Here is a 72,089-nt window from a genome sequence, read left to right on the forward strand (position 1 = left end):
TTTTTGCAGCTAATGCATTAGCCTAAGTATCTACAACTCTACTTACATTCCCTTTTTTTGCATTACTTTTTTCTACAGAGAAACCAAGACGGCGCCAGCTAATGTGCAAACATAAAATTTTAAGACGCCGCCGAAAGGAAAGCCAACGGATAAGAAGGATGGGCAAGTCGAAGAGTCTGGCAGACTCTTTTGGGACTTTGATATTTGCCGAAAGTATTGGCAGCCAATTTCATTATTGAGCCCAGCCAATATCCAATATCTGGCAAATATAATCCGTTTATGACTCTAATTGCAGCTTAGCACTGACAAGTCAAACACACCGAAAAAGTGCCAGATAAGTAGACACTTCAAGTGCAGTGTAACCAAGTGAACTGTGACCACGAACGAAAAAACCGAAGTCTTTTTACCATCAGCGAGGTATAGAGTTCCTACGTTCCTATTCAGTCGTAGGAACTTAATACCGTGCTCTTGGAGGACTGTCGACCATCATATAGTTGAAAGACACATTGAAAATTAAGTGAATGATTTAATATAAATATATCCAGTGTGAAGTTTACCTAGACATAAAATGTGAAAACATGACAAACCAGAATTAGATCGTCTGTTAAATCTTGTAACATTCTGCAACACATTAGTTAAAGAAAAAATTTAGAAAAAAAGTCAAACACGTTATTCATAATTTTTACTTAACAAAGAAAACACTTAATTATACCTAATATAACACACTACTTTTGAAAGTGAATCTTGTGAGCATCTTGCAGTATCGAATGATCTCGAATATTATCCCCTTCAACCCACAGACAAAATGTGTCAAATATTTATTTAACCCCTAACAGTAAAACTTATAAAAGGGGTTGAGATCGGATCGCGTCGGACACTTTCCTCAAAGATATAAGACCGTTTCGGATATCCCGCTACCCGAGGAGTTCATCAACCTTTGGATGCATCTTAGAGATACGCACTCGGCAAGGACCTTCAACCCTTTTTCGCCCTATCGCTGCCTTTCTATCTTGATCCTGGCATTTGCATGGTCGCGTTTAATTGCGAAAATTGTGCAAGGACGAGCAGCCGTTACGCAATTGATAACGGTTCATTTGTTTTTGCGGATTTTATATCTAGTTGATGAACGGTAAAGGTAAAGGCTGGCATGGTTACAGGATACAGGATACCGCAACGGAAAACTAAGGGATAATGAGTGCAAAATTAAATGAAGCATTACATTATGAATATGCAGCGGCACATGTTATGTAATAGCTTACAATACGTAGTACCAATTAATTTAAACATAAGTAAATATATAATTGCTTAAAACTTTGTAAATATTTTTGACTGAATATTATTGATAAGATAATAAACAAGACAATTGTGAATGTTATATAAGTAATAATTGAAATTATGTAATTAATTAATGGAATACCATTTTAATATACAGTCAAAATAAATCATATCAACGAAAATGAAAGATCATAATAATTTTATTGATTGGTGGGACGAATCTGATGCAAAAACGGTTAAGAGTAAAAGGGTCGAATCTCCAAAGTCGATTAATATTTTATCTATTTAAACACCACTGTGCTGTGCTATCCAAGTTCCACACCAAATTCTAATATCCTTCAAATAAAATCAAGCATACATTATTTACCACTAGAGGAAGCCTTCCCTTTCGTTCCCATAAATCCAAAAGATGTCGCTTTGAAGAATGCATAGAAAGGATATTACAGATTTTTTTTGAAACATATTATTAAAATTTTATTGTTTGAGCATTTCACTATAGCTTATAGCAAATAGAAAATATTCCTAAGAATACATTTTTTTAAATTTAAAAAAAGGAAAAAAAAGCTTAAATAGAAACACCAAACTAGGATTTTCGGGAGCATGCAAGCATCACTAAAAAATGCTTAATTTTAAAGTCCAAAAGTGTGTAACCCCTAGCGGTTGAATGGCCGAATACGAATTAATTTCCATTTTCCGATACCGGACACTTTAATGGCAATTTCCTGCAACAGAGAAAACACGCGGCACATAAAATCAATTAAACGGGAGTGATGCAGCAGATTCGCATATTGCAAATTTGTTCAATGCTTATTGGATTTGGCAGTCGGGAGTAAACAAGGCAAATGAGAATCAATGCGAATTTTCTCCTGCTGTTTCGTCTTCGAACGGGAAGAATCAACGACCACCCGCTGGGCTTTTGTGAGCCATTCATGGGGCAAATCCAACCGACAGACAGAATATCTCTGGGGGCACGCACATCAATTATGTTAATTTAAGACAGCAATTACTAAGCAGTTTTTTAATTTAAACCTTACGGAACCAAAAGGATTTATATCCGCAACATGCAAAGAAACTGCAAATTTTATGTAGGCAAAATCAGCTAAGAACAAATATAGCATAATATAATATAATATAATATCTATAGGTAATAGAAAACCAAAAAATTCTCTTTAGTACCGACAACAACCAAAATCACGGACATTTTTAGCTGAGATTTCATCCCCCAAGGTGCTATGCGATGTTTTCTATCAAGGCTTCAAGGACCTGAGTACAGTTCCCCTTTAGTGGGAACAGTAACACAAAATAGAAAAACATTGAAAAATCTGTTCGGTTAATAAACGTAGCCTCACAAGTTTCCCCTCTTTTCACACAGCAAACATCGCCCTGTTAATTTACACTCAAAACGAAAACATCGCACAACGAGTGAGCGGCTTGCAAAACAATACAAAAAGGGGCGGAGTCTAAAAAACGAGCAACTGACTCAACACGAGCACATCGCAAACATCGCCAGCGAGTGGAATGTGGTATTCATATCCCCTTTCAGTTGCTGAGTGAGTTTTACCTTTATTGCGACTAAGTGTTAGCCAAAAATATTAATATAAGATTTAAGGAAGAGGAACCATTAAAGAGTCCCCTTTTGTAAATTCGCTTACGTCACTGCTGCTTTGTGCGTATTCAAATTTAAAGTTTTCTGACCTGACCGCTAGCACCTTTCTAGCTTAATACCCTCAAAACCCAACCCTTAGTTAACCCTTTATTTATCTGCGATTCTAGAACTGGTTTCTCATTATACCGCTATAGGTAGAAAAATACAGCAGATGATCAATGACCACTGCTATGCTTAGGAAAACATATATATCCGCAGGCTACAAATTAACCAGAATTGTTTTTAATTTTTAACTAGCTCAAGCAGATTTATTGGGTAAATAAGCTTTGGAGCTTTACATTGAACGTCTTTTACAGTGGACTAAAATTAGTATAAAACTAAATGAAAATTATTTACCAAAAGGCTTTTTAATGTGTGTTTGAGGATTCTGCATTAGATTTAGAAAAAGATTTTTGCTTATTTGTTTTCAATTAAACCTTATTATCTTATTTCTGATACATTTATTTAAAAACCACTGAAGAGTGCAACGTCTAAAAACTTGTAAAATAGTTACGCATATTTTTTGTAAGTTTGGCAAGCTTTAAAATTTAGTTTTTATATATAATTCAAATATCTCACCCTATTCGAAACTAATTTAAAAGGCGTCCACTGTACAAGGACATTAAACCAACCCACCTATTGTGCATCTGCCTGGCACTTAGTCGCTTCCTGTGGCACTTTGCATCCCCCTGCTGCACCCCCAACGATAATGTCAACCCTTACCTCTAACCCTTTAAACGTTTGACACTTCCCCTCTGACCACACTCTCTGGCACTCACACACACACGCACACAGCGACGACTTTAACCATCATGAGTGCTCTTCAGGCCATGACGCACTTTTCCAAAGGACTCGCGAGTCAGAGTCCTGTTTCTGTTGTGCGTGACGCATTTTGTGTTATTGTTTTTCGCGTTTTGGTGTTTGGAAGTGGCTGCCGACCAACCCCCCGCAAAAACAAAACTCTCTCGTTTAACCCATAATAATGAAAACCCTTTGCCTCAACCCTTTCGCCTAACCAATTTGAATTTGAACAAGTTTTGAGCGGCGAAGGGAGAATTATGGCACGCAGCTTTCGGCCTCTGTCTTCTCGTAGTCCTCCAAAAATTGATGCCAACTTTCCACATTTTTAGCGACAGTTTGCCCGCGTCGTTCGCCTTGAACAGTGAGAGAAAAGCCGAGACAACTGAGAGGAAATCGGCTAGAGAAAACCTGCAAAACAAATGGGAAAGAGTGCTGGGCAAAAAAAGGGTTTATCGGGATGAAAGTGTAAATTTTCCCAAATTCTCGATTCGTTGTGCGTTTGTGTGCCTCCTCAAGAGTTTCAATTTTTATGGAAATCTGTGTAATGTCATTTCGAAGCAAAAAGGACAATTGATAATGAGTCATTCGAACGGAATTCGAATGGCATTTCAGTGGCAAAGGGCCAAAAGGCAAATTAAGTGCTCGCATTGATGCTTAATTAAGAACGGAGCATTTTTATAGAATTCGCATGGAATTTAAGAGGTGAGTGGAAAGCGGAAAATTTATTTAAAATGTATTTCCAGGGGAAAGAAAACACTTCTACGCATAAAATCAATATTCCCATGCACAACATGTATACAATTATATTTAATTTGGACAAAAATGTCCATTACCTAGAAAATAAATTAGCCATAAAATATCCGTTAATTCTCTAAGCATAAAATCCAAATCCACATAATAATATTTCTAATTGAATAATAAATGCCGCATACTAAATAAGGCCTGTGGCCAAAACTGGCCCTCTGAACGCTGTCTGAAATAACTCAAAAACTAATTTAAACGAAAAACTAATTTTAATGGCATTTTAATGAGCCGCAAAATAAGCGTTCAATTTCGACCAGAATCAATTAACTTAATTAAATACATTTTATGCATTTATTTATACGTTTCCATTATAAAGCGATTTTAATTGCCGCCAAAAACTATTTGGATTTGATAGGCCGGATAATTATTACGTTTTTGGGTGTGTCCATGTGGAATGGAACTCTCGTTAAGATGTGTCACATAAAAAGCTAAAATGAAACAATTCGATTCAAATCAAATGAGCATGTTTAGATTAAATGGGCTAAGTTTGGTAGACAGATTATTTTAGTAGTTTGTCGCCCTTGCGAGTTGATAAAAAATGGGGTCGCTGAACTCTGTGGTCAATTTAATTATAATCAGTTGTCATGACTTTGGGGTTTTATTTCGTATTTTTGAAAAGAGAAAAAAAAAAGAACAACAACTTTAAAACACTTATCAATTTACTTAAAAAATATATAATATGAGAAACACATGTTCTGAAAAAAATATATTATGAAAAAATCCATCTACATATGTATGTCATGAGTAAAATATGTATTATGTATTTATTAAATTCATAAATGTAGATCATGTATTGTTCCAGGATCTTCATGACCATGTATAGTATAGTTAATGGCTGTCTATGATGGCTTATTCTTATTTATTTTCTATTTCCCGTAGCTCACTTACAGATTTCTTGTAAATCTACCCCAACCATTCCATTTTATTTTCTATTACCTCTGACTCAATAACGTTTTCAAAATGGCAGCAAGATGAAGGCGGTATCTGTGACGAAGGAACTGCAAAAAGCCGCAAAACTGCATCTGGCGATATTAGGGGGCTGGGTTTTTTCTAGAGAACTCTATATATATATACATATACATGGAAGGCTGTGCGAGGGGTTGCAATTACGAAATACTGCGAAACACTTCCACTCAGTACTGAGTTTAATTATAGCGCGCGACTAGCGAAAAAAAACTCAGCGAGCCGTTAATAAGCATTTAATTACTCATTCTGAGTGGCAAAGTGTGCGCGTGTGGGTGCCCCTTTGAGTGTTTGCGTGTGTGCGAGTATCTGTGTGGGGTACTTGTGTGCTGGTGTGCGCCATCTGTCATCTGTGTGAGTGAGAGCTCTCTCTATCGCTCCCGCTGTCTCTCTCACCGTGGGTGATTCTGCTGGCGTTCTGCCAGCGTTTCGACTTTACCTTCGCGCAGACGCTCGTCTTGAAAAGGGGGCGGAGTTTTTTTTTCCCGCACACTTTCTTGCTGCCGCGACAGCCACCCCCCACCCGCCAACCAACCACCCCCTGCAGCCCAACCCAGCAGCCACCCTCCGCCGCCCACTTACTTAGTTCGTCTCTCTGCGTTGCCAAGGCAAATAATATTAAAACGACTGGGGGAAAAAAAAAATGCAGCAAAAATTTAAGAGTGTGGGGAAAAAAAGTAGGAAAAACCTCCCGAGTACATTTTCATGTACAATTTTTTTTCTCAATCGCTCTCTCACTCTCTCCGGCTCCCGCCCTCTCTATCTCGCTTGGCAAATTGTGGCCATATTGGATTTTTAGCACTTTTTTTTCCGCTGTCGCCGCCTTGGCCGGCTCTTCTTCTTCTTGGCCAAATGCCGGCGGTTTCTGTGGGCCGTATATTCACCCTCATTTTTCAGGGTGGCTCAAATGTTGATTTCTCTATTTTCCTTGTTTCCCATTTTTTTCTTTTTTTTTGCGCGCACATAAATTGTATATAAAATAGGGGGTGGCATGGGCTGTTTTGGGCGAAGGGTGGGTGGTTGGTATTGGTGAGTTTTGTTGCTAGGTAAATTTTTTTACTGCCGCTTTGATTTACTTGTCTTTTGGCTCAAAATTTAACTCAAAAAATGTGCTAAAGCTTTGAACGTCTTTGTTATTCACTCAAAACAAAGTTAATAAGATTGCAAGACAGAAAGTAATGAAGATTCATAAGGATTTTAATATAAGATCTTATATTTGGTCGAATATATCTTGTAAATTACCTATAGAAGCATGTAAATTGCAATTATTAAATTTGATTTACAATAAATTATTCACTTTATACTCTACTTTGAATAAAATTAAACTCAAAGTAATGACAATGGTATATAATAGTGCTAGAAATGTTTAATTGTAATTGTTAAAAATAACTGTGGACCCTGAAACATCGTCCTTGCTTCTTTGACTCAAAAAGTAACTCCATTTGAAGCGGGGTAAAAACTATAGGAATATGCCTGAAAATCAGCGTGCATTTCCCCGCTTTTTTTTCAACTTGAGCGCAAATCGCGGTTCATTAGAAAAAATTGAAAAGGGCAGCGCAGTCGGCGTTCTGCGGTTGATGGCTGCTGCTCCATTTTTATTTCCAACTCCCTTTTAATTTGCATACGTATGAGTGTGTATATGCATATATATTCCCGCTGATTTTTATTTATTTTTCAGTTGTTTTTTTGCGTGTTCCTGCCACGGCCACGGCCAATGCCACCCCCTTGTTTCGGATGAGAGATGGAAAAACATTGGTGATTTTCAGCCGGGACAGGCTCCGTGGTTCATCCTGCCAGTCGGCCTTGTGCAGTTACCCGCCAGCAGCCGATGTCGCCAGTTGCCAGTTGCCAGTGGCCAGTTGCCAGTGCCAGTTGCCACGAATAAATCTTAGTCATCAGCAGACTGGCCAAGATCAGCAGCCGTAACACACACATAACTCGGTCTAAAAGCCAGAATCCAGTTGTTGCTGTTGCATTTGCTGCCTGGTGACACTTGCAGACTTTTTGCAGCGGAACCACGACGACGAGACGGCCAGCAAAGTTGCAGAGAGCTGAATTGATTTATGGCGCAAATTTTATTGTCTGGCCGGGAACTGGAACTGGAACTGGCCTGGAACTCTCCTGACCAACCGACCAGCCAGCCAGTTGCTAGTCGGTGGCTCTCAACTTGTTAGCCACTAACTGTAAAGCCTAGAAAGTGCCCAAGTGTTGGTGAATCGTGCGCGTGTCATGTGACATTGACTTTTAGTCGGGTGAAGTTTTCCTCCATACCCATACCTACCTACATATATACGCAGCCCACATCACATCACATCCATATCCAACTATACGTATAGTACGTCCACGCCAACCGTGTACAACTTTGTGTATAAATTATATTATAAAACTGAAACATAAATTGCACCTTAACAAACTGTAACAACTTTCGCTTTGGACCGCAAAAAGAGAACAGAACCACGATGTGGACAAAGTTTGCCGTGCATTTGTTGGGTCAACACAACAAGTAAGTTTTAAGCGACACGTTTATTTCTGGCAAATTGTTAAGTAAACAGAATGCTTTTGAGTTCCCAACTTGGGCATAACATTTTTCAAATCATTTCTGTTTAATTAATACAAATGAAAGACTGCATTCAGTTTGTTCTTTTAACTTGTTAATAAAACAATGCAATAGGTAAATTACAGACTTTTTCAAAGTTTGAGTTCAAAACTAACTTTGTTATTTTAGTATATATTTTTAATATCCAGCTATCTTGAATATGTATAATATTAATTAACAACAAAATTAAAAATTTGCAAAATATTTTAATTATATTATTTGGACGAAATTCATGAAGATATTTTTGCTAGAAAACTAACCAATCTGCATAAACATATTGCATTATATTTGTAAACTAATCTCCGCCTATAACTGATACATTTAATAAAATAATAAAATAAATTGATTTATGTCGATGGAAAATAAAAATCATTACCATTTAGATTGGTATTATTTTAATTAAATCTAGATTGCTTTTATGGCTCGTGAAAGCTGTTTAATTGAATATAGAATAGCACTTAATTGACAAACGCGAATTAATTGTGCCCACTGCAATAAACATTATTTGCCCTTTACAAATTTCAATTTACACGAGTGTAATATATATTAAAACCCAGCTTAAATGTCAGCATATACATATATAAAAACCTCTGTTTTCCTCTTCATTTCTTAATGGGGAAAACATACGAATCCAGTTACAAATGCACCTGTATGCCATTAAATAAATAATGAAAAGACAGCAACAAAAATCGGCGAAATCAGTGGCATTTTTAACGCTTCCACTAACTGAACAGCCGTGAATGCAATCTCTTTTTATACCTCTTCCTTGTTTTTCCTTTTTTTAACCAGCTTGTCTCTCACGACTATCGAATTAAAATTTCCTCTGCTTCAATATTGATATTTCATCAGCAGCTCGAAGAGTGTTTTTTCTTTTTTTTGCAAATTTACGTAGTACGTACATTTATATGTATCGGCAAAAATATATGCACTGTACACGGGCTGAAGTGAAGTGAAGTTGGTAAAGCGCATTACGGTTTTAAGCTGGCAGCCGCTTATCAAGGACCACTTAAACAACCGCCGACCCACTGAAAGAATTTCGCATTCACATTCACATCCACGTCACTCGGCATCCTCCTCTTCCACAACCGCACTTTTATCCTTTCCTCAGTTATTGTCAGTGGAAATGTGCACTGAGAGAAAATGTGGAATATAGGCTGAAAGCAAAATCTGTGAGTTACTGGAGATGGAAGCTATCTTTTAAATCTATCTTTTAATGGCACTCACTTCCATTACGAATTGTAAATGATAGTTCCCTTAAATTTGAATATTTCTCTCAGTGTTTCTGCGGTTGACTTGGGCGGAAAAAATAGGGGGGCGGGGATATGGAGTGCGCTGAAGTGCAGATTGGCAGCTTCATCGCTGTTGATTCAGAACTGGACTGACGGGAACCGAAAAACCCACTCCCAGTCTCATCATTAAAAACAACCGAAAATAAGAAGACAACGAAATATTTCGTACACAAACAGCAGCGGCAGCAACAAAAACCAACCCAAATAATAGCAAGTGAAATGTGTTTCCATGCATACACATACATATATACGTATATAAATTTTTATAAAGGCGGTTCTCGAGGGGGTAAAATAAGGCTTACACGTGTCTGGGCGTAGCTGCATCCCATATACCATATATCTGTATCTGCATCTTTCGGAAGGCGATGCATGTGGGGATACATGTGGCCGTAAGAAAGGTGACCCAAATTGAGAAACTCTTGTAGGAGAGGCACAAAATTAATTGAAACTTTCCCAAACTTGTATTGGTTATGCAGTTGGCTTAAAAAAATCACCGAAATATATTTGAAGACTTTATTCTTTTAAGTATTTTGGTTAATGTCGTCTTTCCTGCGTTTAATTAGTTCATCTCGGCCCGAAAAACTTAGTTGGCAAAGAAAGCGTACAAATAATCCTTGTTTTTCGGCTTAAAACGTTTGCCATTAGTGGTAAATACTCTTATGTGCCTATTCTTAAATCTGTCCTTACCAACTTTAAGTCCCACCACCCACTGTCCACCACCCACCCCACTACCACTTTGATAAACAAAAAAATCCAACAGCGCCAGACAATCCTTTCTTTTTCCTGTACTTTTTGCCTCGGACTTTTAGCCATCGTCTCTCATCAGCGCATTTTCATCCTTTTCCTTTGCTCTCGTACCTTTTGCTCCACCAAACCTTTTACCCCCGCATCTTTGGGATTCGTTTTTAATTTTCAGCTGATTTTTTGATTAATGCTTAAACGTTTGCTCCTTTTTCCGCAGGACTCCTCGGGAGCCATCCTTTTATGCAAATCTCCAGGCACTTTAATTAGAAAAAACGAGAAAATGTCTTTTTAGATGGAAGGCTGCTGGGCTGGGGTAAAAATGCCGTTCACTTCCAAGTTTTCCTCATTATGCCCGCTTTTTGTGTTTGTCATTTATAAATTGGAAAAGTTTCTTTAAGCAAATTATGCCATTTTTTCTCTAGTCGCCCTCTCCAAAATTGAGGCAATGTCCCAAGAAGAACCCTTTCGGCAAAAAGTAACCCCAGATTGCCAAGAGCTCCCTTTTGCGCTCAGCTGACGTTTTCTCAAAACTAACGTCACATGGTCTTGCTTCCTTTTTGATTTCGTTTTTTTATAATTTTTTTTTTTGTTATCCCCATTCAGATTTGTTGCTCGAGATCCCTCATTGAGGTAGGACCGTTCTCAAGGTTCGCGTCTTCAGGTTCCCAACGAGCTGGTGACGACTTTGCATCCGCCTTTGCCTCTTTGCTGCCTTTTTTGCCCCGGTGCATTCAACTTAATGTCTTTGATTTATTACTGGCCGCCTTTGGCTTCCTTTCTCGGGGAATCGGGATTGGGTTTGGAATCGGTATCCGAACGAATCTGAATCTGAATCTGAATCTGAATCTTGAAGCGATTCCCGATTGTGAGTCTGAATGAAAGCGAAACAATGCCCCCTTCTCATCGTTTATCCTGTTGTTATCGGTTGACCCTGCTTTATGTAGGTCTATAGGCTACTACCTCATGGCACTTTCGGTTTTCAACCGCCGAACAGCAGAGTTCTGTGATTGCTGCTGCTGCTGCTGCTGCTGGTTCACCCCTTCTGTTCTTTTCGTTTTTTTCTGCCTTCTTCCTCTTTCCTCCTTCTGGCTGTGATGTAATAAATACGCAGCGATCCCTAAAACCCGATCCGTATCTGTGTATCTGCATCTGTCTCTTTGTTCGCATCCGAATGGAACATGTGCTTGCGCCCCTCGTTGGCCATAAATTGCCGTTGAGTTGAGGGAAAATCCCTGTTGATTAGTGGGAAAAATCGAAATGCTCAACGTTGAACGGCGAAGAATAGAATACCTAGCCGTACTTTGCGGTCATCTGGGCACAGAGATTATGTCATAAAGATAAAAGGGCACAACAAGTGTTGCCTTTGTGACCCGAGGTGTGTGCATCGTAATTAGCCCGGGGTTTTCAGGTGAGAGGGCGTCTTCCTGCTCCTCAGTAGATGTCAGTCATTGAGGATTATTCGGGATGGGATCTTGCCTGCTGTTCAATAAGAGGCAATTAAGGTATTGTTATATGAAACGCTAACAAGCTGGGTTTAAAGCATTGGCTTTGAAGAAATATAATGAAAAAAACATAAAACATGTACAATGTAAATTAAATTATTAATTTAATTTAAATCCACTTAAAGTCGCTAATAATAGGTGCTGCGTTTTTAACTACAGCTCTTTTTCAGATATTTATTTAAAATATGTTAATTTCAATATTGCACCTTGATAGACTCATCTGACATGCATTTTCAGCCATGATAGGCGCGCAAATTGTTCGCCTAATGGTTGCATCACCGAAACAAGAACAACACCCACAATTAGCGGCTGAACAAAAACAATGCAATTGACTGTGAGAAAATACAGACTCAAGGCGGGAAAAACTCACTCAAGTCGTTTGTTTTTCGCCCGCTTTTCCCCTTTTGGCCCCTTTCGTGCCAGCTGCGCCATACGCAAGACTTTTGAGTTTTGAGCCAAGAGTTCTGGGCCTTCTGAGTTCTGCGTTGAGTTCGCCGTTGTTTCTTGTGTTGTGTGGGGCTTAAATGTCACGTTCGATCATTGAAGTTGCCCTGCACCCGCTTCCGCTCCCTCGACCATCCCTCTGGGGGCCAACTAATGCATATGCCAAAGCGGCCACGTAGGCGCATCAAAAGGAAATGTCAGTCAGGCGACAAGCCCACAAATGGCAAAAGCAACACGGCCAACATCACACAGAAAAAAAAGCGCAGTCCATTTTGGACATATTTCTTATCAATCTGCATACAAGAACCCGTCGGCATTTAAACAATCATTACCGAGAAAAATGGTTTCCCTATCAAATTGGTATGATATTTTGTTCAGTGCACTTAGCCAACAACAACAGCTGAGCTTTGGATTCTAGGTTCTCAGTGGTAATCCTTTGGCGAAACACGTGCAAACCCACACACAGATACTGTGCGAAACTCACAGATACAAACACTCACAGATACGAATACGACCAACGAGTGTGGTGGGTTCTCGGACTTGTGGTGGGCTACAAAGCCACAAAAGCACGCCAGCAACATGTTGACTGCAGCTGCTGCAGAAATGCATTTCGCAAAGCACACTCACACAGTCGCCGTCCGAAGAAAGAGAGGTGCATATGGGGTCAGAGGGAGAGGGCAAATACATATATACGTATATATATTTATATGTGCGAATATACGACTTTTTTTCTGCCTACCAAAAGTTGCCGTCGACGCCGACGTTGCGATTGTTGCTGCGGTGCGAGTGGCTTTTTTAGCCGCCACTTGCCAATTGCCGCATTCGCTATTCGGCTTTGAAGCCGCTCGGGTTGCCAAAAGAACAGTTAGCCAGCAATTCTCCGGAGAATCGAATGGAAACGATTCTTCTGGGAAACGAACTCGTGACCGCCCACGTGTCCTACGTTCTACTCTAACTTATAAGAACTCTATCACCATTTGCGTGTTTTTTCTGTGCGCCAAAGAGCCAAACGTTTTGAGTTTCAGAGAAAATTAGATGTTCGCAAAAAATTAACTTAAACATTTTCCGACAGTGTACTTGAGTGCTTGTGTTTGTGCCACCGAGTGTCTGTGTGATTGCCAATGTTTTTTTGTGGCCTTCAGCTTCAATTTCTTGGTGAGTTGTGGATTATAAATTGAAAATAAGCTCAAAAAAAAAGTTTTTGGTTTAATATACGTTTTCTGTGGGGAATTCTATACAATGCGAGTTTATTGGCAAACCAATTAGACATACGTAATTTAAAGAATCATTGGGAATTTCTTAAAGCCATAAATAGTTCAGAATATGTAAAAATCAATTACCTGTGATCTTATTTTTTTTTAGAGCTAAAAAATTAAATTCATGTTATGCACATAGGATTAACTATTTAATCAGCCAAGCAGAAAAAAATTTACCTGCAGGAAAAATAAAAGGGTGGAGTAAGAAAAACAAACTCCTGGCAGATGACAAGCAATGAAGTTCTTCCGGCCGCCTCTCTTACTTCTAAAAAAAGAAGTAAGACTTGGCTCCAGAAAGTCACATACTCGCATCTACGGGCTATAATCGTCAGTTTCCTCTTGGCCAAGTCAAGACGAGGCTTCCTGCACGACAGCAACAACTGCAATACAGAGAAAAAAATAGGCGAGTTAAGTGTGGAAAGTGATAATATGAATATTACTTCTACTTACTATTTTCAAATTGGAAATATTATAGGTACCTCTACAAATTATTATTATCATGGATCAAATAAATTAAGATAATATTCCATTTCAATGTGACTCATGCTCGTTTCCGACTCTGCAACATACACATTGCAATTGTCTAATATAATTTCGCCTTGAAATAACTCAACTAAGCCAACTAAGAGGAAAAGAAGAAGTGGCTCATGAAGATGCCAGAGTCAAGTTAGAAAAGCAAAATGTTTGCTTGCAGATCGGGACCAAACCGGCGAGACAACTTATAGAGTAGAGTAGTAGAGACCATACAAAAAAAAAAAAAATAAAAAAGAGTCAGGAAAAACGGGCCAAAAGGGATAAGCCGGAAAGCAACACGGAACCCAAATTAATACAATAATTGAAGCCAATTTAGTGTAATTTTCTTCAATTTCATTGTTGTTGCGCTGTAGGTTTATGCTGTCCGTCTATCCACCGAGTTTGCCAACTATTATCGCATTTGTTTGCCATTTGCCAAGAACCCTTCTCTACCGCTATTGCCCCTAATCCACCTGGAAGTTCATTTTGATCCCCCCGTCCGGGCCAGTCTCGTCTATAAACACACATACCTTTACTTTTGTTCTCCTTTGCAAAGTGACCGGAGACCACACCCCGAGCTAGCAAGTTTGATTAGTTTGGGTCACATGCTGGTTGTCTAATTAAATTAAAAGCCCGACAAGTTGCGACTCTCTTTCGATCGGGTGAAAGTGTGGCTTACCTTTCACTCACTACTCGGAGCTCTTCTCGCATTAACAGATTAACAGATTAGCCATCTGCCCAGTCGTTAAAGAGCAAAACCCCGCCCGAAGTTGAAGCTTAAAGTTTTTCCCAAGTTGTTGACCAGGCCATGAAAATCAAACATCAAATTTATGGCCAAAGTTATGGGCCAGCAGAGTCGTTAACAGTTCGGCGTTTTGTTGAAAACTATGAAAAAATCCATGCATCATGTCGGGGAATCGGGGAGTATCTGATCATAAAATATAAATAAAAGTTGACCTACGAGATTTGGTTTCGCTGTAAAGCCCGACAATAATAGAGTTGTATTTTTATCCTTTGGTTATTTATGAAATATTTTATATAAATAACCCATCTACTAGTTGACTTTCATCGGGATTTGTGAGTGAAAAAAAATTGTGGTTTAATTAAAACAGAGGAGGATACACAATCTTTGTCAGCAGCATTTCCATGTTTTGTGGAATTAAAAACCCTTGCCCCAAAAGAAAGCAAGCGAAAAATCCACAAAAAATGCTGAAATGCACAAAATCTCCGGATCATTTTATATATGTATATTTTTTTTTTCGGCTTAACTTTTTGCCGCTTGCTTGTTGTTTGTCGTTGCTGTTGTAAATTGTAATTTGAAAAACATCACCGCAAACTGTCAAAATGCTCTGACATTTACAAATTATTTTGCTGGCAGCGAACTGGTCCGATGGCGGAGCACCACCACTGCACCACCGTAGTAGCTCCACCATGCCGCACCACTCTGCACCACATCAGCGATTTGACGCTTTGAAATGCGAAATGGAAGCGGTCGCCGTTAATTTGCGTCAACGGGCTAATAAAGTTTTGGCATTTGTGTGTTTATACCTCTTTTTCTCTCGTTTTTCACTACGCTACTAAATGTTCGTTTTTTTTTGTTTTAATTTCGATTTTGGCATTTGGCAAACACGACAAAGTTGCTCTAGCTAGATATGTTTCCATATGATTGGCCGTGTCTGCACTTTGTACACTAGAAAAGACATTGTTGATTGATTTAATGATTCGTGTTAACTGTTTTCCAGATTTAATAGTTGAGTAATAAACCATTTAATTGCAAATATTCTCTGCTTCATTACACAACAATGAGCCAATAAAGGCAAAGGCTAATAGCACTTTGAAATTAGTACTTATTTTATGCCGGATGTCTTTCAATCTTAGAAATTAAATTACTTTCACTCTCTTAATTTTAATAAGTTTTTCTGGCTGTTACTATATTTTTTTTTTTTCTGTTGGCCAACGAATTTGCCTGCGTTGGATAGTCGAGTGACTAAGCCAAGCTGACATTTCAATAGCAACAACATCCAGCCAAAGAGCCGAACTTCCGTTCTGCTGGCCAAAACCCCACTCCTTTCTAGCCGCCGTTAATTGCATTTGATTGAGCACCTGAGCTGTGCAACAGAGTATCAATGAACTCGAGAGCTCGGTTTTTTTCTCCCTTCCTTTTTTTTTTGTATTTTCCCAGCGCCGCGGGCTATGCAACCGAATAAGTGAGGATCCGCTCAGTGCAAGGTGCAAATTCCCAAGCCCAGATTGCCGCAGCATCGAAGAGGAATAGTAACCACTAGTACCTGTAACCCGTAACCAGTAACCATCCAGCTAGCTCACCTGCCACTTTCTTACCCTCCTCACCTGTGTGCGAGAGATACTGTGGAAAAATGGCTTTATGGTCTGTGCCCCGAGGCTGCGTGTCTAGGAGTGGCCAGTGCCTAATAGCTGAGGAATACTGGTAGTTTGGGTAGATGGCTGGCTGGCTGGCTGGCGGGCGGGGGAACCTTAAACCAGACAGGGAAAAAATGAATTATGATTTGACGGTAGGCATTTAATGGATGGCCATGGATCTTTGACTTCGACTTTGACTACACCACGAATTCTCGAAGCATTCTCGTTTGGCGCCAACACATATTGACAGCTGCCGGTGGTTAGGGTATCTTCCTTTTTTTTTATATAATTTTTTTTTTTAATTTCGGTATGTCTGTATGTGTGTGAAGTTATTTCGGCGGACAGGTGAATGCTATTCAGTTAGAATGCTAAGCGGATCGTATCTGCGGCTCTTTGTCTTCTAATTGAATTGAATTTCCTTGCGCTGCTTAAAAGGTGCCATTGAAAAGCATTCCAAATTGGAGCATGACAAGTTTCGGTCGATTGATGGATTGCCGTCGCTTTGCGGTTTAACTCCAAACTCTGACGGCTGATGGATAGTGAAAGGATAGTTAGGGATCGCTGGGAAAGGGCATCTTTGGCCTAAATGGGACGCTCATATCTCGTGGTTTTATCTTTACGAGCTCGGCCGCTGTGAAAGGGTGCACCTTTCCAAATATTCAAATGTCAATGCTAAGTACTACGAGGTTTTAAAAAGTTGGAAACTATCGCTAACTAACTTATCATTTTGATGAACAAATCATTTCAGCTTGAATAAGAGTGTATGTTTTTCTAGGCTTTTCATTCCAAAAACCACATTATTTTGTTCAAAATATCTATTGTACTTCATATTCCCAACCCAATTGTATCTTTAACTGCTTAAGATACTATCTCCCGCTCCACTGCGCATCCTAAACTGTATCTCAACTGCTTGCCGCAGCCCAATTAGCCCCGTTTGCCGTCGAGGGGCATCCTTAAGACGTGCCAGCCTCCTTGGATCGAAACTGAGACTTGTGGCACTTTGTCCAGGCAACCCACACAATTGACAAACTGTGCGATGGGCGTTGTGATGCCGAGTTGCCCAACTAAAGGCGGCCAAAGGCGGCCAACTGGGGGCAACCGCAGCGGAAACTATACTGCTGAAATAACCGCCCACCGGCAAAACAACTTTGGCCAGAGAAAACAATGGCAATGCATAAATTTCAAGAACAACAACCCAAACACGGCAACTTTTTTGGCCGCAGAAGAAGATGCGGTGCAGAGCGAAAAACTCATTAGGCCCAGCGCCTACGAAACATGAATGCAATAATATTCAACAAAATTACGAGGCTAATAACATTAATTCATACGAAAAAGTGGTAAGGGAAGAGATGTGTCGAGAGTAGGACTAACCTTTATGCAGTTTTGTATCTATGAGATATACGCACTGCGTAAAAGTTCATTATAATAAAGAATGCGGCACTCCGAAAAGGAGTTTGCCAACCCATTACAACCGCGCTTATCATAAATTATGACCCAGAAATATGCGTAGAGCCAATGTCATAAACATAAACTAGGCGAATTAATTGAGACAGAGAGAAATGGCTGCAGGCAGATAGCAATAGAGCGGCTCATAAAGCCCGGAAATTATGCGTTTTTAAGTCATGACCCATCCCACAGTCCCATACATTCGATTGCACCTGCCTTCGCAGAGGGAGCATCCAAACCGGATCACATACCACCTTTGTGAATATATGTAGACCATTGGAGCATTAGAGCGGCATTTGGCCAAAGTGCCAAATACTACCTGAGACACTTACAGCTGAGGGGAAAATGATAGCATTCGTTAGAGGGATTATATCACATAATTAGATTAGAGACTCCATTAGTAAAGGAATGACCACATATACCTCAGGTTCACTTTAAAAATCATATGATAAAACAAGTTGAGCTCAACACAAATATTGTAAATAAATTTATACATCAAAAATCTATCCATTTCTAAGCCTACTGTCACTATTTCATTGACCTCTGGTATACATTAATCGCAAAATAGAGATCGAGTGAATGGCCTAGGCCTAATTGAGTTTTGAGAGTCGTTACACTTCATCGCAATGGGAGTAAATTAAACTGTCATTAGTTTACCCTTTGGCACTTTTGTCACTTTTTTTCTGAGCGGCTTTCGGGCTGGTCAGAACATGTGAAGTGGCGCGTTTTCCTCTGTTATGTGTGTACTTTTGTGCTGTATTTTTTTTACAGAATTTTTGTATTCTTCACCTCTTTAGTTTTTGTTTTTTTTTTTTCCACCGTCTTCTCTTGCAGCCGTAATAATTTTGTAGGTTTTACGAGTGCCGCCAAGACAATTAGGCATTTGTTATGTTGTGCTGTTGGCCAAGTGTGGGCATTTTGCTTAGCGGCTTTTCAGGCTTTGATGTGAGCAAGTAAAAAAAAGAAAACGGGGGAAAAAAATAAAAAGGGAGATGAGGGAAAAAAGCGACGAACGCGCGCGCCCTCAACGAATCTAACGCCTTTTCAAACTCGGTTCTCAGCCAGCTTTGTTGCTTTGGCTTTTTGGGAGATACAACACGGCTCTTAACTTCTGCCGCGTTGTTACTGTACCAACAATATCGAAGATTTATTTTTCCATTATGGCCAGCCGGCTTCGTTGTGGGTGTCGGATGCCCCGCCACAAGCCATTGGGGCATGACGAGCCAAAAAATCCAAAAACTAAAATAACAAAAAAAATGTCAAACAAAAAATGATCAGACTTTTTGGCGGTTTTAGCAGCGGTTTAAAAGCATGTGCAAAATAAGCTTAATAAAATAGTTATCAGCTTTGACTTAAGCGGTTTGAACAGCGCTTATAAAATTGCTAGCCAGCTAGTTGAGGTTTAAAAAATTTATATATATCTAAAACGAGTGGGTTGATAAGTCAATTACAGAAATAACCTTGAGCAGAGTCGAGTCAACGCAACTTTTACCGCGACTAATGATAGCCGAGCTATGAGCTCGGGTAATGAGCTTAAAGGTATTTTAAGAGTTTTTTAAGTGGGTTTTCAGATCGATTATATGGGTGGTTACAACTACATTTGAATGGGATTTTACTAAAAATATACCTCAACTTATGAAATAGAAAATTCTGAAGTCATAAGCTATGCTCCGTTTAAACACCATACTGATGACCGGACCCAAATGCAATAAAAGAACACATTAATTAAAAAACATGGTATTCAAATTAGCTGAAGCTCTTTGCAAGTGTAGGTATATATGCATATATATTATATTTAAGTCAACTAATTAACGACACGCTATAAAACTATGCCAAATGAAAAATGTTTATGATAGAAAGTCGTGGAACAAATTTCCCAACAGATCAATCCGGAAAGGAGGCGGGATCTGAAGCTATAAAAAACCCACAAAAAGCTATTCAGAAATTCTCATTCTGTGCAGTTTATACCCTTGGCTTTTGTTCCTAATGATTCACTTGCCGCCGTGCGATCGCTATTGTTGTTGCTGTTAATGACTTGACAGTAAAGTAGCCTACACAATTTATAGCAAAACCAAAAGTAAAAAAAATGTATAAATGAAATAGAAACAGAAACAAAACTTGTCCGCCTACAATTTCTGAGTTGGGACTGATCGTTTTGTTGTTGTTTTTTTTTTTTTATTGCTTCTCCTCTTCTGATTTTAATTGAAACATTTTTGACCATATTTTCTTAATGATCTGACATGACATGGCGTCTGTTTTGTGTATGTCTCGGTTGCCTCACATCGCGCATTATAAATTCAAAGCGATTTCCACTAATTTAAGCACAACCAACTAGCCAAATCAGATATACCCAATAATAATATAATAGAAGCATGAGATAGATGCCAGCATATTTGGCTAAATAAAAGCGTTGACTGTGTGACATTTGAATTGCCGGGGAACGCGCTTGGACTTGGACATACATATGTGACATATGTGTATCCCCCCATATCATTATTATAATTTGTTCATTATGTACCGCTCTTTATAGCTGCAGTTGCCATGGCAAACGCCAACGCCTTTGGGCCACAAAAAGCTGCAAATGTTGGCCACATTCACTATTGTTGCTGTTGCCCGGCACTTGTCGTTAAAAAATGTGTTGAAAATGCTTTTTTTATGACACGAAATGAGCCGTAACCATAAAATTGAGCCAAAAACCCAAAGCACCACACAATAATGATGGTATTATATGCCTTCTGGGGCTTTTCTTAACGTCTGCATTCGATTTTTTACCACCTGGCCGAAGTATACACTTTTTTTTGGGTTTTATTCAACTATTACGATCATTTTCATTTAATTTACAGGGCTAATTGGGAACTTGTGAATTTGATCCATACTAAAAGTTTCGTTTAAGAACTCATTTGTGTTTAAACTAGACAACGGTGTACCAAATTTGCATTTGCATTGCTAAGGAAAAAAAACAACGTCCGTTATATCTATTAACATAAAATTGTATAAAACGAAATCTTAAAGCATTTTTTTTTGCACATTTTGCACTCATTCAAATAAATTTTTTTGCCAATTCACAAATGGTGAGACAACTCCTTGTGACTTCTGGCTACCATTTATTTTCGAATCTGTGATCTGAACTTATAATACCTCGCTAATTGAGTTGATTTATGCAGCTGCCGCTGTGGCTTTAACCCATTCGATTTGATTCATTTGAATTTATTTAGTTTTCATAATTTCTGTGCGCTACGCTTAGATTTCTTGTAATTCTTTTTTTTTGTGTATTGTGCCTTTTGTTTTTGCTGTTGCGCTGGTCTTTGTTGATTTTCGCTATCAATTTCAATTTCGAATTTATATATACATATATATATATAGTATTTCTTGTCGCTAATTTTGCCTGGTCGGGTTGTCGCGTTGTCTCGTTGCTGTGTCCACACTTGCTATTATTTATTTATGTATGCGGAGGAACAGATTGCGCGCCATGATTTATGCCTGGCACATTTTATGGCTATTTTGTTGGTAATTTATTAACAAGCTTGTTAACAACAGTCTGCTCAGCGCATCGGCCAGGCTCGGGCCCGACCCAAGCCCAAAACTCCCAGCCTGTACTGGTCAATATGCAGATGGCCAGCTCAGTGAGCATTAAACGCTACAAGCCTGAGCTTTTGGCCTGGCCAAAAACAAAAAACCAAAAAAGAAAATTAAAACGAGACGAAAGACGAAAAGGTTAAAGGCCAAAATACGGCAGCTAGACGCAACATACCAGACAGCAGGTGGCTTTAACGACCGCAATCATGCCGATGTGTCCATGATGTTGATAATGATGATGGCCACACTTGGCGAAAAGCTACACTGTCGAAAGAAATTGGGAAAAATATATATATTTTCATCCCAACAAATGGAAGTTAAAAACTATTTTTTAAAAACAGTAATACCCAATTGAAACATCTATTTATTGGTATTAAAGCCTTTGCAAATTCATTTGCAGCCACCATTCTATTTTTTCGCCTCCAGTGCACGATGACGCTGATATTGCCAGCAGAAACTATCCAAAGTCATGTCCATATTTATAGAAAGTTTGGCTCACATAGATCCAACGAAAAACATTGACATGCAGTTGGCTCGATGGCTCCCTCGAAATCCCCACCTGCTCATCCCCCTTTGGAAAACATGATTTGTTTGCCGAAGCGCGTGCAGTAGCCCAAGTGGTCAAGTGGCCGGCCTCTGACTCGGTCTCCGTTAGCTGTTGCTCAAATATTCTAAATATTTGCTAAATAATAGAGAAGACGGTGGGGCCACTGGAATGGGAGAATGGTTGGGGCTTGTCTTTAGTGTGTAGGCAGTGAGGCGTAGACAAACATTGGCGAAACCAGCGGACAAACCAAGTCCAAAGCTAATGGCAGTGGCTTTGCTTTTGACGTTTGAATAGCCACGGCTATTTGCGTAGTAAAGTGTACGAAGACCAACTGACGGACAGTCTATATACTCGAATACTCGACTATAGACCATGGATATCGCTGCCCGTATGTGCAATTGATGGGCATTGATGGGTTACCCCCCTTTTGTGAGCGGCACCAGCTGCGAGTTCAATGGGAAAATAAAGCCCAAGTCGGGCTACAAATTTTCAGCACATTTCCATTGACTTCTAATTCCATACTTTAAAACATAAAAGCTATTGATGTACAGAAAAATAAAATTGGCGAATAAACGAATCAATTATTTTATTTGTATTAACAACATTTAAGCATTCCTTCTGAACTCATTAGAATATTTTCCTCAAGTTGCAGACAGATTTATGCTCAATATTTCCTAACACTTATTTCTTGGACACTTTCAATTGATTTTTCCAAGCCAATTTCATTTGTGGCTAAGAGCCAGTTTTTTTTTTTTTCTAAGCCAAGTCAGCGGCAGCGCCAAGTTGTCAACTTAATTTACAGCTAACATGTGAGCTACAAGTTCGCGGCGATTGAGCAAGCGATAAAAAGTATTAATTTCATAGACCCCATGCAATTAACATAAACTGGACAGAAAAACATATCGCAGCCATATAGAAAAAGGCTTATAAATATGCAAAACAGTTTCGATTACAGCAACTCCTTCGCTGGCATTGCAGATACAAATCTGCAGCTATCTATGTATCTAAGTAACGCGAATAGTTCCACTTTAAACTTGATCGATCGCAAGAGGGTTTTATGGTTTTATGGGCCACGGCACGAGCGACAAACATTTTGCATTTGCATTTGTCAACACCCCCCTTCTACAACCAAATCAAATAGAAAAAAAGCAGACTTTTATTTGCATAATCGGTAATGATTTTTTCATTTTGTGAAATGCCAAGGAGCCCATAAAACCAAAAGCCTGTTGAATGCAGCCAGAACTAGTCTCATTATGACGGCGCGGAATCAAATATTATTGTTTATGGCCTTGATTTGCCATGCTAAAGATTACGCCTTATAAAATCTATATTTTCGTATATTTACGTTTGCGGGAACCCAAAACGAGTTTTATTAAATTGGTCAAGTCGTAAACACTTAGGAAATGGGTTTTTTATGTATAGCATTTTGTATCCAAAAACTTTAAAAATAAAATTATACTTTCATCTGCAGTGGAAAGACTTTAAGGCAATACTGAGCAGAAATCATAAAAAAGGCAATTCTGAAAGCCAAATAAAATTGAAGAAAGGAGCAGAAGCAATCTGTGAATAATTTGGATAAGTCGTGCAAGTGCAATAAAAGCAAAATTAAACGTTTTCTGGGACCAAATCCGAGTTGCATCTCAATTTGCTTCAACCTGCAACTGCGATTCCAGTTTCCAAACTGGAATTGGAGGTGCTGATGCGACTGCAAAAAGATTCCAGCTGCCCTTGATGAGGTGCTGCAGACATGGCCCGAGGAAAGGTTAAGAACGGGCTACGCGGAAGCTTGCTGAAACATGAAAAAGAATTCAAAAGAAACACAACCAAAACAACAAAGGTAGCCAAAGAACACAACTTTCTACCTTTACTGTTTTGCCCCTGAGGATTTTTCAACTGGTTTCGTTGGAACCTTTATTTTTTAGCAGGGGGAAGGCGCAAATGAAATGCAAATGTTGTACGGGGGCTTATCGGTAATCTATTGACTGAAAATTTGCAACAGATAAGGCGGGGCACTATTAAGCCATAAAACGCATGCAAATGAAGGCGTTGAAATGCGCATAAGGCCAAAAAGGAGTGTATTCGGGGCTGGTCACTTCACTTAGCCGAAAGTTAAAGGGCGCAAAAACTAACGCGTTTCGGAAAAGATAAAGCCAGTACAGAACAGTGGCGGGTAAGTTGGTAGGTACTGGGGGGTATCGCTGGTCAGTGGCAGCTGTCTGCCAAAGGCGGGGTGTAAAATTCAACTTTGGCTTCAACGAGGCCAACGGCTGACTGGCAATTAATTATGCCCAAAGTCGCTCATTCTCACTCACTCGATCTGCCCTCTCCCTCGGCAGCAGTCGCCCCCTCTCTTTCTTGTAGCGGACATATGTTTATTTACTTAATTTACTTAATGACACACATCTAGAGAAGAGGCACGAGTCACAAAGAGGCACTGAGAAAATATGTTACCATTATTGGGCATTCATTTGGTCAACAATCTGGTCTAAAATATTTCTATGTTTTCAAACACTGAATTCATAACAGTATTAAATTTTCTTAATTTTTAATAAATTTAAAAATATTTACAAATTCAAATAGAATTTGCAAATATAAAAAACATTATTTTTTTGGTGGACCAACCATTTCTTAGAACTTTTTTCTTACTGTGCATGCACACACAATTTTTTTCTGGTGAGGTCATCCAGGCAAAGAGGAGCAGCCCATGTTTGTCTAATAAATAACATTATTAATTACCAGTGCAATTAAGCATAAGTACGAGTGGGGCAGGCACCCTCGCCAACATAGATAGAACTTCAAACCCCGATGCGGACCGAGGAAAATAACAGGCCGACTGCACTTGATGACCCAAATTTGAGCTCATTGAGTGATATATGAATGCATTAATCTTAGTTTATGTTTATTAGTTTGTTTATCAAATTTTTATGCGAGCGCTGAGGAAAAAATGCCGAAACTTTAGCTAAAAACTGAAAACTGATCTCGCCGAGAAATGCATAAAAGATCAGATCTGTGATCTCTCAACTGAAAATTTATGATCATCATAATACGATTTTATGTTGCTTTAATGGGCTCCGTAGATATTTATGGTCGAGGAAAATGTTTTTAAATGGCAGGGAGCTTTTTTTTTTTTCGAAACTTTAAGCTTAGGCATATCTTAATGAATTTGCCTATAATGCAAGGCACTTCTGACCATTAATCTTCAACCGCTTGTTATTTACTTAAATATGGCAACTGTCACGAGCAGGACAAATCAGGCAAGTACTAACGAGAAAATGCTGAAAATTACAGAGCACAGTGATGGCAAACTAGAGGAAAATCTACCCCCGTCCCCTCAGGAGGAGGGTGTCCCTAGTCAGTCTAGCCGTGTCACAACGTTTAATCTTTATTAATTACAGTGAAATAATAAGTAGATCCCTCCGACGGCCACCCTTCCGCTACCCCACCACTTTTCTCCGTTTCTCGGCGTGTCTAGTTCTCTATTTCTCTCCATTCTCTGACAATGTCAGACGCACCACCGACTGATTAATGCCGGGGCTAAAAGAGCCAAACAAGCAAACATGCCACAAGCAGCCAAAGGGGCAACTTTCGGTCTGGTTTAGGAATTCTAGCTATGCACTGGGAAAAAAGTCTAATAGTAATACATTAAGTGGTCAAATAAGGGCCTAAATTAGAGGTATACAATACATATAATATTAGCTGAAGAAAAAAATATATTTTATAACGATATCTCTTTTCAAATGGTTTGAAATAAAATTGCTCCTAGTTCTAAATATTTAATTCGATATAATAGAGCAGTAAATACCTTAATTTTAATAGATTTATGCTTTATTCGTAATGTTTTCACTGTAGTTTGCCATGTTCAGTGGCGTTCTAGTGGGACAACATCCATCACGTTGGCATTTTCCCGCATGGAGAACAACTCCCCAATTTGTTTGGTGCCAAAACGCGCCCAGCGGGTGGCAAAAAGCGGCGAAGAACGCAGCGAAAGGCGGAGAAAGGCCAAAAGAGAGTGGGGCAAAAAACGCAAAATTAGATAGCAGCGTGTGCAGAGCGACCATTTGATCCTTTTTTAAGGTCACAAACGAAGGCGGTTGCGCAAAAACCGCGCCTCGCCTAATTACGCATCTAATCAGAGGTGGTGACCCCGTCAGAAATTCCAGCAAAGGAAACATCCAAACACATCTGCCTGCATTTGGCAGTGAGCAGTGAGTGAAAACTTGCGGCTTGTCAATCAACCGAAAGCTGTTCAAATATTTAAACAAAACTCAGCCTCTCAATGCATATTTGCACTTCAACTTAGCTCAAACTGCGCATGCAAATGCAAATGCAACAAATTCAAATAAATTCCGCGGGGACAGGACAATTAAATATGCGCATAACTGTTGATAATCATCGAATCAATATGCTGACAATTTTCTCACGCATTCGCCAAGACTCGAAAGATACGCACTCAGATAGATATTCAAATGAGTCCTCAGCATCCCAGTTACAGACAAGGATCCCAGGATGAGGGTTCATCATCACCAACATCATCATCGCATTGATGTTAACGATGAATCATCATGATGATGCTGACATCAGCTCGAGCGGCTGAAGTCAATGAGGAAAAGGAGGGTTTCCAGAGTCCAAAAACGATTTGTTCTGCTCGAACCCTTCTTCATAAAAAAAAGGATTTGTAATTTGAATGTTAAATAGCAGCAGCCGCAACTCTCATTCCCTCCCTATTTCTCCAAATTATATTTACTGCTGAATTAATTCTCACTACTTTCTTGAATAAGTAAAAAACGAAAGGACTTGCCCTGTTTGCTTAGGGTTTCCTTTCATTACCATACAATTCGATGTGCCGCGCCGCCTTTCAAGTCTCCGAGAAAAATCTATAAAAAAAAAGAAATCTATTAAGAAAACCGATTTTTTTATTTTGTATTCCTCTGATTTCTTCTCCAAAGTTTCGCTGGCTGCCTTAATGGCAATTGACAGGCGCAGTCATATGTAAATCTTAGGGCGTGGCGGTATCGACATTCAACCAGCTGCTGTTGGTCTCCGATTTCAAAATCAGTCGGGTGGCCAAGGGAAAGATTAAATAGGGCGAAGGCAAAACATGTTTTTCACGGTTTTTTAACGGTTTTTGGTAGTGGAAAAAGGGGAAAATCGGGGCAAAATAGATAAATAATTAACCCAAAATAAATTATGACAATAATGTCACAAGAAAATGTACTACTGCATTCAAATTACATTAAACCTTTTTCGTGAGAAAATTTACTCTTTAAATCGCTTATATATATTATTTTTTGCTACTAAGCTTTTAATTCTAGTTTTTAAATGTTATCAAAAGGTTTTAAGTATGACAAATAAACCTGTCAATGCAATTGAATTTCAAATGCACCAAATCAAGTTGTAATCCTTTAGCAGGATTTATGGCAACTTTTCTATTTTTCCTTGAATTGAATGGACAGCAGGACGACCGACGGCCCCTCCTTGAAACGTTGATTTCATTTTAAAAGGGAGTTAAACTGCTGAATTGCAGCAATAATATTGCAACCGACATCGATATGTGCCATTTGATTTGCATAATTCAGCACACACACACACACACAAACCGAAAGGAAGACCCAACCCTAATGCGAAAAAATGAACTAGCAAAATATTGACAGGACCTGGGGATTGTGAAAGCCAGAAAGGAAAAGGGAAAGATACAAGCATATATACAGATATTGCCGCTTAAGCTGCAAAACAGCCGCGCCCCTTTCCACTTTCTGGCTGCCTGTCTGTCTGTTTGTGTTTTTGCAAATTCATCGATAATTGGCAATTTGAAATGGCAACAAAACAAAAGACAGGGGTTGCTTTCGACTTTCGACACATGAGAGTGTACAAGCCCAACCCATATTGACTTTGCCACTCTTCAAGAGAACCCCTGATTCAGGACCCTAAAAAAAAAACGCAGGCCTCGTGTCAAGGGCGCATTGCGAAAAAAACAATATTGCCAAAAAATGAAATAACAACAACAGGGAAACAATACTTCGCACAATAGATAATGACTTAATGACACTTTAATTGTAAACAAGTTAATTCGGGCCATTGATGGCCAGTCACAACCAATTATCGCATCGATTCGAGCCAAAAACGGTGGCAGCAATTAGTGTCAGTTATTAAAATTGGCAAAACAAAGCTGAATTATAATTATATCGTCGCAATGGAAACCAGATTGGGGGCTCATAAATTCAAGACAAACTCCTCAAATGAGATGTGATATTAATGGGCCACGTCTGTCTCTCAACTGTTTTCGATTTGTTTAAACAATTTTCAAGTTCTTTGGGGGGGGGAAGCTCGAAATACTAAAATACTAAAAGTATTTGTATATCTGGTTGGAGAGTAGAAATTAAGTTCTCCCCTGCAAGTATTCACAAATTCTTAACAAATGTCTTCTTTCTGCCCTTCTTCTATTTACAGAGGGAAAATCACAACGACTTCTGGGGACCCCCAAAAAGGTAAGAAATCAGCCAACGGAGAAACTTGGCCAAAAAAGGCCAGGCCAAGCCATTCCATGCCAGGCCAGGCAGGCGGGCAGGCAGAAACTTACGAAACAAAACAAACATATTGCAACTTTTACTTTGGATCTGAGGGCTGAACGTCTTTGGGCCCCCGAGGTCGGTTCGCTTTCAAGTTTCGTTTTTTGACAGCTGCTGTCAAATGCTGAAAGGCAGCCCAAGCAGCTCCCATTCGAGCAGAAATCTAAAACAAGTCACACACGAAAACAGTCGCAGTCGCAGTTTGGAGTAGGAGTCGCCAAGTCTCCAAGTCTCGAACTCGAAGCCGTGCAATCAGAACCTGGCTGCAGTCTCGGTCTTTGGGTCTCTTGGCTCCGGGCATATCGCCAAAACATCTCTATACCACCACACATATGGGCATGAACAGCAGGGTTTAGTCTAATAGTTTTCAACTTTTGCAAATTTTGTTATGATAATTATTATAAATTTATTCCAAAGACGTATAGCCTTCATTAGCTGTAATATAAATGTGAAAAAATAGTTAAATAATGGTTAAGATGTTCTTTGAATAATCATAAAAACATTGCGTCCTAGTTAAATTCAAGCTGTGAAGATCTTAAAAGACTTAAGCCAGTAGCTTAAATAAGTACAACACCTTTAATTTATGACAGTGCTACAAATGTTATGTAAAATTGTAGTCTTATGGCAGTCTACTTCGTGTTTCTGACCTATTACAGAAACAGTAGCTCATTAAGGGGGCAATTTTAGAAATGTTTTATAAAATAATTTTACATCACTACATCCTACTATTAACTTAACCCCCGCTGTACATGAGCACACCTTATGGCCCGGCTATGTTTCTTAGCCTTCTCTAAGCAAGTTCTCAAAACAACAAAGAGAGAGGCAGAAAAAAAAAACAATGAAAACATTTTTATAGTTTTCATGCACGAAGTCCACGAAATGAAAAATTCTACAATTTAAACTGACATTTAAATTGATAGTTCAAGAGATGCACACGACAGATACGAAACAGGGAGAGCAGCCAAAGCGGCTCGCATATACATACCCTCGGATACAAACGAGTCTATCCATAAGTATCTGCATCCACGCCGATGTGGCAGTATTCTGAGTGTACTTCGTACATGCTGGGAATGCATATATGCCTGATGCATCGTTTTCCCGGCCTGAGCTGCTGATGATGTGGAGCTGTGGAACGAACCGCCAACTGAAGCTGATAACAAAAAGCACACACCATAGAAAAACAATTGCCTGGGCAAAGAACTCTGAAAAATATTACTATTATGATCAACCGCATACGAAGTTTTGGGCTTGTGGCTGCCTTTGCTGCGCATGATGGAAAACTTTTTGAGCAGGGTCAAAAGAAAGCCTGCAGTGCAATAAACCATTAGAAAATCTGTAGTATGAAGTGTATGCCAAGAAACTGACATTGCAATAACATTGAACTACTGGGGAATTAGAAAATATCAAAAACAACTCTGGGCTCATTACCACTAGTAATCATACAGTACAACACCCAGAATATTTGAGTCACACATTTACTATACTTTTAACAACTTTAAACATAGGAAGAACAATTTCGACACAAAAATGTTTTACCCACAGTCGATAGCATTTGCAACAACACTCCAATAACAATGTTTCTACGACCCCAACATGTATTAACGACACATAATACAAAAAAAAAAAAAAAAAATGTAAAACTAAAACAAGAAAACCTACACCATGAACAACCTTCGGCAACAATCACCGCCAGAATCCTCCAGCGACATCGTCAAGTGTCATGTGCGTGTTCGCTATCACCCAAGTGCCGCAAATGGAGATACAAAGATACAGAGATAGGCAGACACTCAGATACTCAACGGCCAAGAGACGGGAAATAACCATATGCGCATATATATACATCTATATATGTACATACATTTATATATATATATTTATTAATGTATGGCATACGAGTGGCGCATAGATTGGGCTACGGCGCTAATCTTATAATTAGCATTCCTGGCAGATAACAACAACAAGAACAGAGTCAGTGACAGGCAGGCGACTGCTGACTGCTGACTTCGACTGCAAATAACAAATAACAAACAAGTTGCAATTACAGAGCGGCAGTGGCAGTGGCAGCGGCAGTGGCAGCACTCGACTGTTAATCGGGTTGCATGATAACTGCACATTAATTAAAAAAATAAAGAAAGAGGCGAGCGAACGTGGGGGAAATTACAGATCCCAAGCTAATACATTTATGAAACGAAACGAAACCGAAAGAGTGCTAATTGAATTATTGCAACAAAGAGTTCGCTTCGTGTCTTGCCATTGCTGGTTGCACATTTAATTGCGCCAACTCGACAAGCCCCCTCCCCTCCCCCCTCCAACGATCACTTTCGGCCCCCGCCACCGAAAGAAAAACCTTTCGAGCATATTGCTTACCGTTCCAGGAAGACCCACAAATGCCCAGACAAAGCCAGACTCCTTTCTAACGGTAAGCAGCTATATAACTAAACCCAAAATAAACCCGAAAAATATATTTAGATGGGGGCACAGGCACTGAGAAAAATGTTTAGGAGCTTTGATCGATTTAAAACTAGTATCTCATCAAAAAACTGCATAGACATTCCAAGTACAAAAAACAATTCAAAGCTTAAAAATTGTAAAGTTCTTATAAAATGTGACTTGATTAAGTACTGCCCCTTTTTTCGCAGTGCACAAACAGACCCAAGTTCAATTTCTTCTCGTTTTTTGGGCAATTCATAAACCGAAAATAAAACACAGCAAAAACCGAAAAACTGTCAAGCTCAGTTTTCAATTGCTTCTGGCCGTGTAATTCGAGAGCATGCCCCAGACATTCGGATGAAGGGAGCGGTGGTGGGGATATTAGGCCATGCTGCGGGCTTAGTCACTTCTGGGTAATGTGTCCTCCAGCTACTCCAGCTCATCCAGTCCAGTCCAGTTCAGTGTATCCCATATTAGTTTTCAAGTCCAAACACAAAACACACAGCAGACCCGTTCGCATTGTTGTGCTCTTGTGCTGAGTTCTTGATATGACGGGGCGCACAATCCGTAAGATACAGCTCGAGTATCTGCAAGTGCACGCAACACTGTAGTTCTTGCTGTGTATCTGTATACCACGTATCTGTGTATCCGTATCTGCTGCCCATGCAATGTCTAGGGCCAAAAGGCGGTTCGGACATTTCAACAGCATGTCGCTTCATTTAAGTTTTTTGCATCAATGCACTCGTGACAATTTGTCATAAAAAAGAACAGAATGCCCAGCCAGAAAAGGCCAACTGGTCAGAGCAGAGTTGTGTGATATTTCCTTGGAAAGTTAACCATCTGAAATTGGCGGAACCCCCAATTTAATTTAATAAAAACGAACGCCAAATGGGGGAGTTTTTTGACTACTTCTTGGGAACAAAATGGTAAATTATTAGCTATATATATCTACCTTTTTAGCCTAACAAAGAATGTGTTGATTGGGTTATTTTTACTTAAATTGTGGTATCCAAAGCTCCAAGAAAAAAATCCTAGTTTGATAACCAAAATACACATTAAAATCTATGGCACTCCCCAAAAAGTTTATAGCCCTCATTAGTAGCAATCAGTGCTGCCATCTGGCACCTTCTTGTCGAAAAATAATCTCCGATTCTCATAATTCGGCCCCATGAAACTAGCTAATAAAAAGCTAATTGCATGAATATAAAACCCATTTTAGGATTAATCATCATCGTCCATATTGGGGGGTCAACCCCCTGCTGCAAAAAATATAACGATCGGAGTGTGGGGCAGCCAAATGTCAGATTTCTGATCGTATTTATATAATTCATTTTTAAATATTTAAAGTCACACAAAAGCACGGCGCACTCAAAACATATATTAAATATCCAGATTTTACGATCCATAATGCGAGGGGGGTGGGGGGAGGTAGTGAAGGTGGATTTTTATTACCAATAATTTTTAAATTTGTTGCCTTGCTGCTGCTGCTGCTTCTGCTTTATTTTATTTTTAATCATCTGACTTTTTTTCCATTTTTTTCATTTTGTTTTTTTATTTTTTTTTTTTTTGCTTCTGCTTCGTTGGACGGGTGCAAGCAACTTGTTATAAATATAAACACAGATACTTATGAAGGCGCATATAGACGTGCATACTCATATCCATCGGTTTATATATAGACGGACGTGTGTGCAAGTGAATTGATTGTAAAGCTGCCCGACCGACCGAGCGACGCGATTATTTACGGTTTATTTTCAACACTTCAAAAATAAACGCACGCGGTACGAGGAAGGGAAAGTTTTGGGCGTCAGTAGGCGGGGGCGGGGCGGTGAGCGGTAGAAAGGGGGAAAGCGCAACATGAACTGTACCGCTCAACGATCTACCACCTCCCTGCCTCGCCCATCTCTTTCCCGCTCAGGAGGGGCTCATTTGAAACAAAAATATTGCATACTAATTTTAATACGTAACACGCGGACGACTTTGAAGACGGCCAAAAATATCGGCACGGGTGCACTGGAAAAAAATGAATATACTGCAAAAGTGAATTGAACATATATAGAGAATATACTAAAGTTGTTAGGAAACTGAATTACAAATTTTTTTATATATCTGAAAATAATTTAGATCCTTTAAAATGCAAGTAGATATATTAAAATTAAATTTGAAAATTTATTTAATAATTAATGCACCTGCATTTTTTTCGGTGTACTTGGGCGGTTAGGGCTAAAAGTGTCAGCCACGTTGTGGGGCTTTTTCATACACTTTTTGGCAGGTGAAACGAACGACAAGTGCCTGCTGTTGGGGAAGTTGGGAAAATGGTGGGCGGGGGGTAGGCGAAACGCGATGCAGCGGACTGCATTCATATTTCAATATATTCGGTTGGCCACTTTTAAAAATAGCTACCAAGAACGAAATGCGGAGAGAAGAGGGCAGAAAGAAAATACATAGAGAGCTATAGCCAGCGATCATCGGAAAGAGAGAAAAAATGAAAATGCATTGGAAAAAGGAGCACTAAAAATTAATTTCCACATAATTTTTATGAGGCAATTACTCATCGACACTCTGTCTCTCACTCGCTGTGCTCTCGTTTCTGGTCTTAAAAGTTATTTATAAATTGCGATATAAAATAAAAAGAAATTAAGCACCGAAGCGAAATGAATCAATGGAACATGGCGTATGCGTAATTTTAATAATAGCTCATTGATAGAAGCTGTGCATGGCTGCCACGACCTCTTGCCCCTTGAACCCGCCGAAAAACAGGTCAACTGACCAAAACATGAGTACAGTGCGCGTCATTATTATAAGCAAGTTTTTAAATTTTATCAATGCATTGCTAAGCAATTACTGGAAGTTCCATTCAGATGGCTAGATAATACCCATTTATAACATTATTTATCGCAACTAAAACAGAGAGTTTATATGCCTGAAACGCACTGTGACGCCACCTCACCCATATTCCATGTGCATATTATTCCCATCATTACGCCCCAGCCACGCCCACCCGTCTAAAAGGCCGAGGTGAAATATGCTTTAAACTGCATATTATTATAATAATTCTTTCTGTCATACCATTTCTTAGCTATTTTGTGTTAGAATTCCCGTCTGGTGGTGTAATTATTTGGAAATGCTTTTTAAGCGATAATTGCCGGTGGCACTACACTCTTTCTCCATTCAGTTCGGAATTTTCCTCGTTCTCGATGGTTTAGGGTATAGTTTTTTGTTAGTTGGGTTTGTCAAATTATACAACATTTATCATCAATTATCGCAGAGTTGCTGGTGTCGCATTCGTGTTGCTTTTCTTTCTTTCAGTATTTCTTTCTTTTTTTTTTGTCATTGGTGGGAGAGTGATTATTCTAGGTTCGAGGTGCACGCAACATTCATTCATGTGTCATGAAATTGAATAAGCAAATGACGTGCTGACTGCCAGTTGAAACTGAAATTTCCAACATGACGATTGCACGTCGTCCACTGCCCATTTCCCATTCCATGTGTGGCATTCACCTTTTTCCCGACCACAAAACGCAGTTTAAATGGAAACCATGCCATCTACCTCAAACTCTATATATATGACATTTCATGCCAAAATGCAGACAATTGTCAATTGTAACAACTACACCCCTTTTTCCACATGCTCAGCTCAGTTTTGTGGCTTAATTTTTTCTGCCGCTTTTTTGTAAGTGCACATAGAGAATAAATGAATTTCCTATAAAATCAAACAAAAGAAAAATGTATAAATTTCTGAGTAACAATATTTTCTATTCATTCGATAGTAGCTATCTTAAGATAACAATCAGCAAGTTTAACCCAGTTCTATGTTTTATCTGCAGCACTGCTAATATTATATGATTATATTTATCATGATATAAATTTTGCCAGTGTATATATTCGTATAGGCCAGAGACCAGACCACATGCTAAACGAATGTTGACAAACAATTATTATTTTATTATTATTTGTTTGTCTGTTGTCTGAAAGTGCCCTCTCAGCACCTCTCCCTATCGCTATCGCAATAGCTGCTGCTGCTGCTGCTCTGCTTCGGAACGTCTATCTATCAGTCTGACAGTTAGTTTGCATGACTTTCGCAGATACCCACACTCGCGTACACATAGAAAAGCGCTCACACAGATACTTTTTTACACTCACATGTCAGTTGTCGTCAGACCGTCTGCCCGGTATTTTTTTTCACCGCCTCCCCGCGTTTGTTTACTTTGTCTAACTGCTATTTGTTAGACAATTCATGTTCTGTTGTTGATTATTTTATTATTTTTTTTTTGGTCGCTCTTTGGCGCTGAAATCTTCACATGCAACATATTTTAGCGACCTAAAATTAACTAAAACAAACACAGATACCGCGGATTGGGCGTGCTGCGGGGGTATAAACAAAGTTTGACAGCTGAATTTCAAGCGCTTAAATAGTTGCCACATTTTTCCCTTTTGCCCCCTCGTAATAGTGGCGAAATATTTAATAAAGTTCTCTGGGCTGTCGGCCTGATTGCTTTGGATTAAATGCCTGTCAGTTGGTCGAATGACAAGCTGGAAAGGGATTTTATTCTATGGCTAAATATAGTTTATATACTTATATAGTTATAATTTCACAGGAATAGAAGCATGTTGATACATTATTAAAATGTTTAGGGATTACCTAGCTAGGGAATAATCTTCCCATTCAAATGGATGGCACACAGTTTTCCCCTAACTGCGTTTTCATATCTGATCCATATTTCCCAACTAATTTTCTCGGTATCTGCGAGAAGAACATTTCTATGTGCTGTGGCACACAGTTTTCCAGCTGAACCATTACTAATAACTTAATTCGATTCGAGGAAATGGGCAGCGAGTATTCCCATTCATATTGGGGCGTATCTAAACACAGAAATCTAAAGCTCAATGGCTCATTAAAGCGAGAAGAGCGGGCGGCCTCGAATGCGTTATTTCTTTCCCCTTCTGTAGATTACAAATTTATTGTTGGTAATATGAATAAAAATTAAAATTTCGAATGCTTAGTGTGTGTATCTGTGTGAGGCTGCTAATTATGCATGCCGCATATGAGCGTTTGCATTAGAAAAACGGCAGCAACAGGCTGCTTATGCAATCCAATGCAATGCAAACCGACAAGGAGGAAAAAATGAAAAATAATAAAATACAAAACAACGGCGAAAAATTATAATAATAATGCAGCGGCAACAAAATCATGAAGGGGAGGCAGGAAAAATACAAAAAATAAATGAAAAAAATAGTCGAGATACAAATACGAGAGCGTTGCAATAATGGCAAACGAACCAAAGCACGCAGTTGGCCTACGAAGTGAGCATTTCACATCGTGTGAATTTTAATTAAAGCATCAGCACAGCAAAAGTTAGACGCACTAAGTCAGCGAGCTTACTGCTTAATTAAATGCAACATATGCCGCTAATTAAATTTATGTGGCCGTCGCAAGCTTTGATTATCAAAAATTATTTATGCAAAATCTCTGACAGGAAATACCTGCAACTAGCAACCGGCAACCAGCAACCAGCAACCTGCAACTTGCAACAGGCGATGCATGGCTCGATAAGCCCAACGGCAACATAAACAACATAAGCAACATCAACAACTGCAACGGTAGCAACAAAAGCCTGGCTTAATTTAATTGTACATAGTTTTTGGTTGCATTGTTAATTATGCTGCAGTGTTGTGGCTGCTTTGATTTAATGAGCGAGTGTTGGTTAATTTATTGGTAGAGCCAGTCAAGTGGAAAACTCAATTAATAACGGGGAATCACCTATTGATTTTTACATTAAAGTGTTCTGCAGTAGTAATTCATTCAAAAGATTTATAATTGATCAATTTATTTAACATAATAAGGTTACCTTTTCAAAATGAATTTATTGGTGCAGTAATTTATTAAACATGTTAATCGGTTAAGGGATATAAATTATTTTATTTTATATTTTATATATAATTAAAATATGAATTTGGAGAATCTGTATAAGTTTCAGATGTCACTTTATTATTTTTTAAGAATGTGCTTATATATTTCAAATAAAAAAATCTGAAATATTATCGAAACAAGCTTGAAATGGAATTTGGATCGATACTGCTATTACTCAATTCCTGAATGAACTGTAATGACACTTTCTATGAATGACAACCACTTTCGGTGTGATTTGCATTCGTGCAATGCATCAGCTGTACTATATATACGCAGATATATCTATAAATATATGTATCAGTCCGAGGTGTTGGTGTAAACAATGTGTGGCAAACACTTGCACTATGCGCATAATCGACCAGGGAAACCTCTTACATATTTATTTATTGTGCCAGGCGACTAACTCGGCGACTGGCCCGGAAACTTTGCCCAGATGCAGTGAGTCACCCTGAAAACACCCTGGAAACGAAATTGAAGTGATGGGCATACGGTCGGGTTTTATCTTTTGGAATTTAATTCATTAAATTAAAATTAATGTTTATTTACGCGGCATTTTACAGCATGCCAGCGAGCCTAGCCAAAAGTATTGCCAACGGAGCATAAATTAAAATATATTACGAGCAGAAAACGGCGACTTCGACTCGTTTAAAATTAGCCAGTGCGAAAAGCAAACAACATCATTATGCTTGTGATTAGCACAGATAGTTGATTTTTCCTCGTAATTTAATTAGTTAGCTGAGGCCAGAAATTCGATATTGCTGATGGCTTTGCATCTGACACTTGATTGACGGCAGCTGGCAAAAAGTATAAATTATGCCTAATGGAGTTCGCAGATCTGCTTAAACAAAACGAGTTTTATTGGAAAAACGCTCAAAGAGCCTGATAACAGATCTACAAGTAAATCAATATTTGTTGTATTTTTTCCCGCACCGTTTTTTGAATCAGGTACTATAATTAAGCGATTGTGCCGCGGCGATTGGAAAATTAAAAACGTTTTAACAGCGATTTCGCTGAGATAAGGATTGTCTAGCTATGAATAAACTAAAACGAGCTAAACAAATGTGTAACAAGCGAAGCAAACAAAAAAAAACAAACAAAATTATAACAAATAACTGGAGGTAGCGATGGGGATGATTAGACTAGACTATGTACAGCTGTTTTGTCATTAGAAATGCCAATTGCACGTAATACGTCAAATGTTTTGTGAAATTATTTTTAATGAAATGTTGTGTCATTAGGCGAAAAGAGGGGCGCGTCTGGTCAGCGATTAGGTTTGCTTTCTCGCTCTCTCTCTCATTGTTGGTTTTGTTAATTTAGCTAAAAGTCCATTAAACGTTATAGTTCTTATGGCCGATGGAACTATTAACGTAATTGTTTATAAGGCACTCGGGGACCACTGCTTTACACCTTATGGCTCATGGCTTATGGCTTGTGGCCGAAAGGTAGTGGAGTCCCATCAATAGCCGTAATTATTATGATGTGTGACATGCAGCCTGCACGGCCGGCAGTCATTATCATTATGTCCAGGGACAGTGAACTGTCCTTGATGATGATGGGGCAACCTGATTTGGCCCAGAGCTGGCAATGAAAGCCGAAGGATCTCGATGGGGTTCGGTCTTTAAGGCTGAAGTACACGGATTTTTAAAGAGTCACAATGATTTGAGATATTTTTATAAAAAACATGGCTTGCTGCCACTTTCACATTTTCAAGGCTCATTAAAGTTTTAGAACCTCTGGAGCATTGTTGGTTTATGGAGGTGCATTTGAGCGGGTTTTATGAAGGTAATCCGATAGTTAAGCAGCACAGGTGGAGGAGTATCTCAGCATTGCGCAGTTAAAAAATGCCCCGAAACAGATACGACCTCGAACATATCATTTGAATCATCATTTAACCGGGAATACAACCCACATGGCCTCTTTCCATCGCCACTTTGGCCACTTGTCAACGCCATCAAATGGCGAAAGGCACAGAAAAAAAGAAGCAGGGGAGGTGAGCTCACTTTATTTTTATTGCATTTTAGCAACGCTTACTTTTGAACAATCAATTCAACTCTTCCTACCCTCTAAATGCCTCACTTTACTTAAGCAAACTGATTTTTATCATCGCTGCCGTCGCGTCGTTTTATGAGCATCATCAAAAACTAATAAAAACTCAATGCGTTCTTTATTTGCAGGCAGACGTCAGTCGTAACCGTACTCTTTGCTAGAGCGGCCAAACCCCGGAGAGCCAAAGATCCGAAGACCCCAAAGAATTGGAAGAGGAACTCGGTGGAACCACAAAGGCAACATGTTGCACATGCACTCGGCAAAAGCAATTTGCATACAAATGTTGCCAACGCACTTCAAAAACTGCACAATCACAGGGGTTTTTTTTGGTGGGGGGTTGGTGCAGCGGAAAAGGGTAAAAGCCGCTTCATAATTTGATATTAAACATGCACGCGTGTCTCCTTCTCTTTTTCTCCCATGTGTGCAACTTGTAAATTTGCAAATTGCTAAAACGCATGACAGGAACAAAGGGCGAGGATCTTAATGGTGGGGAAACTGGGGGCAGACTATCGGGCAGCTGTGTGAATTTGCATTTACATCAAGGAACCGCAGGACAGGAAAAGAACTGCAAAAACTTACCCAAAATTCAGTCTCACAAGAAAACTGAATAAAAAAAAGTGCAGTTTGCCCAATTGACTTTCAATTGCAAAATATACAAAATGCATTGGGAAAAATAGCAGAGTTCAAGGCGAAAAGAACTGCTATATTTTAGCCCGTTTCTTTCAGTGTCTCTTTGAATAAAAAAGGCAAGCCCAAATGAATTTATTTTCAATTTTATTTTCAATCTGCTTTGTGTCCGTCATATGATTGACATGGTCGATTGAACTGGCAAACGAGTGAGGGAGTGGAACGATACACATATCGTTTATTTTTGGCAGCAAGTGTTTGCATTCGATTTGCAGTTTTGTTAATACTGCACTCGAAAATACCTGACACACCTCCTCAAACTCAACCAAAAATGCGAGGGCTCTTGAAACCAAAATCTCCTCCGGAGTCTTAATAAGCTGGTTGCAAAAAAAGAAGTACACACTTTTTATATCAGATCTGTGCACGCAATTGAATGTACCATACTCTTATTTCGGGCTGCACATATAAATCATATTTATGAGACATTTCCCCAGCAGGGAAAATACGAAATGGAAAAAAAAAAGAAAAACATATGAATGTTAAATAGGCACGCAATGTGCGAAAGGGATGGCCACAAAATGCGTCACTCCCCCCAATTCGCCTGACTTTTCCTTAACGAAGGAAAACAATAATCAATAAGTAATACAACTGGGAAACTCACCCCCGCCGACTTAGTCGTATTTCCTCCCTCTCGCTCATATGTGTTACAATTTTTGTTGCCCTCAGCCTGGGTAGTTCATAACTTTTCTCTCATGTGTGTGCGTGTGTTTTTGTGTCTGTGGTGGTTTTCCTTGGTTCTTGGCCAGGACTTCAGGCGTTTGACAGCCATGTTTGTCCTTCACACACACACACACACACCCACACATGATTGTAGGCGTCTCCTTGTGGCGGCACCCCCAAAAAAAGCAGGAAAAAAGAAAAAGTGTGGCGGAAAAGTGTGCCACAAACTTTTCGCCCGAAAAAAGTTTGTCTGCTGGCACAGATCTATGTGTAAATGAGCGAGATAACAAACATTCGCAAATTTTCCAGACAATACCTCTTTTTTGCACTCTAATCGTACACATAAAAAAATTTAATCTTTTTTATACATTCTTAATTAAAGCTTTTATATATTAATATCAAATTAATATTTATATATAAACGTTATTTTAAAATGCGTTCTCCTTATAAAGATTGATGGCTTAAAACGTGCTTTTTTAAAATGCAATAAATAAATCACTTCCAAAATTTTCCTCTGAGTGTAATCAACCTTTTTTTTGGCTTGTTAAAGAGTTGCCGAAAAACAAATTGGAAAAATTTGGTTAGACTTTGGGTTCGTTTCAGTTTTGGGCCCAGCTGATTTATTGTCATAAATTTCATTGAAATTCATGAGGCTCTTGGAAGAACCTCAATAATGTAAAAAACGGGGCGTGGCCTAAATGATGTCCGCATATGTGTGTGTGTGTGTTGCTGCGCCTACGCAACGGCCCAAAAGATTTATTTCAATGGAACGAAGAAATTATAATATTTTCTAACTTCTATCATTGAAAAAGAACTATAAAAGAAATACATACTATTCTGTGGGGCGATTATGAAAAGAGCTGTTGATGTATGAATTGTATGGGCCTCTCATAAATCTAGAGACCCTGTCAAGGTGTCCAATACGTTTTTCTGGCCTGTCCGTGTGTTTGTGCCTCAAGTGGCAGTCATAAATTTGAGATTTATGTTCATCTCTCTTTTCGATTTTGTTGTTTTTTTGGTATATTTTTTTTTTTTTGTGTCCATTTACCATTTTTTTGGTTTTGGTCAATAGAACCTGCCACAAAGCACAGTTCTTTACTCGCTTGTTAATTAAATGCGATTGCATCATCGCATCTTTCAGCTGTCCATCTACTGTGCACAATGGGGGTTAAGCAAATAAGTACACCTATGTGCTAAATATAGATTAATTCGAATTTTTATATTACACTAGTTTTTATAGTTTGCTCTTTTTTGTAATTATGTTAAAAGCGGATTTTGTTAGTTTGTTTTTTCTCTGGAGTTAATGTTACTAATTTGTTGACCCTTGCTGTAGATATCTCTATTCCATTTTATCAAGCTATGACTGGACAGAAATTGTCGCTAATCGCTGCTCATGTACCCCAAGACATGCCGCATTTGTCTTTGTCTTTAATTTTTCGGCTTTGCCTGCTCTGACACATTTTTCTTATGAATTTTCAGTATTTTCCCCCGACTCACTAATTTTTCGTGGCGTGTTTGTTCTGACCGCCAAAATTGCTTGTCCAACATTTGTTGAACATGTTTTTGTACTTTGTTTCGGTTATTTTTTAACATTTTTTTTTGGGCGAACCAACAACGAACTACACGCAAGTGCTGAAGATTTTTAGGCAGATCCGTTAAACATCAAAATCAACTTTTTCAAGCTCATTAAACAATCAGGGAAAAAAAGTAAAATAAAGCCAAACGTTGACCTTCAAAAACGCAACGCAACCAAGCGAAAATGGCAACAAAAAAAAAAGATTAAATACATAATACGAAAAATAACAAAAGTCAGAGCCGCTTGGAAACAGGTTGTTGTTTCGTTCTCTCTATTGTTAACATTTTATTATGCTTTTTTCAAGCGGAAAGCAACAAAAGGCCCGAAAACTTTTGCACTTTTGCGATTATTTACGATCGAAATACATTTCTCTGCCGATTTTTGACCTTGCAGTTGTTGCACTTAACACGTGCCAGAAATTGATAATGAAAGAACGCGTTTTCAGGTGTTAATCACACTTCGAGCTATAAAAAAAACATGCGAAAAAAGCATAAAAAAAAGCCCGCTAAAAAAGTAAGGCCCGCAAAAGGCGCCAAAAATATTTCGACGACGAACGACACAGACTAAATTTACAATCAGAAGTGTCGATATTCGTAAAACTACTCGTCAAATACTCTTTTGGTAAAATCTTAAGATTTGGTCAAATTTTTAAAACTTTTTATCGGATATTTTACAAAACGTGCAAAAATCTTATTGTACATTATGTACATGAGTATATACATAGGTATTTATTGATAACTTAACCTTATACTTATGTACATACATATAATCGCAAATTCACCAAAGTATCTTCACCATACCCTATAATACTCTACATGTGAAATATTCTAATCATAAATGGAAGTTTGCTGCGATGACGAAGAGTTTGCCTATTGTAGATTTTTATTTGCCCATGGCTTTTGTTGCTTTTCTTGTGGGCACTTCAAAAGTCGTGTGCGCTTTGTTGTTGTGTTTGTGGTGTTTGGTTGTTGTATATCGCTTGTTTACTTTTACGGTAAATGCGAAAAGCAACAACACTAAGGACTACAAAAAAGCGCGCGCTCGTCGCGCGTATCTGGATGAATATCTGTGAAAATACACTTGAGGCCAAGCTACCGCACAGTGGGCGCCATACAAATACGGCACTATAGAGAAATTTTAGTGGAATTAAAAAATTAAAAACATTCCATTAAAGGAAAGAAAATTACACATATTCTACTGATAATTTGCTGTAACTAAACGATTGCTTGCTGTTAGTCTAGTTAGTTACTTAAAACTGTTAAAAAAGTTCAATAATTGCTCTAAATCGAATTTGTTACTTTAAGATACTTTTATAAAACAAATTTTATTTTTTATATAACTCCCAATATCGTGCCCTCACCTGTTCCTGTTTTTGTTGCTGCCTTTTCCAGCGGAGGCAACGACCAACAATAACAACAAGCAACAGCAACAATAACAACCAGCGCAGAAGACGCAACGCAAAAAATCGTAAACAGATCATCGAACTTCGCTGTTGTGTTGTTGCTCCTGTTGTTGTTGCTGTTTGTTGGCCTTGAGGTGCCTCAAAAATTATAGATTTTTTTTCCGGTGCAAGCCTTTTTTTGCGGCTTAAAACCATTTTATTGTTTCATTAATTGAAAGTCGCTTTTTTATATATATATTTTTTAATTTTACTGCCGTTTTGGTGATATTAATAGAGTTGACAAAGCGTTCGGCGCCCACGCAGCAAGCAGCGACGCTGACGTCGGCAGAGCTGCTTTCACCGCTGCTTGCGTCATGTTGAGCGACAAAGCTGCAACGGCGACAAAGCAGCAACCAATATGCAGTCGCTGGCTTTGCATGTGAGGGTGTGTGCAGTACAGCCGCTATAAGTGTGCAATTCACCACCTGAGAAAACCACCATCGCCGCCGAAGCAAAGAAACCCACCACGGCAGCGACATCGAACATCGACGAACATCGTCGAACCTCGCATTTCGAGTTATTTTCTGCGAGACTTCGCTGCGTTTTTTTCAGTTGAGTTCCGGAGCTCCAAAGCCGCGCATCAATCGCTCGCATATAGCATCGTGTTTTCGCATTCGCGTGACTTGACAAAAATTCGTAAAAATTGAGAAACAATTTACAAGTGATGAACAAAAATAAACTTAAACTTTTAAGTTTATTAAAACAATCAAATAATACACAGTTTCGGAAGAAAATAAATTTAAATGAATATGAAAGCAAATAAATTTAACAAAGTTAATGATATAAAAATTGAACAAACTAAAAAAAAAAAAATAATTCAATTCAAAAATGCTAATACTACGCAGACGAAATGAATAAACATTAAATAGCTTATTTTCGGATAAAATTCGTATATTAGAACTCAAAAAGATCAAAGTTTTCAACAATTTCTAAAGGGAAACTCTTGAAATAAACTTCCTATAAATATTATATTTTCCGTGCCTTACTGGACACATTGGTTTATAAAGTAATTTACCTTTCCTCAAAAATATTGTATATTCCTTATTTCTATATTTTTCTTACTTCCTATTTTAAATTATGTAGAAATATAAATGTTAATACGTCTTAATGTCTTAAAATCAAAAAAAGTATACTATTATTTCGTTAAAAACTTCCCGTAAATAAATTCTTTAAGCTGGAATAATATACATTTCTGAGACACAATGAAAAAACTTTGCCAAAACTTTCCATAGATATAATTCCAATAAATAATAATAGTAAAAACCGCACACACGCGTTCATTTCCAGATTATTAATAATGATTTGAAAAATATTTAAATTCAATCAAATAAAAAGTCTATCCAGCAAAAAACGCCAAGCCAAACGCCGAAAAAAAACAACACTGAAAAAGCTGCCAAGCGAGAAACGACGTAGGACCATACCATATATAACCCCTATATATAACCGTCGTCGTCATCATCATCATCAAGCTAGAAATTCCCCCAGCACAAATCCCATGAAGAGAATCCCATCAGTCCAGTAACAACAACAACAACAACAACCGAGAAATACTACAGAATAAAACCAAAAAAATCTGAAAAAAAAGAGTTGGAATTTTTGTAAGCTGGTATGTGAGCTGTTGTTGTTCGCCTCTTTTACGGTTTGAGCTCGAGTTTTGTGAAAAAGAAAAAGGGAAACGCGCTGCCAAGATATTTTTTACCTGGTTTTTGCCATCAGCGAGGTATAGAGTTCCTACGTTCATTATAAACTCGTAGGAACTTCATACCGTGCTCTTGGAAGACCAAAAAACAACCAAGTGAATGCAAAAATCCCAAAAAAGTATGGCGAAAACAAACAAAAAGTGCGTTTTAAAACGATGAGAAAACGCCTGGACAAACGAAAAGGAAGTTGCAAATTATGGGAAAGTAAGAGTTACTGCTAAAATGTTGATCGAAATTCAGTAGTGTTTGCCCAAGTTTATTATAGTAATTTATGGCAAGACCCTAACACAAACCGATCATTAAAAGCGCTTTTTTTGGTTGGTACGAAGTAAGGCACTGTTATCATTATTAAGAGTATATTTAAAAACTATCATTGTATGAATAAATTTTATATCAAAATTGATAGCTAAAATTACACAAAAACATTTCATTTAATGCCTTTCCTATTGGCGATATTATGCTTTAAACGTATCCATCAATTTCCTCAGTTAGTTAATAAAAAAATGAAGAGTGCGATTAAAAACGCTATAAAAACGCGCGCGAAACGCACACTCCGCTCCATGCGTTTGTTGAAAAAAATGAACAAAATATAAATAACACTTATACCTACCAAAAGTATTAAAATTATGTTAAAAACTTTTCCGCTACGAAAATTACTTGGAAAGCATCGGAAACTGGTCGAGATACTGAAAACCAGCTACCGATAAGATATGAAAAGGCAATTCTGAGTGACTAATTCCAAGTAAAGGGCGATTGAGGTGCGGTTGATCCGAGCCACTTAAAAGTACTTGTCATAAATTAACAAACGTTATTTCTAATCTAACTAAATATCAATTTCAATTAATTGCCACGTACAGATAATGTTGGATTTGCTGGATGCTCTGTCCCGCTCTACAAACGTATAGCCATCTCTTTCACCGGCTAAAATGGCATACACTTTGAATTTGCTAGTTGGTAAAAACAGCTAATGGCGATTGTTTTCTTCTTGATTGGTGGGTTAAAACGGGGAGAATTGTTTAAATTGGAAAGGGCTTAAAAAAGCATATTTATAACAGGGAATTTTTACGAGCAACATTTATAAAATGTTCTACTTGCTTGCTTAAGTTTTTTTTTATTAAGAATTTCTCGGACTTGGGAACCAAAATGCCAGAAAAACCATTGTCAAAAATCATTAAACACAATATGACGACTGTCGACTGTCTGGACGACAAGATATGGGAGTCCAGTCGATAGGAGAAATGCATGGCATTTTTATTTCATTTTATTGTACTTATTTTTCGCTGTGCCCGATAAGCAGCAAAATAAAAAATAATAACGCAAACGGCACACACAATTTGCAGTGACACACCAAAAGGCCACAATGATAATTTTATCAACTCGAAGAGAAAAAAATGTATATGTATTTAAAACGGAGTGAGAGAGAAAAATAAAAATATATATTTGCTTTATCGTGCAAAAATGGGAATGAAACGAGCAAACGGTTTCCTTGTTGCTTTCGCAATTTTCGCAGCATATTTGCCACTGTCAGTTTGGCCAAAAGGATTGTTGGCCAGGCCAACAACAACCAACCAGCAGCAGCATTGCATTGCCGATTTCAACGCTTTAAATTCCTTCACTTTCTGCACTGTGCTGTTGCAGCAGTTAATTTAATTTCAGCTCATAAATCAAAACTGTGCAGCGCAAAATTTTTGCTTTTGACGCGCCGTTTTTGTCGCCAGACTACCGACATCGCTAAACATGGGGGACACTGGACAAGTGGAACGGACATGCAGGACGGCAGCGGAGGATCGGGAGAAGGAGCATGCCAATAGGATCCGGCCAACGGCAGGTGGGGAGAGCTAACCAAGTCCGATTCACAGCCACCTGATGTTTGGCAAACATCGACAGAATGTAGCCGCAATTGGCTGGGGAATACTAATGAGCCAATTTTCTAGCTGCCACAGCAAAATATCGATAATTAATGGCTTTGAGTGCGATTAATTGGCGAAAGTGATAGGAAACTGTAAAATTCGATAAATCAAAGAAACTATCAAGTAATAATATCAGATAAATTCATAGTCCAGATTATGATATTAATATTATTATTTATATATTAAATACATTATTTTCAAAATGTAATAATGTAAATTGTAAAGGAAATATAAGTTATTATGAATAATTGTTAACTTAGGAGTCAGTAAAAAGGTATACAAATGTTGCTTTAAAATGGTTTTAATTAGAATCCTATTATATTTAATGTATAAATATGTATGTAGTTATTTATATGATAAGGTATAACATAAGTGAACTTAATTTCATTTGCCAGATATGAATTGATTAATAAGTGTTCTTTTTGAAATAAAATAATGACGAAAAGTAAACCTAATGTCCTTTTTATTAACCTCTATCGTGAGCTAAATCCACTCGCTGATTCACTGGGCAAACAACTGACTGACAGGTCAGTCGGCTGACTACTCCGTCCCCAGAAACTTCCTACACTCCCGAATGGATATGGATATCTCGCGGACGGCCCTTCCCAGATAACCAAGCCCCTTCGGCCACAGAGCCATTTCCATTCCCATTTCCATTCGAGGGGCACTCAAAAGCGTGACAGTAAATAGTAAGCTAAATGACAAGTACTCACAATAGTTAGATAGATAGTCGGGGATAGTTGGATAGTTGGGCCCAGAGTAGAGATGGGCGACACAGATATATGTGCTGGTAGAAATCCTACAAAAACATTGTAAAATTAATGGAGAAAAAATAGAAACTGGGTGTGTGTACTTATGCCAAAATGTTAGCCCTACAAGCCATGAAGCTCGTTAAATGCCAATCGCATTGACACGACCCAAACTGCTGACTAAGTCGGTTGGAAAACTACGTATATATATATAACCTACTCCACTAATCCGATGGACAGGCGCGATCATCAACTGGAAAAGTGGTCTGTAGAAATATATATATATTTAAGATACTCTGATATATGATTTCACCAAATTTCGTAACCTTCTTATAATAGAAACCCCTTTACAATTTATTGTATTGTAAACAAAGCTCTAGCCTTTTCATTTCAATAATGAGGAAAGTGGAGAAGTTGACTGATAAAATCGGATGTCAGCTAACGGACCACTAAATGTTTGCTGGTGTGAGGCTTTTTCTTTTATCAGTAAATAGTTTCTTAATTTTGGTTTTAAATTTATTTCAAAATTTGATGAAAGAAAGCGAAATTTATAACAACATAATGAGGATGTTTTTAAATAATGACTATGATTATTAAATAAAAATTCATAAACTAAAAAATGCCTTTATTTTAAAGTATGAAACTATATCTCTCTAAATTCTAATAACTTTAAATATGCAGCACTTATTAAAAATGAATTGAAATGAATGCCAAATAATGGCATATTCTTTGATTTTTATCAAGTTTAAATTGTGAGTCTATTTAGTTAGTTTGTATTCATTGCACATAAGTATAAACCTCTTAATGTACTTCTCCCTAAGCGAATTTAGCGTTCAATTTTAGTTTTGCGACTCGAGTGCCAGATTCCCTTCCTCCCCAGTAAAAAAAGTGCTTTGTTGGCGGCCCAACCCAGTTTTCCGAGTGAGCACAGTGAGGCATAGCTAACGCTGACCCATATCGTTGCAAATATGCTAATTATCTGCGGGGCGAACACTGTGCTGCCACTGATATACATCCATACACACATATATACGACTATCTCTAGTCAGTCTGTCAACCAGTTGAAGCACTACTCGACATCGCCGGCGGTCAAGGCTGGCCTAATGGGCTAAAAGGTTCGGGCCAGCAGTCCCCTCCCATGCCAATTGCCGCTGTGGAGGTGGCTATAACTATATGGCCATATACCCATATAGACATATAGCCATATGGATATGCAATAAATCAGCCACGTGCATTCGAGTGATTCAGCTCGAGAGAGTCGTGCCAAAGATTTGAGCAATTTTTTCCCTTTTTTCCCCCGCTCATGTAATTAACGCTGACGTCAACTGAAATTATTTACAAGAATCAATTTTCAATCGATTAAGTTTAGTTGCGGGCCCCAACACAACTTCGAGATCGCCCGGGGCAGCTCGACTGGCCGGACTGACTGCTGTCACGTCGGAAGTTGATTCAGTCACAGATTGTCGCTGCACTCGGGAACTTTTGATTTTTTAAAAATCATACAAATGGTGAAATTAAAAGTAAGGAAAAAAACACAACATTACTTCTAACTAACTAATAACCCACAATGGCTGATTCTGGCAGCAGTTTTGGTCAAATATATTTCACATAAACTTTGCAGAAATATTCGTAAAAATCTTAGCAAAATCAAAAATTTTGAAAATAATTAGATATTTTTGTGTTTAAATATCTTGTACTTATAAGTGCGTTTTAAGTTTCGAAAATATACATTTCTCTGATTTGATCATATATATATGTACATACAAGCTAATTTTATATTTTATTTTATTTAGAGTTGAGTGTACAAGTAATTTACATGTTTACTCTTTAATAACCTTTTGCATTTAACGCAGCTGTTTTTTGTAGTGTATGTAGGTTGAAAAAAGTGAAATATATATCCCCCATACACTTAATGGCAGCGGCAGCAGGAAATGCTGGGCCACGATCTGAGCCCAGTACGAAACTTGTTTCGTTGGCCGGTCAACCCACATACTTCCCGTATTCCACTATACTGACGTCCGATTTGCGAGCGGGAGAACGATCTAAACAAATCATTTAGATCATTTGTTATTCATTGAAATGTATTAATTTTTAATTCAACATTTAGCTGCGGAGCAGTCAACATTGTGTGCGGCTTACCGATACAAAGTGTGTGACTTTTGTATCTGTATCTTACACTTTTTTCTTCATTTTATATTCTTTATTTTTTATATTTTTGACTCTTATTTATTTGAGTTATCGCCGGTGTCCCCACATTATTTCACTGTCGGATTTGCGTAGCATTGTTCGGGCACCGAAAACTTGAACAAAACTTCGAGCTAAAAAACCGAAAACGAAAAGCCAAAAGCCAAAAGCCGATTTTCAACTAGATACGCTGGATTGGCATTGCCCCTAACGGATTGTGCGGCGACATAAGCTTTGATGGATTTTGACATAAATATGAGTTGGAATTTCGTGCGAGCGCGGCCATGTTTGGCATGCCAAAAGCAGAAAAGCAGGGCTTATCACTCCACCGACCATATAGACCCCATATAAGCGATCTATGCTCGGATCTATACGATCGATGGACGGTGTGGATACGATTCGATCGGATTGAATTGGATTGGCAGCCAAACTGACGACGACAGGCCAGAAAATAAAAACACGGCCGTGTCCAAAAGCCACGACTATATGGATATGTATATGTACGTTTGCTTATGGGCATCGATCGGTCTCAAATACGAGCGAACACACAATTTATGCTAATCCCGGTGGCCATAATTTGTATTTTGTTGCTCAGTGTAGCCGATGAATTTTAGCAAAGTGAGCGCGTGTGGAGCATGTACAAGCAGCAGCCAGCCGGGTCCATCCCATTGCGTTTAAATGATTAATTTACATAAATATTTTTATGATTTGCCAACAAAACGGCCGACAACAGAGAGAATCTGGCCAGCTGCCAGGCTTACACTTAAATTTAAGGAGTTTTAATCATTACTTATTTCATTTTTAAGCCAGGCTTAAAACACCTTCTTAATTGATACTTCAGAGCATTTTATAACCCTGCCTTTACTGTTGGCATTTTATGTTTTCTTCTATTTCCATACAGTAAACCAGTAAAATATTTTCTAAAAATAAACTGATATTTAACAGATGGAGGATACATTTTTGTTTTTAATAAGGAATGTCTATCAGTTGATTTTTTGAGTGTGCAAGGTCCAGTGGCTCTTATGCAATCCACGCAGTTGGCCGAAAAAGTTGCGCCCCTTTTTTTTAAAACTTCTGTTGGTTCTGGCCACGTGCCTTCAACGCAATGGGGTGGAGTGAGAGGGAGCGGCGCAAGAGGTAGGCAGAACTAGTTCAAGCAACTGTAAAAGCCAACCTCTATGGGCTTCGCTGTTTTTTAGCCGCCACTGGGTGTCATCAACCTCAAACGTCTTTTGTCTTTGGCTTCGGCTAAAAAAAAAAAAAATAAAATGAAATAAAGAGCCCAGATGACAGGCTTAGTGGAGGAACCGATGGAACCGGTGCTTCTGAAACGGAGGTGCGGATGCACAGGACACAGGACGTGAGCCACATGTGACTCAAATGCTCAAATGCCAATGAACCCAGAAGAACGAACGACGACGAGCTAACCAGGAAGTAAATTTCTGCTTCCTACATCAAACGCACTGGCTGGCAAGAGGTGTACATAGCTTTAGACCCCTTTTTCCCGCAAGATTTCCCATCATCATTACCAACGAAATACAATATACTATGAACATGGTATCTGCGTCAGCAAATGGATGCCGCTCCTGCATCTTGTCAAATGCCATTTAGATAAGTAAACGATCGCCGTAATCTGCAATCTATAAGGCATATATCCATAATGGTATTTGCATAAATTAGATAATGTAATTCAGTAACCGGGGGATTAGTTAAATGCAAAGATATCGAATGGCGCGAAAGGAAACCACTTTTGAAGTTGATTGGACGTGCTACACTCTATTCTAATTATTTTCAGTTTCCAAGAGATTAAGTTTAAATTTCAGTAAATTAAAACAATGTTGCTACTGTTGTTTCCAGTATTTCGTCGTTTAAGTGGCGAAATGTATATATTTTTAAATCAACCTAAAGTGCTGTGAAATTCCTAAGATAAGTAAGCTCATTATAAGTAAATATATATATTTTTAATGCAGAGTTACTCAAGTGAACAACTAGACACATAAATGAGATCATTAAATATTATCGTTTCAATGACAGCAAAAAAGAATATATTTATAATGCGAAATATTGTGATTTAACTTAGCTAAAACTAAAATTGTTAATCACATTTTAAGCACATACAGCTCTTATTTCCTTTGCTTGCTGTATAATTAAGTTTTATAATTAATACTTTCATTAGATTATTTTATTCCCAGTATGTTTTTTATAGAGATAAGTTAATGGTGACCCCATGACAGAGAGACTTGGTCATCGACACCGTCATCCCAATCTCACACTCTATAGTTGTTGTTGTCGTTGCCTGTTGCTGTTCGTTTAGCTACTCAAACCCTTTTTATGCAAATTTAAGAAAAATATATGAGTGAAAAATATAGCAGCAACAAAATGCTGTATAAATTTATATATATATATAGAGAATTATGTGGATGTGGATGTTCGTGTGTGGAGACTTTGTAGGTAAATTTGCATTTTTCAGTCGTTCATAATCCAAGTCTTCCTTAAGTCGAAGTCTGAGTCTGCGTCGCAGACCTTAAGGGGAAATCAGCCAAGCAGCACCGAAATCGACAACTAAAAAAATAAATATATATACATATATTTATAAAAAAAAATAAAGTACAGGAACAACCTGGGTCCGCGTCACTTTGAGAGGCGTCCAACCATTTGAAATGCCACACCTAACTAAATTTAGGTGTTTTTTCTTCATTTTACCTTGCGCCTACTACCAAGTTTGTTGTTTATTCCTCCGCATGTTTTTAATTTACCATATTTTTATCACTCAAAGGAGGGAGAAAAACACCTATGTCACCTAAGCAATTTCTCCTTTAAAAATAAAGGAGGCGGGGAGAATCTCTAGCCAGTGATTAGCATTTTTGTTGAGTATTTAATTTGATTTTATTGAATTTGTTATCACGCTGACAAGTTGCCGGACCACTTAGCGGCATCGAGGAAACGGTTATACACAAATATTTCAATGCTTTAATGTTACCAGTTTTTGAGTTTTCGATTTTTTTTAGTTATATATTGTTAGTTAGTTTATTTGGCATGAAACACGTGCGTCTGGAAAACTTCTGCTGATGACATAGAACGGCTGTCGCACATCATCACACCCAAAAACGAATTGTCATAAAAAATGTTCACGATTTCATTTTAAACGTTGAATTAATTTTAAGCTTTTGCCGGCAGATCCTTATCTATGCTAAAATGTTTGCCAAAATAAAACAACGCAAGCCATAAATGTGACTAGGGGGGCACTGAGTAAGCAAACACGAAAAATCCATACTAATTAATTGTTCAATCAGATAACACTTGACTTTTGATATAAAGACATTTCATTTCCCTGCTAAAAAAGATATTTCACAAAAAGAAATTAATGACAGATACGAAAGTCTTCACTGTTGTTGCTGGAGCTTCATTAATTTGTGCTGCTTGTGGCCAACAAACTGTATTTTTTTTTTTCTGTTCATTTGGCTAATTTATGGCTGGCGTTGGCTAATTTTGGCAGGCACTGTGTCGTCAGCACCCTAATAACAGCCAAGATAAAGAGAAAAACTGGTAATAAGGGGAGACCTATTCGGGTTTAATGATCTTGATTGGTAGAGTATTATTTGAGTGAGTAAGAATGACAAGGATTGTCAAGAAAAATCTATAACAATAAAGAGAAAGCGCACTAAGATCTTTAATATTAATTAGAATACCTTGTATTTCCATTAGGTAGAACACTAACCATAGTAACAAATCGAAGGTAAGTAAAATAATTGTGTGATTCCCCCAAAAACAATAAGATCAAAGTATCATTTATTGGTTTCAGAGCATCTAAGCTACAAACTCGTTTGCTTTATCGTTTCACCTAGCAATATACATACATATAACCGGAAGATTTGGCATATGAACGCACTAAATCACTTCACCAAGGCGCTTGGAAACAACATGTCAACAAAATGAGCAATTCAACAAAGAGTAGCAGCCAAGAAATATAGCTATGGAAAACAACAAACAAAATGGCAAACAGGCGAAAAAAAACAGCAGCGAAATGAATTCGCCAACAAACGAACAAACAAGAAACAAAACATTATTCATTGAATGTCTATAAAGACAGCGGAAAAAAAATAAATTTATAAGCGATCTATGCGAAATAAAATGAAAATAAAATTTAATAAATACATATATTTATTCACACATATGCAGCGGCGACAAGAGAGTTATATTTGCAGCTTTTGTTGAACCTTATATACGTAAGTATATATTTTTGAAAGGCAAATTGATTATAAATTATGACGCTGCCAGCTAACTGACAACTATTTAAGATTCGAACAATTATGATTTATGGCGGTGTGTGTGCATAATGAGGATGAGATACCTTGACATGATCGCACAGAATCGCTGAAAAAAAAACGCGGACTAGATCTTTGCGTAACTCTAATAAAAACGTAGAAAACAGCTCGAAAAAGTTTGATCAAAACCAGCTGAGATCAACTGCCATCAATCATTAACCCAAAAATTAGTCACTCTATTTCATTTTTTTTTTTTTTACTTTTTTTGCCCGACGAGCTTCTTTTTTTGGTCGGTTTGGCGAGTTCAAGGCATTCGCCTTGGCTACATTTCGGGCAGCCCCCGCAAAAACATATCAGCTCGACATGCTGGTATGGGTTTATAATGTGTATTTAATAGACCATTTTACAAGCTAACTACAAATGAGACGCTGAAATCATCAAGGTCAGGTTCAAATTATTTGACACACAAAATAAGAAAAAACAAAAAATAAAAAGGAAATTTAGACGGATGAGTTATGTGTAGCTAAAAATAGTTATATCACATTTAAAGCAAAATCAAAAACTTCAATGACTTCAAGTGAAGTTATTTTTTTGAAAGATTTTATAGTTACGCAAATAGATACGCTTAAAACAGTATTAAATTAGCACATTTAAATAAATATGTGTACTAATAGTTTTCGAAAGTATTGGTGCAGCTGTTACCCCCCCTCACTTTCCACGGGAATGTCACGTATATAGAGTACATATTCAATTCCTGATGGTGCATATACAATATTGCGCAAATTTTGAATAAAAAATATTAAGCAATAACTAAATAACAAGTGTGAATATGAAACGTGCCACTTGCAGCTGTTGATAACGAACGGCAAACATAGCTCGACTAAATATTTTTTTAAGCGAATTTATAATAATCAACATGATTTATTTGGCAGAGGTCATTGCTGTCTGCGGTCCAAAAACATTTTTCTCGTATTTTAAAATAGTTTTTTAGCTTATTATTTTTCTTTCTTTTTTTATTTTTTTTGCCCGAGCATAAACTTGATTTATTTGCCAGGCCAATGCCAAAAGGAGAATGCATTAAAAGAAAACAGGAAAAAATCGGTGAGGGACGGGTTATTTGGGTATTTGGCTGCCAAAAAAAATGTCTCAAATGAGCTTTTCCAGCTAAACTGGAAACTTGAAACTGTACGTCCCCCGCCGACCAATAAACTGTCGTCAAACATTCGCAACTTGGCAACATTTTCCTTGCTAATTAAAACACTCAAATCCATTTAGCCAGCTTGTAGGTTCTGTGGGCTTTTAACCAGGGGCGATGCAAACGCGGCTGGCCCTTAAGCCGATTAGCGCATCGAATTCCAAGTCAAGTCGTATGACAACCGAGGCCTAGGATTCTTCCCCTACCTCTGCCCCTTCCCCTGCCCCATCCCCCCATTCCCTGCAACGACCATGTTATCAAATATCAATAAAATGAGTGCACTACGGACAGCATACCCTTCTTTCCCTGGCTTTTTGTATTCTATATTTAGATGCATATTCATTAAGTGCAACATTGTTGCAAATCGACTCCAGATTAACGGATCCAAAGATCTCGGAACGCTGGAGATGCGACTTTTTGATGAGCCATTTCATTACAATTTTAGTGCGCTTACGATTGAAATGATGGGACTTTCGCTGCGAATTTTATTAGTTTAACGATAAGGTGTTAACTAAAAGTCATTTTATTAAGAAGACGATGATGTGTTTACTTTAATTAAGTTGCTCTTTTATCGGCTTTATTGCACTGTCAAAGTGCTTTTACAAATCCAGCATTTCGTTTTTTATATTCGGCGATAAAATTGCGAGCATTTTGAAACTATTAATATTTCGACTTTGATAACAAATTTTTGTAGCTTAATGGTTATCGTAAACAATTTTTATGGAACAGAATTTGATTTGCTTGCCACTCCTTTCATATATGTATGTATTTTTTATTCCTGCCTTTCGTAGAACCAATTTCTCATAGTTTAAAGGCCGGCGATTTTTCGAGCGTACCCACTTATTAGCACATGATAGATTGCTGCCGGGTGAGGGCACCGTTATTTGCACTTTACTTTACATTTTTACAACAGCCAAAACATTTAAGCCAAAATCAACATGCCAGCGACGACAGAGTCATAAAACGAGAGCCAAGAAAGGGGAAGGGGGAAAGGGGTTGGCTGTTCTTTGGTCTCTTCGCACAGGGATGCAGTTGGCAAGTGGGCGGGGCATACCACGGGGGTGTGGGGGCGATAAGGCAGGGGTAATTGCAACTAGTGATTTTCGCGCATGTTTCATAGTTTTAGGTGGTTGCTCTGCCAAAAGTTGTTTGTTGCTGTTGTAGCCTGTCGTTGTCATTTTGTGTGCTCCACTAAACACTGAAGAAAATAATTATGTTTATAAATTTATATATTATCTTAAATATAAATTGCATGATGACATAAATATATGTTTAAAGAATGTTTCGTTTATAAGTTTTCCTACTTGCGAATGCACTTTTAAGGTCAATTTTCTTGAAGTGCAGTCGCGTTTAGATTTTTGGAGAGTGGGTACCGAGTGTGTGCCCTGTCTCGTGCAATTTTCAAATCAATTTTGTTTACTTTTTATGCAGCGAACACCGAAGCGACAAACACGCACGGCCACTTTCCACTTTCCCAGCCCGTTCGACATTTTCCCCCCGATCGCCGCTAGTTGGGCTCACTTTTTAGTTGGGTTCACTTCACTTTGGTGCGGTGCGGTGCATCGAGTGTGTGTTTAACAACATTTTTATGGTTTGGCACACACCCCAAGACGATGGACAAACAAAAGGAACAGAATAATGTTTGTTGTGCGATGCGATGGCTAACTGTAAATTATACATTTCATAATTTTCGCAACATACTTCATGATAATCGCATGTAATTGCACTTTATCTACACCTTTCCATCCCTGCTCGAACAACTGAAAGTTTGTATTTCATTTTTATTTTTTTGTGTTATATTTCGAGGACAACCCCCTGGCTTGTTTGCACCTTCAACTGGGAAAAGTGCAGAATGCAAAATGTAAAATGCATTTTCAGGGTGCGCTTCAATGGTCGATTTACATCGGCCGATAGCAAATTATGCGAGCAAACGGTAAATGCACTCGATTACATTTATATTTGGGTTACAAGCCTGGTCAGCAACCCCGAAAAGGAGTTGTCCTTTTTGGCCCTGTACTATAAACTCGGCTCCCTGCGACTTTCACCGACGACGTGCCGACGGGTAGCTAATGGCCATTATACCCAACCTTACCCACACAATTCCCCTCGAATGTTGTGATAACAACTCACGCGATTATCAATTTGACACCCAAACACTGAAATTGGCCAAAGGAGAGATCACGAAACGGTCGCCAAAACACGGCACCGAAATGTTCTTTTTGGCTACCAACTCATTGGGTTTTTTTATTTTAATTTTTGTGGCCTAAAGGAGGAGAGGGGATTAAAGCCAAATGCAGCTGGGTGCGTTGGCCAAATGATGTGAAAAGCAGGGGGGAATGCAACTTGGCACTGAACTAAACTTGTTTTGTGCCTTCAAAAACTTTAATTATGTCAATAAAATTATTTGAAAAATTCATTCGTCTAAATACATTGCAATCTTATAAAATAAATGCCAAGAAACCCTTATATGTATATGTTTAATATAACTCTTAATGAACTATTTTAACTATTTATGTACGTATAACAAATTTGTTAGTATTTCAGAATCTTTTCACCGAAAGTCAACACCATTTCATCATCAACTTGTTGCCAGTTATCCAGCATGAAACAACTTTTACCCATCTGCATAATTTAAGTGTAAACGAAATTTTTGAAAAAAAAAATAATTTATTCAAAAACCTCGACAAATACGAATAAACGATTCGAAGATATGGCGAGAGTAAAAAGAAGACGGCGAGTTTAATTATGCTGTCAAAGTGGCTTAAAAAAGACTTTCATCTTTCACCCAGGCCAAAACCAGAAGAGGCTACCAGCCAAAGTCCAGCTAAGTAGAGGAAAAACGAAAATAAATTCGAATTTATAATCGCTTAATTACATTTGACATGACATGTTGACGGAGTGGCGAATAAAATGCTGTTGGATCTGTACCTCCATACATATGTATGTAGTTTACGCACAAGATCAAGTGGCATTAAAGCAGCAGCGATTGGAACAATTATAAAAATTTTTTCTCGCGACGAACACATTTAGAAATAAGAAAAGAGAAAACAGGAAATGAGATATTATTCCACGATCAGAAGATACAATTTGTATTTCTAAGTTCTTTTAACTTTTAGATATAGTATACAATACAAGATACAATATTGCTAGATGTTGTGGAAGTAATAAAGATGTGCTTGTATATTTTAAATTTATATTATAGTTACTTTTTCAATCAGATTACATAAGGTAAAACACTGCTGCTGTTTCATATATTTTTGGTTTTATCAAATAAACGTTTTTCAAAAGGGTACTGATGAATTAGTGCTGAAAGTAAAATCATTTAGCTGTTTAAAAATCACTTAGCAAATTATGTAGTGCATGCTGCACACCATTGCCTCCCCTCGGGCATTCATCTAAATTCATTTCATGAAAAATAAGGAGGACGAGACTGAATCATAAAGGAGTTTACTTCGGGGTAAGCAATTTGCGCAGGCGCTTTCAGCTCAGCCGATGACATTTATTGTCGTGCTCAACCAAAAAAAAATATATATAAAATGCATTAAAATATCGGGGAAAAAAAAGAAAAGGAGATGTGGAAAACAAAAGGCGGCCATGTTGCGGCCAACCGCAGAGTTATTATTTAAATGTGCATTGCAGTTAAAATCGACAGTTGGCTGTCGTTGGCCGCCTGCTTCTCTTAACCCATTCCGGTATGAAACCCCCCCTTCCCAAAACCCTTTACCATTCACATTTCCACTGGCACAGCCATTCCCCTGACTGCTGACATGTTGTCATCAACCCTTTCGCTGCTCTGCGGCTGCGGCGGCGTCATAATTAATAAGAGAAATCCCTTTTCAATTTGACGGAGTGCATTTGTCATTGCATTTAATTTGCGGAGTACGCCAAAGGACGCAGGACTCCGGAAGTTTCGGGCAAAACGCCGGGCGGGGGGATCGTTTCAATCGTCTGGTGTCAAGTAGGGGCTGTTCCCTTCTGCTCCTTTCCGTTTCAATTTTTTCCACTTTTTTCGTTTTTTTTTCTTTTTGGTTTTTTCGGTTTTCACACGAAACATTATTTAAATGCCCGCCTAGAAGGACGCGCGTTAAGGATGCGAGCCAAATGAAACGCGTTAATTGATTTTTATGTCGTTATGTTTGTCGCGTTCAATAGCATTGGTATTGGAAAAGGGTTTCCTTTTCCCGAAAAAAACAGTTGGCTAATAGTCATTTAAGTGGCTAACAGTTGGTCTAACTGGGTGGGATGGGGCGATCGTGGTTATGGCTGATTGGTCGTGAAGGAATGTGAGAAGCATTATAAAAATGGCAGATGAAAGAGGAAAATGGACGTGACTTCAAAAAAAAAAAAAGATACAACAAAAGTTTGGATCAATTTCTATTTATATACAAAATACTGCTTTGATTATATTTTGTTAAATAAATAAAATAAATGAAAGCTATAAATATTCTAAGGATTTACATTTTTTATCTTGATGCTAATCATTTTCTCAAAAATTTTAAAATGTTACTTAATTTATGTTCATTAAATCCATTGGTCACATATCATTCCTCACACTTCAGGCTTATCGCTTCGATTTCCAATCGAAATCTATCTAATATTAATCTACATCCTGTGGCCATGTACACACCGCTATCTAACCATTGAGACAACACATTTATCTTCCATTTCCCCACCTTAGCGCCCTGAATTTCCGCTCATTTCCTCTGCCCACAAAAGCGATTGGCAAATTTGCAGTAAGCCACATTCGTTGCCATAGGCCTACTTAACGCTGCAATGGCCCAAGGGCATTGCCAATCACTTGTGGCCCCCTGAATTTTCCTGTATCCCCCCTGCATTTTCCGCACTACCTCTCCACCTCTCTCTGGCAAAGATTTTCCAACGGAAGCGGATGCATTCGAGGAGTCAAAGCCAAAAGCTGTAGCTGAAGCTGTTTGTGTTTTAAATTGGCAACGCGCTTTTGCATATCCGTTAGCGAGATGCATGATTAGATGGGGCTGCAAAGGGGGTTACAGTGGGCGAAAACATACACTGGAGAAAATTGTTTACTATATATTGATACATTCTAGACGTTTATACTTAGTAAGAAATTTCTTTGGCTAATAGAGGAATTTGTAATTGCATTTTGGATAGCAGTGAGCTCTAAATTAGATTAAGACTTTATTTATCTACCGATTGTCGATATCGATCGCTGTGTTTTTTTCCGAGTGCAAGTGGAAATGTCGGCGGCAGCCAATAATTGATTATCCAACCATTTGGCTGCAGCATCAGCGATTGCTCAAAATGCGCAAGCGACAGCAGGTGAAGCGGTGCAATAGCGACCGTTACCTGCGTCCACCTGCCGCCACCCAATGCGTTCCAATGCCACCCAAATGCCCACCCTCCCCTTTCCAGCCACTTTGCCCAGATGAGATTTTCAATTTGGCTAGGGCTCGGCCCGAAATGTTTGCGTATTAAATTTGCATGGAAATCTGTCTATATTGACCGAGAATGGCCAATGCAAATGTTTGCCGGCCAAATGAATGGCCAGTGAACACCCGTACAGTGGACACTGGCCGCACGGACGGCGGACAGCTGAGATCGGCCATTGCACCCGGTGCAAATGGTGAACCAACATTGGAACATCGGACATGGGGCATTGGCATTTGCCTTCGCCAATGCTCTTTGGGCATTTATAATACCCCGCTAGCATTTGGCTTGCCGTTGTTTTTGCCAAATGTTATCAGTTCGGGCGGCGACATCATCATCTATACACAGTACGAAATAATGTGAGCTTAGAAATAAATATTTGGAAATTTATTGGAAGCCAAACATGTTGAAATGTGTATACTTTATAATAATAGCAATCATATATAATTCTAGGTTCATATTTCAAGAACTTAAATCCAGAAACTCTACAATTTTACAGGAATATATATATTTTTTTAATTCTCTTTGCCATTTTATTCAGGGTAGTATTTTTTTCAGTGCCGTATATCATCATCATGCGCTTTGTCAGTCAGTCCAATGGCCTCACTTGTTATCGATGAGGCCTACGTTCGCTATCAGCTGTCAGGGTACAGTTGCGCCACTGGTCCCCCCTGCAACGGCACACCCCATCACCCCCACCATTTTTTTTTGCAATTGGCCACCCATGTGTAGTGCCTAACCCCCTTTTTGCCACACCCACACCGCCCATTTCACTTAGAACGGGGCAAAAGCAAACATTTTACTTGAGTAACATTTGTTACTTTGTTTCATTGCGTACCCTTGCATGGGACATTATAATTCATACAAAGTTGCGAAGCTGTAAAGTTAAGCCTACATCATAATACTAGCTAATAGAATATGCTTATTTGCAATGTAAAGTAATCAAATTTTAAGTGCTTGAATTAGCCAGCACCTAATTAGTGACACATTCTTTGCTGCAAACGTTTGCTGACTTATGTATTTATAATATAATTATATATATAGTATTCTTAATCATGTTTGCATAATAATTATTTAACCAGGGTATGTGATGCTTCGTTTCCATTAGAGAGCCTCCTTGTCTTGTTTTTTTGCTTTCAACTGTCTGCAAATAGTCGGAAAAAGTCGGGACTTGGTCTCTGCGTTGATATGTGGACACATGTGGACTACTGGATGGATGTCCAGTCCACATCATGTCATGTCATCAAGCGTCAGACTTTGCACAAACAGTTTCAAATTGATTATTTGCCGCTGCAAATTAAAATTAAGTCATTAAGTCTGTCAAATGGACAAGCGGAGTAAAGAAAACGTAGAGGATGCGATGGATGCATCAGCATCGCAAGAGGAATTGGAATGTGTTAATTAACTTTGCAAGTGGATCGGGTTGGGCTGCTTTTATTTCGAGTTATATCGTGTTTTATACCCTTGACCGTGAATTGCTTGCTACTCACGGGCACTAAAAGTACAGCTATCATTAAAATTCAAAATATAAGTGTTATAAAAAAGCATTAAGCTGCAATCAATTTTAATTAAGCAAAAAATCATTTAGCTCATTGCCTTCTGCGTTATCAAAATTATTGCGTTGCATTTGCATATGCAGCTGCTGCATCGTTAGATGAAACAATAGAATTCGATGGCTGACTTCCTCATTGACCCCGCTATTTGAACCCGAAACACGTGCTTATCAATTTCGCTCGATGCCGCAGCTAAATGACACATTTTACACAATAATGGGGCACACAAACTATGAGAAAAAAGAACACAAAATCCATTGGCAATTTGCAATATTTATTCATTATAATTTCCTATTTATTTTAATTGATGACTTAATGGCAAAAAGCCGAAGTGCTTATATTATTGTCAACTGCAATTGAAATCATTATGACAAAGTCAACAATGAGGTTCTGCACCCCCTCCCCCCTTCCACCAAGCTCCACCAACAATTGTCATAATGCTGATAAGCATTTTCCATAATTGAGCCAGCTAAAAACTAGCCAACACAACCATAAATCAATGAGTACATTTTGTGCGCAAAATGGCGAAAGTTTTAATTATTTAATCAATGATTTTTCCACCTGTCTTTCTTTGTTGTATGTTCACCAAAATAAATTTTAATAATATTTAAAGCGCTTTGAAAACTAATTATTATCTTCATACTTTCAGCGTGCGTTATGTGTGCTGTGGTTTTTTATAATAATTATTTTTATTAAATAAGCAACAACTTCTTCCTCCCATTTACTCCACTTATTCGCCTCCTTCAACTAACCATCTCATTGGGGGAAAATACTCTAAATTTAGCATTATAACCGCACAAATTCGCGATGAGCAATTAAATTCAGCGTGTTGCGTGCGCCTGATATTTATAAAACCCACAGTCCAACACTCCAGCTTCCTGAATTAAGCCGCAAATGAAGGTGGATCCATTTCCAGCTTGGGAAAACGGGGAAAACAAGGAAAACAGGACCATTGGATATGAGTGATGAGGGGATAACAGGGACAGTGCGGCCTGCCTACAATGGACGGGTAAAGGGGGCAAAGGGTGAAATTCAATTACATGTTTGTGGCATGCCGCAATGCTCAATAATGCAGTTAATATTGACAGCAACAGTGGAGAGGAAAATGGTTGGTGGAGAAGTCAGGTTGTCTCTATGTTTTCCCCAGCAAACATACGGTCTGCTGCATCTAATTCAATTTTCAAAACCCGAAAATTCTGTTGACCCAACTGCGTTGAAGGGTTGATCATACGACCCCAACCATCCACAACTTACCCCAATGAGAAGTACCGCCCACAGAGTGTTTATAAGTTTTTGGCTATTTGACTGCCTGTTTGTTGCCTGTTTGCTGTGTGTGCCTGTGTGTGTTTGGCTTTGGTCCGAAATGGAATTTTGTTAGCTAATTGAATTTCAGTTGCAACTCATTTGCCATGCACAGTCTGAAGGAGCGGGGTAGAAAAGGGGGAGCTTACGGTTTGGCTTTTGGCCATTTAATTGCTGTTTTAATTTTGCAAAACCACACCGGCACCCGTTTTTGGCACAAAAAAGGCAACGAATCGCTTTTGGGACAAAGAGTTTTTGGTGCGTTGTTGCTTTTGCTATCGATCAAGTTGGAGACAACAAATTAAAGCAACTACAACACACACATTATGTTCATTAATGAAACAAAAACGCCCACAAGGCAAATAAAAAAATCAACAAAAACTCCAAAAATGTTAAATACAACGAATAGGAAGCATGTTGATATAGTGTATCAACTTAAGATACAACTTGTAAATATAAAAATATAAAACTTCAATTGATCTTATATTTAAGTTCTTGTTTTAAAGAAAAACTTTCAAATTCTATAAATAGTTTAAAATATTTCATTTTTTTAATAATGCAAGAGAGCACTTTTATTATTTTATTTCAAAGCCACACATTGCCTTATTAGGAGTTATTTATTTTAGACATAAAATGAGTAACCAAATCGTTGAAAAGCACGAATAAATTTAGGTGAGCCTGTGAATTCAAAAAACTTACTGTAGTAAAAAAATTGATTTAAATACGCGTGACATGCGCCTGACTTTTGCACTCTGCGCGCGCCGCCACAGAAAAAATACAACCAAAGTAGACAAGAAGTAAAAAAATAAAAATAAAAATAAAATAGGTCCCAATAAAGCCAACAAAACCGCAACTGCCCCGCCCTCCGCCTACCGAACCCCTATATTGTCCCACAGCTCTCTCTCCTCCCGCCCCACCCTTCTATAAAACCCAGTTCCCTCCTTATCCTCACAGACTTTCAGTCAGCACAGAGCTTAGCACAGTTTGCGTTTTGGGCACACACAACTCACTCGCATCGTGTGATTATTTTGGATTTTAGATTTTATACATATTCGTGCACTGTGAGGAAAGACTTCGATAAAAATTGTTAAAAATTATTATTAAAATTATTTTTAAGATATATTGCTACATTTAATTAATTTTATAGCCTTATTGTAGATATTGGAATTTTAGTAAGAGTATTGAAATAAAGTGAATGTCCATTTGCCTTGTCCGTATGTTCTTATGTCCGTATGTCCGTATATCCGTATATCCATATGTCCGTATGTCCTTTTGTCCATATTTTCGTCTTATTCCTATATCAGAAAATCATCTAAACTCATTAAAAATATAAAAGTTCGACAGAATTAGTATCTTCTCTAAACGTTTTTCTCATTAGAACTGCATCTTCTGCTGGCACCTAATCTTTTTTAAAATCTGTTTAATTTTTATGGCAATTAAGACCATTTCTTCTTGTGCATTTTGTATATTTATGCAGTGCGATTTTTTATTTTTTTTTCCTCAGCTGAGCCTGCGCGCATGATTCATGCTGTGATTTCCTGAAAAAAAGAAAAGTACAAAAAGCGAAAATCTTGCCGCAGCTTTAGACGCGAAGTGAGCCTCAGCTTTGGCCAACAACAAACAAAATTGACGTGACTATGACATGACGCGATGGTTGTTGTAGTTTTTCGTTGTTTTATTGTTGTTGCTGCTGTTGGTGTTGTGGTTGTTGATTCAGTTGTTGTTGGTGCTGCCCGCCTGGGCATTATTATTTGCAATTGCCGTTTGCTGGCTTTGCCCGTTCTAGTTGCTATTGCTGATTGCCATTGTCTGCCGAAAAAGCAGTAAGCTCCAGCAGAAAAAAAAGGAGGAAAATAAATGTATAAAAAATAAAGAGCTGGCACAGCTTCGTCCAGCAGCAACACAAACAATCGCTCCGTCTACGTCGCTTTTTGATTGTGTTGCTCGGTTTGATTGAAGCCTTTCACTCCATGCTCCATGCAAGGCAATTGTCGTTGATGTTGTTGCTTTTCGTTTTGTAGTTTTATTATTAAAATTACCAGCAGCACTAGCAACAAGAAAAACAACAACAACACCAGCATCAACTCTTTAGCTACTAAACATAACTTAACGTCTATGAAACAATTAAAGAAAAGCTGCAGCAAGAACAGCCACTGAAATTGATGTCAATATAATGGCAAAATAATGGCATAGCTTCACTATATCTTTCCGACTGCTGCGGACTGGTGATTGGTGGTAGGAAAAAACTTGACAAAAAAGTTAATAGTTAGAAGTGCTAGTAGCTGATCATACAGTTTAATCGGGATAATATATAAGATTCAAATTTAAGGGCCTGTCTTACACTTATGAGGTATAAAATATTTCAGAAATTAACTTATATAAAAAAGGAATATGTTAAATATTTTCAATGACCTGCTGTATTTCATTTTTGCTCAGTGTACCGACTAGTATTGATGACGCTGATTGCTGACTTGGCCGACACGTTGCTGGTCTTTGACGTTTTCTAAAATGATTGCAACGAATTACACACAACAGCCGCAACCGAGTGCCGAGCAAAACCTTTCATAAAAACAATGCCAATGCTGACATCGAATCAATGTAACTACCAGGCTAAGTTAAGACTCCACTCCACTCCAATCCAATCGGCAATCCACTCCAATCGACGACTCCGACTCCAACTTGGCCAAAAGGAAGCAAAGACAGTGCAGCAAGAAAAAAAATACAAACTAAATAAAACAAAACAAAACAAAACAGACGGCACATTAAACATGCATCCTGTCTGTGCCAAGGTTGCCGCATTTGCCGCTCTGCAACTCTGCAACAACTCGGCTGAAAAAGCCAACCTCAGAAAGATATACTTTGCCACCAACGCCGACGCGAAGAAGCAGGTGTTACCAACAATTACTTTGCACACGGCTGGCTGACTGGCTGGTTGGCTGGATGGCTGGCTGACTGGCTGCTCCCTCGCAGATGAAGACAAAACTACAAAAAAAAAATACTTGAAAAAAACTCCAACTGCAACACCGGCAACAACAGCATGTTGCTGCTGCGCCAGTTGTTGTTTACAACTAGACAGGCTCTAAAGCTAGACTCCGAGTTTCTACCCTGGCGGATGCTGGCGCATATTAAGCGCAAACTATTAAAAATAAATCATGGCACAGTATCAAGATCGGGGAACGACGAAGACCCGCTCTTGGATGTTGCATGTGCTGCATGTTGCCGCTTGTATGACGCTGCATGTTGCTGCTGTTGTGGCCAAGCGCCGTGCGGCGCTTTTGCATGCCACTGCAGACTACACTGAGAGCAAATTCATATTCGTTTGTATTGCGCTTGAAGACTTTTAAAATTGTGGATTATATTATAAGGAAGAGGAATTTGCAATTAAAAGGATGTATTCACCATATTTACTTTCCGAGTGTACTGACCGCTGTCCGCCTTCAGGACAGGAGAATGCTGGTTGGTAAAACTCCTATATTGGAGTTGCCAATAATGTCATTGTGCTGCAACTGCCATGCCAAAAGACAGCCAGCGATGCCCCGGGTGGACTATGTGGAGCAGTTGTTAAAGGACAAACAAAGGGACAAATGATTGTTGCTGCCGTTGCATCGGCATTCACATGTAGCAGATCGTACACTTGAAGAAATGCAAATGGGCCATCGGAGAGGGAACACTGAGATTAGTCAATGAATGAAGAGTTATTGGCGTTGGCAAGAGGATTTTATTGACATTAATTTTGTTCAAATTTGCATTTCAATCTTTCTGTTGTAGATATACATGTTACTTTTTCGCCAGCGTACTTACAGATTGCCGGGGGCAGTTAAGAACCAAGCTAGTTAAAGCTTATGTAGCTGGAGAACCTTAGGTTGCTGTAGTAAAGGGGCAGATATTGATACAGAATACAGACTGATAAGTGAATCATTGCCATGTTCGCTACAGCTAAAAGGGTCGCAACTAGATTCGCGTTGCTTTTTACCATGATAAATAAACACAGAGCACATGTTGCACATGCTGCTGCTGCTGCTGCAATAGCAATAATGGTAACCAGCAATCCGGAGAGGAAGCGATCGGATCTCTAGTTGGGTACTTATTATAGATAGATACACCAACTGTTGCTGCTCATTATGACTAGCCCGGATATTAGTGTCACATGCAACAGATTTGGCTGCGAGCAACATGTTGCTGCTCCTGCTGCTGCTGCTGCCGATGCATATCCGGCTGCCCACAACAATTGCGCGGCATTTAACTGCCAAATCAGCGTTACTTATTGCAAATACGTAGCATGCTGCCATCAGCCGCACCAGCAGCAGCAGCAACAACAATTGCTAATGGCTTGCAGCGGTCGTCCATTGGTGCTGCACGGCAGCAACATGCAACAAGAGTTGCTGCTACCGTGCCTTAGACATTTCGCTGGACAGAACAACAAAAAATTTATGGTTTCCCTATTACGGCTTTGACATGTATTGGTGGAATTATTTTTAGATTTATTGATTACGCGTTCGTCGTAGCTCGTCGCGTAGTTGTTGCTGCTGCCATTCTTGTTGTTGTTGACTTTAATCGCTTGGCTCTATTAAAAACAACAAAACGTTTATGCCCCTGCCTTTTGGCACGGATGTGTGGGCAAATTCAACGGCCAGTCAAGAGCGAACAAAGTAGCAACAACGACTGCTGCGGCTGCTGCTTCTGCTGCCACTAATGTTGCTGCTGCGTGGTCGCTACTGTGGGCCACTTAGTTTGCTGTTGCATCCAGCCGATCGTCTGACAGCCGTTTAATATTGAAAACGTTGATCGGGAGGCGCCCTAATGGGGCGAAAAGATTGGATTGGCATGCCAGCTCGAAAAAAGAAGCGAAAAGCAAGAAATATATATATATATATACATATATATAAATAAAACAGAACTCTCTGTACCGGTTCCATCGGCCAAAACCAGTCAAATTTGTTATTGTCGCTCGCTGATAAGCAACAAAAGATCTCACATTAGCCGGGCACACTAACTGTCCGGGGAAAAGCTTTACAAAATTTTACGATCTCAATTAAATGTCAAATGAAATGCCAGTATATTGCTATTTATGCGACGAACCCGAGCCAGTGGACAATCACAAGACAGCAACACTGACTGCAGGTCTGTCTACGATCATTTCTAGGGAAATAAAATCAAATAGAAAATCCAAACAAAATGCTGTAGTGCACTTGAAAAAAAGAGATTTGGCATTAAAAGAAATATCAAAGAGATACTTCTAGATTAATATGTTTATGGTTTTGTAAGAAATTCTATTTATTTTTCTATTACCTTTATTGTTATCTAATTTCTTTGACAAATAGACATTCAACTAGACCTAGACTAATTTTCTAATTACGATTTTCTATTTATTTAAGTGTAAAAACCGCCACTTTGGCTTTGGCTCTGCGGCAAGCCGCCACGTTTAATATCACATTTTGATCATGACAATTTCTTTGCCATGTTTATGCAACTGGCTGCGTTCAATTGACAATCTCTGGATGTCGGTACGGCCGCTGTGAAATTCGATATTTATGCAGCAGGTTTTGCATTTTATGCTTATCAAAATTGTTTGAGTCCGTATTAAGTTTCACGCACCACTTGCATGCGGGCCATGCGATTTGGCATCCGAATTCGAGTCCCAAATCCCCCAGAATTCAATCGAAAACAGCCAGAAGAAATGCACCAAATGCATGACAATTAAGCGAGTTCGTCGGCAAAGTGAGTAAGGAGCGCAGGGACCATCCTTAAAATGTTTGCCCCAGCACGATGCGGTGGCATCTCGCAGGTTTTCCTTGTGTTCCCTCGGTCTATGAAGACAAAAGGCCACGGCTGCGATGATGGGGTGTGTCCGAGACACACAATGTTTACTTTACAATTCAATTGAAAGTTATTCAACTCACGAACTACTTAAGACCCGAGTGCCAAGCAAAGGCAAAAGTACAACAACAACAGCAAAAAAAAGAAGCGACAATGCGACGCTGGGAAAGCGATTGCAACTGCAACTGCAACGGCAGCAGCTACAAACTGCAACGGCAGTAACGGGCACATTGCACACGTACTGCGATTGCTGTTGCTGTTGTGCCGCAACTGTTGCTGCGACTGCTGCTGTGCCGCTGCAGTGTTGCTGCTGCAGTAGCAACAGTTGTCGCTTGTAAGGTTGAGGCGGCCCCCAGGCTCAGTAGTTCGACTTAGTTCCGTATCTGTGTTGATCATTTGTAAGGCGCAATGCGACAGATTGCAGGATCAAAAGGAATGCGAAATGCTCTTTAAACTAGAAAAGATCGAATATATTATGGTTTATAAAAAATCTTAAAATAAAATATGATTACTTTTAGGCCCTAAATATATTTGTAAGCTTCCTAAAATCTATAATTTTTAGCTCGATAATGAAAAGTATCCTAAAAAACATCTTTTCAACAGTTTTCCTAAGATTGTTTTCCTTAAGAAAAACTACATACATACTTAAATGCTTAATAAACTTTTTAATTCATTGTATATGTATTTTCCATGTATAACTACACAAAATGCTTTATAGCCAGCTGCAATATAATAGAAGAATGCCGCCTGCAACATGACAATCGATTTGTGGCCCGATCTATGGGCGATTGTGGCGGCTACTTACGTGCCACAGCAATGGGTTCAAAAGGGCCAAATCGAAGGCACCCGAAATCCAAAATCTATCGGCACACATATGGTTAAACTTATATATATGCCCATTTTATATGCTGAAAAACCGCTGATCTTTCGCTTTGGCCCCGTTTGTTACGTTACCAATGTTGTGTTTGCTGTCCATCAGATGCATACGAAATTTTAGTTGCTCTGCCGGGGGAGAGGAGATACTTAAAAGCAGTCAAAACGAAACCAACTAGGAAACGAGTCGAAAAGGAATTTAGTTGCTGCAGCTAACAGCAGCAACAAATGGCAGTCTGAAGTTTACAGTTTGCCGGAGGAAAATGTCATTGTATGATAATGAGCTAGTCCGAGTCAGATGCAGCTGAATGAATGATAAAATATACTTTAAATGGTCGTTTCGACTCTTGTCCGTCTAGTCAAATGCACTGCAAGAAACCGTCGCCTTATAAGAGAGAAAGGTGTGTAATTCAAAAGGATAAGCAGTATGAAAGAGTGAATGTCGCAAAGGATATAAAATAAGCTAAGTTATATGCATTTAGTGGATAAAAAATGTACATTTTCTTATCTAACGTATCTTTACATACTATAGTTATCTATAACTTATTTTTAAGTTAATTTTCCTCTCAGTGCACTTAGCTGTTTAGTTTGTGTTTCTGTATTTTGTTGGCCTTTTTTTTCCTATATCTATTTCTTTGAGCAGATCCACTTTAACTGGTTCACATCATTTCAGCCAAGTAGCTCGCAGCTCGGCGACTTCTTGTCAGCTGCAGATGCAAGCGATCTCGACTCGATGTTGCTGCTGCATCTACTACTGCTGCTGTGGCTGCTGCAGAGTTGTCAAACGTTTTTTTTCGGTTTTGGGGTCAAAGCAAAGTTCATTTTGGGTCGTTTTTTGACGTGCCTCCCGTTTCGGATTTAAAGACTTGGCCGCGACGCGTGTTGCGCATGGCCAAGTGGCTTGAACTGTGGCCCCAGATACTTTATCTACGAGATTGCAGTTGCAGTTGCACTGGGGAAACCACATAATTTAGCGAATCTTTTTGAGCTACAGCCTTCGGGCTGATCATAAATTAATTATTCGGCTTTTAGGGCCTTTAATGGGTTTTTGGCTAACGGTACGGCCCAATAAATGGTACATCAAAGCCCAACTTGCCGGCAGCATTTAAATGCAGTTATCCCACTGCGGCGGCATAAATTAACGAAAAATATTCTAATTTGCAGACGGTCGATAATGTCGGACCTTAAATGAATTTGATAAGGAAAAGCCTTAAACTTTACCATTTTCCCACTTATGCTGGGTTTGCTTTTTCATGTTTCGTTATTTTTCTGTTATTAACCCAATGCGCGTTTATGTCGGAAAGACGACTGGGCTACCTGCAATATATGTGTATAGTTAAAAGGTATATGGGAGTGGAAATGGGAATGAGAATGGGAATGGGACAGGGGTTCGTTTGTATGAAAATTAAATTCTAAACAGGTCTCGACCGCCAACGCCCCACCCCAAAATGTGCGCTGAAGCACGCACAGCAACAACTCTATACATTTGGCGTTATAAAGTAGCAGCGTGACCAAATCAGATAAGAAAGTTGACACATTTTCACCATATATTTTGACATTTGACATTCCGCATTAGACGCGGCCCGTTGGTCAGCAGCAACACCAAACGGCAACAAACCAGCCACATTGCTCCCTAGTTTTTGTGCGGGATTTCGCATGTTTCGGTTGAAGGCATGATGGGGGTTGGCTTCTACTTTGGCCATAACAACTACACGCTCGCACTATGCCAACTGACCGACCAGCGACCCTAAGTCGCTAAAAGGTTACTGAACCTGCAATTAAAACAGCGGCAAACGCCCACCACAAGAAGCTGCTCAAGAAAGCGAGTTGCCCCGAAAATACAATCAAGAAAAACAATGCAGGTTCGGTTGGAATCCCGACTGACAAATGAATTACGAGTACAAATTGTTTTTCCATTTTCGTTGCTCTCGTGTTGTCTATTTTAAACTGTGGCATTTTATGAGCTATTAAAAAATTATTGTAATGTTCACCCGGCTTCCACGGCCAATGACAATGTGTAAAAATATTTTATTAAAGTGTT

The 72,089-nt window shown here is 38.7% G+C and overlaps 2 long non-coding RNA genes across 2 annotated transcripts; both read left to right on the forward strand.

Annotated features, from left to right (window-relative positions):
• The first annotated feature begins 12,902 nt into the window (after positions 1-12,902).
• On the forward strand, positions 12,903-43,815 carry LOC116801050. The gene is made up of 3 exons (XR_004361744.1): positions 12,903-13,218; positions 28,228-28,265; positions 38,859-43,815. It is a non-coding gene; the product is annotated as an uncharacterized LOC116801050 (long non-coding RNA).
• A 4,809-nt stretch (positions 43,816-48,624) lies between these two features.
• On the forward strand, positions 48,625-50,590 carry LOC116801196. The gene is made up of 2 exons (XR_004361836.1): positions 48,625-48,973; positions 49,689-50,590. It is a non-coding gene; the product is annotated as an uncharacterized LOC116801196 (long non-coding RNA).
• Positions 50,591-72,089: the final 21,499 nt, after the last annotated feature.

This window comes from Drosophila sechellia, chromosome 3L (assembly GCF_004382195.2).
Source record: "Drosophila sechellia strain sech25 chromosome 3L, ASM438219v1, whole genome shotgun sequence".
NCBI classification, from domain to species: Eukaryota; Metazoa; Arthropoda; class Insecta; order Diptera; family Drosophilidae; genus Drosophila; species Drosophila sechellia.